Source organism: Macaca fascicularis, chromosome 4, assembly GCF_037993035.2.
Source record: "Macaca fascicularis isolate 582-1 chromosome 4, T2T-MFA8v1.1".
In the NCBI taxonomy this organism is placed as follows: domain Eukaryota; kingdom Metazoa; phylum Chordata; class Mammalia; order Primates; family Cercopithecidae; genus Macaca; species Macaca fascicularis.
Window position 1 is genome coordinate 141,607,053 of NC_088378.1, and position 70,943 is coordinate 141,677,995.

At 45.3% G+C, this 70,943-nt stretch overlaps 2 protein-coding genes and 1 long non-coding RNA gene across 3 annotated transcripts; all 3 read right to left on the bottom strand.

Moving 5' to 3' along the window:
• Positions 1-7,832: 7,832 nt before the first annotated feature.
• LOC123572851 (protein PBMUCL2-like) lies at positions 7,833-10,375 on the bottom strand. The gene is made up of 2 exons (XM_045390427.2): positions 10,177-10,375; positions 7,833-8,140 (listed from the first exon to the last, which is right to left on the bottom strand). The coding sequence occupies exons 1-2, from the start codon at positions 10,373-10,375 to the stop codon at positions 7,869-7,871; spliced, it is 471 nt and encodes a 156-aa protein (XP_045246362.2). The 3' UTR covers positions 7,833-7,868.
• A 7,823-nt stretch (positions 10,376-18,198) lies between these two features.
• Positions 18,199-20,826, bottom strand: LOC141410228 (uncharacterized). The gene is made up of 2 exons (XR_012434482.1): positions 20,443-20,826; positions 18,199-20,098 (listed from the first exon to the last, which is right to left on the bottom strand). It is a non-coding gene; the product is annotated as an uncharacterized lncRNA (long non-coding RNA).
• Positions 20,827-33,318: 12,492 nt separating this feature from the next.
• On the bottom strand, positions 33,319-52,094 carry MUC22 (mucin 22). Its single transcript, XM_065544219.1, has 5 exons — positions 51,793-52,094; positions 40,118-42,817; positions 38,663-40,057; positions 36,164-36,549; positions 33,319-34,032 (listed from the first exon to the last, which is right to left on the bottom strand). The coding sequence occupies exons 1-5, from the start codon at positions 51,860-51,862 to the stop codon at positions 33,769-33,771; spliced, it is 4,815 nt and encodes a 1,604-aa protein (XP_065400291.1). The 5' UTR covers positions 51,863-52,094; the 3' UTR covers positions 33,319-33,768.
• Between the last annotated feature and the right edge of the window lie 18,849 nt (positions 52,095-70,943).

A 70,943-nucleotide genomic window follows, 5' to 3' on the forward strand; every position in this document is an offset into this window, starting at 1 on the left:
AATAAGTTAACATGTAAATAAGCATAAGTTCAGCTTGTCATCAGCTCCATAAAGAAAATAAATATGGTAATCTGTAGAGACCGAAGAGAGGAGTTTGTTTTAGATAAATCACAAGAAAGGTCCTGAATAGACCTGAAAAATGGCTACGTGTTTTCTAAGGTATCAAACAATACCTCGCTAAGGGAGAGTGCTGAATCACTGTTGCTTCACCAAACATTCTTGTTTAGAAAGACAGGGGACTGGACCAGAATGTGCATTCACAGACATTTTCAATGAGAGGTGACACACCCCAAAAGGCATAAATCCTGTTCAGGCACACTCTAGAGGGGTGTGCTTGCTTGCCTGGTGTCCTCAATCAGAACATATGCAAGTTGGGTTCAGCTGGACCTGGTATGACTCCTTGATGACACTGAAGAGGTCCTTTGAACACCAGACTTCAGAAAGAGAAAAGGAGGATTAGCTGAGTGGGGCTGATGAACTGTATGCATTTACCAGAGGCACGGAATGCACAGACACAGACACGTATGACAACGTACAAGTGTCGTCTGAGTATGAGCGTATTATGGTTTGGGAGTCAACTACCAAATCTTGTAGTTCAGGGTCCCAGGAATGGTTAGAAAGGTATTTCCCTTATTCGTTGAGGCTTCTTTTTTTTTTTTTTTTTCTTCTGGGTGTTTCTGCAGCATCTTCTCCTTGTCTTTTCTATCTTCAATACTCTCCAGAGACCAGATCCTCATGTATATCTCTCTTGGCCCTCAAATGCCAAAACCATACTCTCCTTCCCGGTAGCACCCCGAGGGGGTGGCCTCGTTCTGGAGAAAGCTACACGGCAAGTTGAAGGAGACTGACTGGGTAAAGCCCCCGTGCCGCTGGCACAACTGCTGCCACAAAGGGACATGCGTGTCTTGGGAATAACTAGTAGAGGCCAGTTGCTACTGACTTTAAGGATGTTCCTTATGCCTTGATCCTATGTACAACTCTGGAATCTTTGGAGAGCAGCAAAAAAGACTGAGATTGAATTTCCCTCTAATCTGACAGGAGCAGAAATTAACGTTTTCTTTCTTTTATTTTTCTTTTCGAGGCAGGGTCTCTCTCTGTTGCCCAAGCTGGAGGGCAGTGACACGATCACAGCTCACTGCTGCCTCGACCTCCTGGGCTCCAGCAATCCTCTCACCTCAGCCTCCCAAGTAGCTGGGACTACAGACATACACTACCATGCCTGGCTAATTTTTTATTTTTTTGTAGAGATGAGGTCTCACTATGTTGCCCAGGCTGGTCTTGAACTCCAGGCCTCACACAATCATCCTGCCTCAGCCTCCCAAAGTGTTGGGATTACAGGCATGAGCCACTGTGCCCAGCCTTTTATTCTTTTTTTTTTTTTTCCTTTTCTTTTGTTTTTCTTTTCTTTCTTTTTTTTTTGAGACAGGACCTTGCTCTGCCACCCAGACTGGAGTACAGTGGCACAGTCATGGCTCACTGCAGCCTCTACCTCCTGGGCTCAGGCGAGCCTCTTGCCTTAGCCTCCCAAGTATCTGAGCCTATAGGCATGCACTGCCACACTCGGCTAATTTTTTTGATTTTTAATAGAGACGAGGTCTCACCATGTTGCCCAGGCTGGTATAGATCTTCTGAGCTCAAGTGATCTTCCCATCTCGGTCTGCCAAAGTGCTGGGATTACAGGTGTGTCATCCTGCCTGGCCAGAAATTAACTTGATTCAAAGAAAAGAAAAGCTTTTGGTATACTAGCATTTTTGCATGCATGCTTTTGCATGCTAAAGTTTCTGTGCCATTTACAGAGATTTCATGGTCTCTTCAGTTGCTCTAAGTTGTCTCTGAGGTTCAGAAACTCAAGTATACAGACTTCTCAGCTAGAATTTGTGGCTCTAGCAATTCCTTTGTTTATTGCACAAACCTAGCATGTACCGAGACCAAAAATTCTGCCCCCTTGAAGACCAAGGCAGACTCTGGAATTCCTTGTGCTTGCCAATGCCCTTTGATGGATGCCCAGCCCCAAACCCCAGCCTGAACTGCAGGAGGAGGATTTTATGGAGACACATTGGACTTTTCCTGCCTGTATATTAACTAAGAGACTCTTGTGTCACTCTTTTTTTCCTGCAATAAACTAATACTCATGCCGGTATCTCTAATCACAAAATTCTCCCTTGGCCACTTGCTGCCTCCATGGGGGCGGAAATGGGAGATCATTTTATTATTCTTCCACTCACCACTATGTGTAGCTCCCACATCCTTAAAACCCTGAGCACTGTGTCTTCCCAGATGTGTCTATGCAGGTATTCTCAGAAGTCTACATGTTCCAGACAATGTTTATGTGTCATATCAGTTAGGATCCCATTCAGCTGGAATCACAAGCAGCTCACCTCACTGAGCTCCAGCACACTGCTCAGCTCATACCCGAAATGTCCGGGAGAAGCAGCCCGGGGCTCAGTATTGCCATCGGGCACCCAAGTGATTTCTTCTCTCTGCTCCACTCTCAGCTTGAAGCCTTCACCCTGCTGTGGGTCTCCCCCTGGCCTCAGCATGGCTTGCTGCGCCCCAGGTCTCATATCTGCATTCCAGGCAGAAAGAGGAATGAAGGGGGAAGGGGCAAAGGGATTTCTCCTTGTGAGCTTCTGCCTTTTCATCTGGAAGGGACACCATCCCCAGGAGCTTATGCCTATATCCCATTGGCCAGAGCTGTATGTCCTCAGCGCACCGGCTGCAAGGGGGACCAAGAAACTGGGTATTTGGGAAATTGGTTTTTTTCAGCTAAGCATATTACCATCACCCCCAAAACTCAGGTTCTCCAAGTATGAGGGAAGGGGAGACTGGAGCTGTTTCTGTCGCGTTTGCCTTCAGGTGATAATCTTGAAAATCCCCATCATATAAGCATTTCCTGGACTCTATTGATGACCAATATAAAACCAACATAAAGCTAATAGAAATGATTAGTCTTTACAATTGTCACAGCCTAACAAGAGTAGAATGAGAACTGTCTTAAAATGCAAATGGTGCATTTGCATTAAGTAAGGGCCCAATAATCCCACAGCTAAATGAGAGACTGAAGGTCTTGAGAGAGCTTGTACAGAGAAGATCCATGAAAGAAAGAAAACATCACGTGGCAAATGAGATTTGAGAAACTAGGCTGTAGCAATCGGTACCATATTAATGTTGAAGAGAAGAATTCTTCAGTAAAGAAATATCGTGCATTACTTTAAACTACTGCTGTTATTTCTAACGTTATTGGAACAGTAGAGCTATAAGCTCTACAAGAGTTTATACTTCATTTTCTGTTTCATATATATTTACTTTTAAGCCAACATGGCAAGTTCTCAAGAAATCTCTTTTCCAGCTGGGCATGGTGGCCCACACCTATAATCCCAGCTCTTCGGGAGGCCAAGGCGGGTGGATCATCTGAGGTCAGGAGTTCAAGATCAGCCTGGGCAACATGGTGAAACTCCGTCTCTACTAAAAATACAAAAATTAGCCGGGCGCGGTGGTGCATGCCTGTAATCCCAGCTACTCAGAGGCTGAGGAAGCAGAATCACTTGAACCCAGGAGGTGGAGGTTGCAGTGAGCCGAGATTGCACCACCGGACTCCAGCCTGGGCGACAGAGTGAGAATCTGTCTCGAAAATATATATATGTCTTTTCCTTTAAAGGGGTTTATCACATAATTCTGAGAAACATCAGTTTAATATTTAATCAATCCAATTTTTTCACTTTAATATTTTAATTTATTGTTCTGTGTTTCTGACTCTGTATCATAATAGTACAATTCCATTATTTAACACTGGCGGTGATACTGCTCATAGTTATCAGTAGTGAGCAAACAATAATCAACTGTCTTCAAATATCTTTGATTCTTTGGTTTTTGTGCTGAACTCCTCACAGAGCTGTTGTATCCAATGCCCCGGCCTTGTCTGTGCTCTTAGCCATCATTCATAGGTGCGTGAATATGGTGCATTTGCATTAAGTAAGGACAAATCTCTTCTTTCAGGCAGGACTTTTCCCTTAGTCAGAGGTTAGGTCTGGACTTTGTGTCCTCATTTCACACCGCAATTGATTAAGAAGACACTCGTTTATTTGCTACGGTGGCCAGTCCCAGAGAGGTGCTCATAGATATTTTCTGAATGACCAGTTGACTACAACCTGTAAATGTGACCCTTTGGCCTGCGCGGTAGGAGAATGCAGCTATAGTCCTCTTAAGAGATAAGTCGTATCCTTCAGCTTACAGGTAGACTGAAATAGACAGACTGGGAGACACAGAGTGTTGAGTTCATGCTAGGCACTTAATAAATATTTTGTTAAGGCCTAGCGCGGTGGCTCACGCTTGTAATCCTAGCACTTTGGGAGGTCAAGGCGGGTGGATCACCTGAGGTCAAGAGTTCGAGACCAGCCTGGCCAACACGGTGAAACCCCTGTCTCTACTATAAATACAAAAATTAGCCAGGCGTGGTGGCATGTGCCTGTAATCCCAGCTACTCCCGAGGTTTTTTTTGTTGTTGTTAAATGAATGAATGTAGAGATATGACCCAGACAAAAACAGATAAAATTTGCTTTATTGATTTGATCAGACTTAATGAATATCTCTTATATCTGAGCTGTGTGTAATTCCTCGAAACCTGGCAGATAGGTAAAGCCGATTGTCCGGAGGAAGTAAACAATGCCAGGCAGAATTAGGAGACACTCAGAGCAGATGGGCATCCTTCTGGGTGTCCTCCACATGCTATTCCAGGGGCCAGCTGCCTTCCTCATGTGGTGGTCCCAGGGCTCCAGACTGGGGCGGAGAAGGGGAGGCCTGAGGACACATCGCACTGCATGGTCTTGCAGAGGCGGACAAAGGGTCTGCTTTTTCTAGAACCAACTGTAGTCACTGCTGGGGTCCTCTTTATGGTGTACTCTAGTCCATGACCTGGGGATGATAAATAACCCTAGTGGATGGATTTAATGGAGGCAGGAAACACTCTTTCTAGGGAGGAAGAAAATGGTTTGTTTTTAAGACTCTGTTCTTCTCTGAACCCTGGTGGTTTGTAATTTATCACTGCTGCCCAGCCTGTTTCCCCGGCTCTGGGAGTCTGCTAGATATCACTGTTTTCTTCAGATTCTGGCACTGATGACTAGAGATTAATACTTTCCAAAAATGTGGACATCATTTAGAGGGGAAGAAAAGCCTTTTTTTGTTTGTTTTTTAGATGGAGTCTCGCTCTGTTGCCCAGGCTGGAGTGCAATGGCACCATCTCAGCTCACTGCAACCTCTGCCTCCTGGGTTCAAGCAATTCTCTGCCTCAGCCTCCTGAGTAGCTGGGATTACAGGCACCTACCACCATGGCTGGCTAATTTTTTTGCAGTTTTAGTAGAGATGGAGTTTCACCATCTTGGCCAGGCTGGTCTTGAAGTCCCAACCCCGTGATGCACCCACCTCGGCCTCCCAAAGTGCTGGGATTACAGGCGTGAGCCATCGCACCCTGCCAAAAACAGCCTTAAAAAAAAAAAAAAAAAAAAAAAAAACTTAAACCATTGAAGTTTAAACAAAAACGCATTTTGATAAATGGAACTTGGGAGGAATAGTAATATAGTTCTTTTTTTTTTTTTTTTTTTTTGAGACGGAGTCTCACTCTGTCGCCCAGGCGGGAGTGCAGTGGCCAGATCTCAGCTCACTGCAAGCTCCGCCTCCCGGGTTAACGCCATTCTCCTGCCTCAGCCTCCCGAGTAGCTGGGACTACAGGCGCCCGCCGCCTCGCCCAGCTAGTTTTTTGTATTTTTTAGTAGAGACGGAGTTTCACCGGGTTAGCCAGGATGGTCTCGATCTCCTGACCTCGTGATCCGCCCCTTTCGGCCTCCCAAAGTGCTGGGATTACAGGCTTGAGCCACCGCGCCCGGCCTATAGTTCTTATTTTTAAAACTTTTTGAGTTAAAGGTTTAAAAGTCAAAAATTTAGCATGTTTGGGAGCACAGACTTTCCTCTTACTTCCGACACCCTCAGCCTTTTGAGCCATCTCTTGTTTTCAGTCTCTACACGAAATTAAGAAGGTGCTAACGCTAGTGACCTCTCTGGGCCAATGCCTGGTTTGGAGGAAGGAAAGCATCTTTCGTTCTAGAGCAAGAGTGACCGACTTTTCATGGTGATCCACATGATCAGAAATCCAATTTTTTATGACAACAGCGAAGTCCAGAAAGTCCTCCCTCTACTGGTGAATATGAACATGACTCATGCCTGAGTCAGGTACATGTGGACGCTTTCATTCCATTTTCCTCTTGTCAGCATCCTTCAGAATGCTCTAGTTTCATGGTGTCATTTTAGCAGAATTAAATGTGAACACCTCAACTGTATCACGCGTTACTTTCGGCTTTACTCACACTTACAAACTGACCCAAAGCTGTGGATTTGCATCTTGGACTGGGGTCAGCGCACAATGGCATCAATGACCGGCAAGAATTAACGAGGCTTTAATGACCTGCCCAAGTTGACTAATCCTGCAAGCCGCCACTTGTTAAAATTTCAATATGCACTTAATCCTTAGGTCAGGATGGCCAAAAAGGACCAGCCCTGCTCCCTCAAGCAGCAGGTCAGAAGCAGAAAGCTTGGGTTTTAGATCAAATGTCAGCGAGAAGAAGCCACAATGTGGGGTCCCCCCAGATGACCTCCTTTTCTTTCCGATCAGACTGACCAAAAATCACAGATTGCCTTGACCATTCTGTGACCCAGCCAGCTGCAGGTTTTCCCCAGCAGGCTCGAACTCAAACCAGGGCCCTGAACACTCCCAGGCACTAACAAAGGTATCTAGGTTGTTGCCCAAAACACTGAAAGAAACTGGCTCCAGCCCTGAGTCAAATTCCCTAAACCCTCATATAACCTCCATCCCCTGACCCCCTTGCTACAGACACGCCGAGGCAGAACAGCCCTTTTCCCTCCCTGCCGGCAGGGAGGACTGCTGCAGCCCTCTGTAAGTTCCCCTAATAGATGCTTTCAACTGATCACCCTGACATCTGAGCTTCTTTCTTTGGAATCCCAATTGGCCCCATCTCTGGAGGGTTTGGGCCTCTCCCTGGGGGAATTCCCCTGCTGCTGCTTTTGTGATGATTCCAGCTGCGAGTTTGGTGAGATGAAACACGCAGGGCTGGCGTGGAATTCTTTTGTCTCCTCTCGTAGAAACAACAGGGACCCTCTGAGACAGAAAAATACCCAGAGCTCCTCTTTGAGAGCTGGTACAAACTGTCTCTTTGGTATAGAGTAGTGGCGGCTCATAAAAACCCACTCGATTTTGGTTTTAAAAAAATCTGCAGAACTTCAGAGTGGGTAGTAATTAACACAAGAATGTGTAATTTCCGATACGAGTGGACCACCCAGAAGGTTTTGAATTCATCCACTCCTGTGGTCCCCAGTTCCCTGTTTTCTTAGGAAAATTTCCTCTTTTACATCCATCTGTACCTAACAGTTCATGCTTTGCTCTGACTCTCACTGTGTCTTACCATGTTTGTGTTCTTATGTTTCTCACTCTCAGCCTCTCTTCCCTTTCTCTCCTTCCTGTCTCTCACAGCTTCCTCTGTCCCCGGTGCTTTCTGCATCTTTTGTGCCAGGTGCTCTTTTCCTTTCTCTCCACTTCTGAGCCTTTGCAGAGCTCTCTCTGTGTTGGCTTCCTCACACCTGACGATTTCTTGGGCCTCTGTACCTCAGCTCTCCATGCCCGCCCCTCATCCTCAAATGGCTTTGTTCCTGTGATGCCCTGAATATTCCCAGAACAAATACTCACCACAATGAAGCCCAGTCCAACAGAGTGCAACAGTAACCGTGGTTGCAGTTAGGGATATGAGGATAATTCCTATGGGTGTCAGGAGCCTGGTGGGTTTCACTGCTGTGACTGAAGTAGTTCACAGAAGGTGAATGTCACCAAGTTTAGTGATTTCATCTTCTGTGGTCCAAGAGCCTGCAGTGACGGAGTGCTCGGTGGTCCCTGGGTCTGCAGTGACAGAGTCCTCGGTGGTCCCTGGATCTGCAGTGACGGAGTCCTCGGTGGTCCCTGGGTCTGCAGTGATGTGGTCCTCAGTGGTCCTTCCATCTGCAGTTACATCATTTTCTCTTATTCTTGAGTCTTTAGGGCTGGTCTCTGGGTGCTTAGTGGAAATGCTTTGACTTAGTCCTACTAAAAAGTAGTTCCATTGAATATGAATTGTTGATGGCCTATCCTCATCTGCTCTGCTCAGTATTTTCATAACTATCCTCACATCCAAATGACACATCTCCTCAGGTAATGTGGTGAGATTTATTCGAGTTAGGGATCATTTGGCATTTTTGGTTCAATTCCGGTAAAACATATTCCACAAAGAATCCTCCTGCACTACAATATGGATTATCTTTGCTGAGCCACGCCCTTCAAAGGCCTGCTCACCCAGCTTTGACTCTGTCTTTTCCAGGTCTGGTCTCTTTCCATGGGACACTAAACCTGACTCTTTCTCGAGCTCACTCCTCTCTGAGTTGGTGTTTCAGCAACTGGGGTATTCTGGCTCCATGTTCATAGGTGTCTCCTCTCATCCAGTTGTGCCTGGGGTTCTGGCAAACCAATGAGGCAGAAGTTGTGATTCATGTTAGAGATTACACTCCGGTCATGCTTGGTGTATGATTAAAAATGAGACAGCTGGCCGGGCGCTCCATCTCAAAAAAGAAAAAAAAAAAAAGAATGAGACAGCTTCTGGGTCAGATCTGGGGCTAACGTGGTAGGCTTGGAGGCAAGGAAGATTCAAGGTGGTATGGGGGGGGTTTAGGGGAGGAGTCATGAGGGGTGTGGGTGTGATCTAGTTGGACTGAGGGCAACACTGAGTCGGGTACAAGTACAAAGAAGAGATGAGTCCTCTTCATCTCCAGCCCTCACTGCCACAGGCAGTCTTCAGAACTTGGGAGTATTTATTCTTAGGAATACATGTAGCCTACATGGCATAAATTTTGAAATTTTGGGACTCTGCCCAAATCTAGTCATCTCTCCCTACTGCTGATGCTCCACATTTTTCTAATAGGGTTCAAGTCTTCCTTCCTTTCTTCCTTCCTTTGTTCCTTCCTTCCTTTCCCTCTCTTTCTTTTTTTCTCTTTTTTTTTTTTCTTGAGACGGAGTCTCCCTCTGTCTTCCAGGCTGGAGTGCAATAGTGTGATCTCCACTCACTGCAACCTCCACCTCCCGGGTTCAAGTGATTCTCCTGCCTCAGTTTCTCAAGTAGCTGGGATTACAGGCGCACGCCACCAGACCCCACTACGTTTTGTATTTTTAGTAGAAACTGGGTTTCATCATGCTGGCCAGGATGGCTTCAAACACCTGACCTCAGATGATCCACCCACCTCAGCCTCCCAAAGTGCTGAGATTACAGGCATGAGACACTGCACCTGTTACTTTTTTTTTTTCTTTTTTTTTTGTTCTCTCTTTTTTTTTTTTTTTTTTTTGAGACGGAGTATTGCTCTGTGGCCCAGGCTGGAGTGCAGAGGCGTGATCTCACTCGCTGCAAGCTCCGCCTCCTGGGTTCACGCCATTCTCCTGCCTCCGTCTCCTGAGTAGCTGGGACTACAGGTGCTCACAACCACACCCGGCTAATTTTTTGTATTTTTAGTAGAGACAGGGTTTCACCGTGTTAGCCAGGATGGTCTTGATCTCCTGACCTTGTGATCCACCCGCCTCTGCCTTCCAAAGCGCTGGGACACAGGCGTGAGCAACCGCGCCTGGCCTTTTTTTTTTTTTTTTTTTTTTTTTTGGATACAGGGTCTTGTTCTGGTTCAGGCTAGAGTTCAGTAGCGCAAACATGGCTCAATGCAGCCTTGACTTCCTGGCCTCAAGTGATCCTCCCACCTCAGCCTCCCGAGTAGACAAGACTATAGGCATGGACTACCATGCCTGGCTGATTTGTTTGGTTTTTGTAGAGATGGTGTCTCACCATGTTACCCAGGCTTGTCTCAAACTCCTGGACTCAAGGGATCCCACTCCTTCCCAGCCTCCCAAAGTGCTAAGTGCTGGCATTACAGGAGTGCCAAATCTTCTCAAGGAAAGTTGAAACAAAGAAACTGAAATAAAATGCACAAAATCAAAAGCAGAACATTTCCTTAAAAGGGGATCTGAGAAAGACGCTGGGGTCCCTGCTTCCCTGTGGCAGGTGATTGAAGGCAGATAGCAGGGTTCAGAGCTTCCCAACGTTCACTCACCTATTCCGTACCTTAGCTCAGGACTGGCCCTGTCTGAGTCCCAAGAGGTTCCTTCTCCAGGAACCCTGACTCCATCTCTCCAGGCCCTGGAAACTTTTGCATCCTTCTCACCAAAATTAACTCCCCCACCCCGTTCTGAACACCTCAGGAGAAGCTGGAGCAGCAGAAGGAGGGATGTAGCCGGGCATTTTCTTCTCATCTCAAGAGAATCCACACAGCGCTAGCCAGGACAACTTTTCCTCCCTCCCTCTCTCAACCTTCTTCCACCCTGCCCTTCTCCTTCCGCCCACGGTGGCTGTGGGTTTATATGTGCTTTGCCGAGGGAAGCCAGGGCTCCAGGTCTTACTTCTTGGAGGGAGGAGCAGCTTCTCGATGACCCCCTGTCACTCAAAGGAGTGGTCGGGCCGGGCAGAAGAGGCTGTCACGAGGGGGACAGGGGCTCTCAGCTTTGGACCGGAGCCCGAAGTCGAGCAGTCACAGGGGATCAAGCCTGTCAGTGTGAGTGCGCTGCTTTCTGATGTCAGCCTAGTTGAAAACAATCCTCCACCTGGTGTTTCAGTGCTCAGGGAAGGCCTCGGCCTTCCTTCCCACAGGTGGCCACAGTAAAGTCAGGATGACCAAGGAGGGCATAGGCCAGGCCTGCCTGGGGGACGATGCTTGGCAAGAGGAGAGCTGGGTGTCAGAAGGTAGAGGACATTTGGTAAGGACCAAGAGGAGGTCCCCCAACAGAAGGAGAGGAACACTCATAAGGGGGCTATAAACACCCAATCTCTCTCTCTCTTAAAGCCCCGCTCTTTGCTCAATCATCCACCCAAATCCTCTTCCTTGGCTTCTCTCCAGCCCACAGATCTCTCTCCTTGCTCCCCCTATTCGAGTGCCCTCACCCCAGGGAGCTTTCTCAATTACGGCATGTATTAGTCTGTTTTCACGCTGCTAATAAAGACATACCCAAGACTCGGAAGAAAAGAGGTTTAATTGGACTTAACAGTTCCACATGGCTGGGGAGGCCTCAGAATCATGGAGGGAGGCAAAAGGCACTTCTTACGTGGTGGCGGCAACAGAAAATAAGAAGCAAAAGCGGAAACCCCTGATAAACCTATCAGATCTCATGAGACTTATTCACTATCATGAAAATAGCAAGGGAAAGACTGGCCCCCACGATTCAATTACCTCCCCCTGGGTCCCTCCCACAACACAAGAGGAATTCTGGGAGATACAATTCAAGTTGAGATTTGGATGGGGACACAGACAAGCCATTTCACTGCACAAAATTAGTCCGTTTGTGGTGAGGTCAGGCCTGAATGAGAATACCCACATCTTTTCCTTCTTCTCTGACCCTCATCCCTGCCTCGCCCACCCACTCTTTAGAAGATTATTGTTGGTTCCCATCTTCATTCAGAGGTGTCTCTCACCATTTGTGGGGGCCTCTCTCTTTCCCAGTGTCCTTCTAACTAAAAGAGGAGTGTGAAATTGCAGGTGGGCCAGGAACTGTCCCCCTCTTACAAGGCCGCTGATTTCCTGAAAATCAATTTAATGAGTAGCTAATTTACCAAATTTAATTGATTATGTTAACTACTAGTATTATTTGAATGTATTAAATATTTTCTTCCTCTCTTCCTACCTTCCTTCCTTCCTTCCTTCCTCTCTCTCTCTCTCTCTTTGTTTTTGACAGAGTCTTGCTGTATTGCCCATGTTGGAGTGCAGTGGTGCTATCATGGGTCACTGCAGCCTTGATCTCCCAGGCTCAAGTGATGCTTCCACCTCAGCCTCCTGAGTAGCTGGGACTATACGTGTGCACCGCCATGCCCAGCTGATTGTTTTTTCATTTTTAGTAAAGACAGGGTCTCACTATGTTGCCCAGGCTGGTCTCAAACTCCTGAGCTAAAGAGATCCTCCCTCGTCAGCCTCCCAAAGTGCTGGGATTACAGGTGTGAGCCACTTCGCCCAGCAACATTTTCAAACATAATATTTAAACACATTCAAAAGTATTTGTATATATTTAGTATAACTCATGAATAGATTTCAAAAGAGTATAGTAAGGAAAATATGCGATTTTTTAAGTCAAGAGGTATAATTTGCATATGATAAAATTCACCCTTTTTCATGTACAAGTCAATAGAATTATTTTGGTTTGGTTTGGTTTTAGAATTTTTAAAACTTCATTTTGAGATAATTTTAGACTTACAGAGAATTACAGAAGTAGTTATAGAGTTCCCATATATTTTTCCCCTAGCTTTTCCTCAGGTCAATATCTCATATAGTACAATTATATTTATAGAAACTGAGAAATTATATATACAATTATAGAAGCTAAGAAGTTATTGTTGGTAAAATACTTTGTTGTTGTTGTTGTTGCTGCTGCTGCCCAGGCTGGAGTGCAATGGCATGACCTCAGCTCACAGCAACCTCCACCTCCCAGGTTTAAGTAATTCTACTACCTCAGCCTTCTGAGTAGCTGGGATTACAGGTGTGTAATCCTAATGGTGATAGATTAGATTCCTTCTACATTTATTAATTGAAATTCTTCTGTAAGAAAAAGTTGTGCCCTTTCTCCATTTTATTTATTCAACTATTTGTTTTTATCAGTATGGATTCATAAATGTTTATTTTGTTCTGTGAGTTATGATCCAATACTATCGCTATTTATTTTGTTGCTTAAACTTTGGCCACTGGGAGCTCTTTCAGATGGGCTCCAGTGCTGTTTTAATATCCTCCATCCTCTTTTTGTTTTGTTTCATTTTTGAGACAAGACTTCACTGTGCTTCCTAGGCTGAATTACGGTGGCACCATCATACAGCCTGAGACTCCTGGGTTCAAGGGATCCTCCTGCCTCAGCCTCCTACAAGTAGCTAGGACTACAGGCGTGCACCAGCCCACCCAGCTGATATCTCCATTGCTATTTTGTTTTGTTTTTTGAGACAGGGTCTCATTCTGTTGCCCATGCTATAGTTCAGTGGTACAATATTGGCTCACTGTAATCTCTGTATCCTGAACTCAACTAATCCTCCCATCACAGCCTTCCAAGTAGCTGGGACAACAGGTGTGTGCCACCACACCCAGCTAATTTTTTTTTTTTTTTTTTGTAGAGACAAAGTTTTGTCATATTGCTCAGGCTGGTCTTAAATTTCTGGGCTCAAGCAATCCACTTGCCTTGGCCTCCCAGAGTGCTAGGATTACAGGCTCAAGCCACTGTGCCCAGCCTTTCCATCCATGTGTGTGTGTGTGTGTGTGTGTTTGTGTGAGATGGAGTTTCGCTCTTGTTGCCTAGGCTGGAGCGCAATGGTGCAATCTCAGCTCACTGCAACCTCTGCTTCCCGGGTGCAAGCCTCAGCCTCCCAAGTAGCTGGGATTACAGGCACGCGCTACCATGCCCAACTAATTTTGTATTATTTTAGTAGAGATAGGTTTCTCCATGTCGGTCAGGCTGGTCTCCAACTCACAAACCTCAGGTGATCCCCCTGCCTGAGTCTCCCAAAGTGTTGGGATTACAGGTGTGAGCCACTGCGCCCGGCCCTCTCCATCCCTTTTAAAAACACTTTCTTGCGTTCTGGTATTACAAGATGCTTCATGCTCATTTTGCATTTCCTCCATCCGGGCCTTGGAATCAACTATTTCTCCACAGAGCTCTGGCTCTTCTTTGTATTAGAGAATAATATTTAGAAACCAAGATTTGGGTACTAGGTGTGCTCATTCATAATGGGTGTCACTGCTTCTTGCCCCCACGGAAGTTAGAGCTAGGAAATGTATGTATGTATACTAACTCATGCATAAACACATGTCTATATTTATTTCTGTAATTATCTGTCTACGTATATAGGTTGAATCCCTTATCTGAAATGCTTGAGACCATAAGTGTTTTGGATTTTCGATTTCTTGGATTTCAAAATATTTGTATATACACAATGAGATATCTTGGGGATGAGACCCAAGTCTAAACATGAAATTTATTTATGTTTTATGTATACCTTATACATGTAGCCTGAAGGTAGCTTTATGCAATGTTTTAAATAATTTTGTGCATGAAACAAAGTTCGTGTATGTTGACTTGTGGTGTCATGTTGGTGCTCAGAAAGGTTTGGACTTTGAAGCATTTTGGATTTCAGATGAGCGTTGCTCAACCTGTGTGTTAAACACAAGTGTGGGTGCATTTTGACACCTCCAGTTTTAATCCAGCAGTGTGGGGTTCATTCTAGTCTTTCCCTTTTCTTTATTTGTAACTCCTTTCTCTGACATGGCTATGAATACCTATAAAAATATTTTTTACTTATTTTTTCAACCTTAATAAACAAACAGTGGTTTCAGAACTGCTAATTCATACCCTTGCCAGAAACACATTTACCAACTACAGTACAGTACAGTTTTTCTGTATTATTATTATTCTTTTTGTCTTTAGCTTTATGGTCAAAACACAGTTTTTCTTTTTTAAATTTGAGACAGGGTCTTGCTCTCTTACCCTGTCTTGAGTGCAGTGGCACTGCAGCCTTGATCTCCTGGACTCAAGCTATCCTCCCATCTCAGCCTCCTGAGCAGCTAGGACTACAGGCACACCATCATGCCCAGTTAATTTTTAAATCTTTTGTAGAGGCGGGGGTCTTGCTGTGTTGCCCAGGCTGATCTCAAACTCCTGCATTCAAACAAGCCTCCTGCCTTGGCCTCCCAAAGTGCTAGGATTATAGGCATGAGCCACCATGCCTGACTCAAAACACAGTTTTTCAAAGTTACTTAGGCCAGCTCCTTCTTCTCCATCCCCTTCACTATGTTTACAAATGAGTCATTTGTAAGAGTCTGCATTCCATCTTTCCCTCCACATCCTGGTTGATTTGCTGAATTTCCATACCTTAAAAATCACTTTTTGTAGTGTACAGTTCTATGGATTTTGATAAATGATAGAGTCACATATTCGGCATACTGAATCCCTTCATCCTCCTCCATCTCCCGCAATGCTGTTCCTTTAGAACCAACCCTTTTCTCAACCCCCAAGCCCTGGCAACATGGATCTTGTTTCTTTCCCTATAATTTTGTCATTTTCAGAATGTCATATGAAGGGAATCATATAGTCTGTAGCCTTATAGTTTTGGATATAATTTATATATTATTCATAAGAATACTATTTGCAATTATTCATCAGAGTCAAGAAAAATTTTTTTCTTGCACGTATTTTTGAATAAAGTCTTTCATGTGAAAATTATTATAAATAAATACGTTTATCTTGAGTATTTTCTTAACTAGAAAACATGCTATAAATGAAGAAGACATTCCCCAGTCTCCCTCTGTCCCCCAGCCTGCAGCCTGCAGCAGGAGGGAATCACATTGAATATGATTTAAAGAAAATTTAAAAATTCAAAGAATTAGTCATTTGATGAATTAGTTTTAAGAAAATTGCCCAGATAGAGCTTGTTAGATAAAGACCTCCCTGAAACAGGACTTTTAACAAAAGTCACCATAAATTCTGAGTTGGGGATTTTTAAAAAAGTGCTAGGCAGAAATCTCTTGAAATCCATATTTCTTCTCCTTTTTTTTTTTTTTTAAACAGGGTCTCACTCTGTTACCTAAGCTGGAGTGCAGTGGCACAATCACAACTCACTGAAGCCTTGACCCCAGGGGTTCAAGTTATCCTCTCACCTCAGCTGGGACTACAGGTGTGCACCACCACACCTGGCTAATCTTTTTAACTTTTTGTAGAGACAGGACCTCACTCTGTTGCCCAGGCTGGTCTCAAACTCCTGGGCTCCAGCAATTTTCCCACCTTGGCCTCCCAAAGTGTTAGGATTACAGGCATGGGCTACCGTGCCCAGCCTCCACTTCTTTTCTTCATTTCCATTTCCATGTTTTGTGGTCTTAGATTTGTCTATTTGCTTCTTTCTTTGCTGGGACATTACAACACCCTTGTTGGTTTCCAGCCTCTATTTTCTACTCACTCAGCTGATTGAAGTGTTCTTATTTGGGAAAAAATTGTGTCCCACTACACCTTAAAGTGATCTGTTGGCTTTGTGCTGTTAAAGGATGAAATCTGGCCTCCTTGGGGCGGCGTTCAAAGGCACGCATTAGCCCTCAGCCCCAGCTCCCTCTGCTGTGCTCTCCAGCCCCATGGGTCTTCTGACCTTCGCTGGCCGTGCCACGCCTGGTCTTGTACAAGCTGTTCGTTTGCCTGGCGTTTCCTCTTCTGCTCCTCGTAAATGCCTGCTAACTCCTCAAAATCCAAATGTCACCTTCTATGTGAGTCAGCCTCTCCTCCCCTCATCAAGTTAGGTGTTTCCTCCTGTGGTGCTTCCATTTGTACTACTTGACGCGTTGGCCTGTAATTTATGTGTCTCCCTCACCCGACTGTGACCTACAGGGTCATCCTTGTTGCCCCAGCTCCTTGAGACCTCATGCCAAGCAGGTGTCCAGTAAATATGGTGAATAAATGAATGAAAAAATGAGTGCAAAAATGGTAATTATTTTACGAAAAAGGTCTGGGGGCTCTTAAAGCTGAAGAGGAGACAATGGATACACGATAAAAACCTTCAAGATATTATTTTAAAACCCTAATGTAAAAATAAAAATTAAAAAACCCTAATGTATATTTTTTATTCCCATTGAGGTAAAATTTACAAAAAGTGAAATGCACAGATCTTAAGAATTCAGTTAGTGGAGTTTCCTCGTTTTGTTTTGTTTTTTTGAGACAGGGTCTCACTCTGTTGCCCAGGTTGGAGTGCGGTGGCACCATCACGGCTCACTACAGCCTCAACCTCCTGGGCTCAAACTATCCTCCCGCCTCAGCCTCCCAAGTAGCTAGAACTACAGGTGCACACTACTACACCCCACTAATATGTGTATTTTTTGTAGAGATGAGGTCTTGCCAATTTGACCAGGCTGGCCTCAAACTCTTGGGCTGAAGCAATCCTTTCACCTCAGCCTCCCAAAGTGCTGGAATTACAAGCGTCAGCCACCACACCCAGCTGTTAGCTGAGTTTTGACAAATGTATTTACCTGTGTAACCAAGAGACCAGTTGTTACAGAAAACATTCCTATCACCCAGAAAGTGCCCCTTCTTAAAAGTCCTCACCCTCATAGGAGATTTGATCTCCGCCACCACAGATTAGTTTTGCCTATTCTTGAATTTCATGCAAATAAATTGTACAGAAAATACTCTCTTGCATCTGTTAAAAACAGATTTTGTTGTTGTTGTTGTGTTTTTTGTTTGTTTTGTTTTGGAGACGGAGTCTTTCTCTGTCGCCCAGGCTGGAGTGCAGTAGCGCAGTCTCTGCTCACTGCAATCTCCGCTTCCCAGGTTCAAGCAATTATCCCACCTCAGCCTCCCGAGTAGCTGAAACTACAGGCATGTGCCACCACACCTGGCTAATTTTTGTATTTTTAATAGAGATGGGGTTTTGCCATGTTGGCAGGGCTTATCTTGAACTCCTGACCTCAGGTGATCCACCCACCTCAGCCTCCCAAAATGCTAAGATTACAGGCATCATGAGCCACCGCACCCAGCCCAAAAACAGTTTTGTTCATCATATTGTAAAATGTTCTTAGAGAAACAGTTTGGTCCTGTTAAGGCTCTCCCAAAGACCCAGGAGAATCCCAGAAGCTGAAGAGACTTAGCACAGGGTGAAGCTGATAAAGCAGAGGCGAGTGATTCACAAGGAGGAAGAATCAGTGGGGTGTGTGTGTGAGCAAGTTGCACCAGAAGCCTGGGCGGGACCAGGCCTAAGCATGGTGCTGACACTCGCATGTGTGCCATCTGAGGCCTGGTTTTGTGGGGGCTGCTGAGGATCTAGACTGTAGCAGGGCAAGCCAGTCCTGCCCTTGCAGAAACTGGGAGTACATTCTCCCTGCCCAGGACAGCTGCTGGGCTGGGAGCCCACAGGAGAGAAATGAAGGGGTGGCCTGCCCCTCCACACCTGTGGGCATTTCTCGTTAGGTGGAACGAGAGACTTGAGAAAAGAAATGAGACACAGAGACAAAGTATAGAGAAAGAAAAAGTGGGCCTGGGGACCGGCGCTCGGCATACAGAGGACCCACGCCACACCGGTCTCTGAGTTCCCTCAGGATTTATTTTTTTATTTTATTTTTTTTTTTTTGAGACGGAGTCTCACTCTGTAGCCCAGGCTGGAGTGCAGTGGCCGGACCTCAGCTCACTGCAAGCTCCGCCTCCCGGGTTCACGCCATTCTCCGGCCTCAGCCTCCCGAGTAGCTGGGACTACAGGTGCCCGCCACCTCGCCCGGCTAGTTTTTTGTATTTCTTAGTAGAGACGGGGTTTCACCGTGTTAGCCAGGATGGTCTCGATCTCCTGACCTCGTGATCCACCCGTCTGGGCCTCCCAAAGTGCTGGGATTACAGGCTTGAGCCACTGCGCCCGGCCCCTCAGGATTTATTGATCATTATCTTTACCATCTTAGAAAAAGGGAAGTGGCAGGATAATAGGATCATGGTAGGGAGAAGGTCAGCAGTAAGACATATGAATAAAGATCTCTGTGGCATAAGTTTAAGGAAAAGTGCTGTGCCTTGATATGCATATGCAAACATCTCCATAAACATTTTTAGTGCATAAAGAGCAGCATTGCGCTAGCAAGTCCCGCCTTTCGCCCTAAGGCGGTTTTCTCCTTTCTCAGTAAACAGAACATACAATTGGGTTTTACACCGAGATGTTCCATTGCCCAGGGACGGGCAGGAGACAGATGCTTTTCTCTATCTCAACTGACAAGAGGCCTTCTTTCCTCTTGTACTGGTCCTCCTCAGCACAGACCCTTCACGGGTGTCAGGCTGGGGGACGATCAGGTCTTTCCCTTCCCACGAGGCCATATTTCAGACCATCACATGGGGAGAAACCTTGGACAACACCTAGCTTTCCTAGGCAGAGGTCCCTGTGACCTTTGGCAGTGTACTTGTCCCTGGGTACTTGAGATTAAGGGAATGGTGATGACTTTTAACCAGCAAGCTGCCTTCAGGCACTTGTTTAACAAAGCACACCCTGCACAGCCCAAAATCCTTTAAACCTTGAGTCACCACAGCACAAGTCCTCTTGCAAGGACAAGGTTGGGGGTAGGGTCACAGATTAACAGCATCTCAAACACAGAACAAAATGGAGTCTCTTATGTCTACTTCTTTCTATATAGACACAGTAACAGGCTGATCTTTCTTCTTTTCCCCACAAGAAAGGTGGCAACTCACACCTAAAGCCCAGAGCAGACATGAGTGGCCAGGAAAAGTGGTCATGTCTAGGGTGGCCCCAAAAGCAAGCTCTTTCCTACCTCACAACATGAAAACAGGATCACTTTCCTCCAGTTCATGTTCTAGGCTCACACACAGGCTGTTTTCCCGCCATGCAACACGCATCTGTAAAGACCAGCACCTGCCTTCCCCCATGTCTCCTGACTCCATTCTTCCATCAGCCCAGAGGCCTCAGGGAGTAGGGAAGGAGTGGGGAAGAAAATGGGACAGATGTGAGGTCTCTGGATTTCATGCTAGGGATTTGACAACTGGGAGTATAAATGAAAGAGTGTCTTCATGAAAAAGGAAACCTGTCGTCACAGCAATATACAAGCACACACCCACAGTCTGGCTGTCACATAGAGCAGGTGCACTCATTTAAACATTCAGCCCCAGCGATAGCCTCCTGTTTCAGGTCTGGGAGAACTTAGCAGAAGGGAGGAGTGTCAGGGGCTGGAGCAGAGCTGGGAGGAGCAGCCCTGGGGGCAAGCGAGGAAAACGGAGAACCCTGGTCCCCCCCACCCTGAGGATGGTGAAGTGCCTGCCTTTAGGGACACTGTGTCTCCTCATCAGCTCCATGCCTGAGGGAGAACACTGGTCTCTAAAATCCATTTCAGTCTCACTTGACCCATCTTGGACTCCATGGTATCCTTGAGGGCATGGACCAAGGTTTGGGATGTGAAGATCTTCGGTGAAGAGGTTTCTTAGGCACAGAGAGTTTCTCTAGAAAACAAAAGGATGGATCGTTCAGAGTTACGCCCCTTGTCCAGTGCTCTCCCATCCCATGTATTCCCCACTCCCCACCCGGCCTCCCCGGCCTCTGTACTTCCTTTGGCCCCTTCTCTCCTCATCAGTTTCCTATGAACGTGTACCAGCTTTTCTAGCCCTCTCTCTTGCTGGTTCTCACCTGGTGTCTGTCTTGCTTTGTGCCTCTCCTGATTTCTCATTCCCTATTAGCCACACAATGACCCTACTCTCTCTACCCTGCTTCCCTCCTCAGTTCCCTGCACTCCCTCCCTCAGAAAAAGGATTTCCTACACATCAGGCACTCACGAAATAAAACAGACCTGTGAAGAGAATCACAGCCATTGCAACCAAGGCCAGAGTGACTAGGACGACTTCCCACAGCCTCAGCTGTCCATTAGACCTTCCCTCATTCCCTGGAGGGGCTGCACTTGTGCTGGTGACACTGGAGGTTGCGGTTGTTGTGTTAGTTCCACTGAAAGGTATAGTGGACCCAAGGCAGGGGGGTTGTAGTGATTTCACTGGGAGGTGTGGTTGGTCCAGGAGGGGTAGTCACAGTAATTCCACTGGCAGGTGTGGTTGGTCCGGGGGCATGGTCATGGTGATTCTGCTGGATAATGTGGTTGATCCTGGAGGGGTGGTCACGGTGATTCCACTGGAAGGTGGGGTTGATCTAGCGGGGATGGCCGTGGTGATTTCACTGGAAGTTACAGCTGGTTAAGAAAGGGTGGCTGGTTGGCTCCATCGGAAATTTGGTTTTGTTCGCCGCTGCGGCTACTATGAGTAATACTGATGCTAATAATAATGGCTGTCATTTAAGAATGCTCACTATATTCCAGGCACTGTGCTAAGTGCCACATATAAATTAGTGCTCAAATCCTTACAATACATCCTTCAGATAGAAACTAATATTACCCCCATTTTATAGATAGGTAAACTGAGGTTTAGAGAAGTTAAGCAGCTAGTTCCAGGTCAGACAGTTAGTAGGTAGTGGAACAAGGATTTAAATCAAGGCAGTCTGACCCCAGAGCCAGCCCCTAAAGCCCTTAATCCATGCACTATTCCACATCCCAGGTATGGGGGAGTTACAAGACCAAGGTTTACAAGGGATGCTGTTATTCCTTCAACTATTCGTGATACTCTCTGACTAAAGAATGTAAGAGAAAAGTTGAAGGCCCATCATCCTCCTCTCCCAACAGTATTGTGCCCTTCCTCTAGGGGGCAGATAATCAAGGGGAATCGGTTTGGGAGGGGACCATGATGTGCATTTTTACTACATCGGGTAATTCTTCTGAACACAAAAGCTTGGGGCCGGGTGCAATGGCTCACACCTGTAATCCTAGCATTTTGGGAGGTCAAGGCAGGAGGATCACTTGAGGCCAGGAGTTCGAGACCAGCCTGGCCAACATGGTGAAACCCCATCTCTACTACAAATACAAAAAAATTAGCCAAGCATGGTAGTGCACGCCTGTAATCCCAGCTACTCAGGAGGTTGAGGCATGAGAATCGCTTGAGCCGGGGAGGTGGAGGTTGCAATGAGCTGAGAGCATGCCACTGCACTCCAGCCTGGACGATGGAGCAAAACTCTGTCTAAAAAGAAAAAGTTTGGGAGCCACTAGTTTAAGGGACCCCAGATGGCCTTGACACGTGGACTAGTAAAGAACCAATCACGTGTAGCTTGAAGATATAAGATCTTCTGGGATTTGGGGAAGGGGCTCAGCTTCCTTGTTGGATCAGTTAGAGTTAAGCTGAGACTGGGCTTCTTTCCCTGTCATGCCTATTTTCTACCCTGTCTGATTTTCCATCCCATTAACAACCAAGCGCTTGGCCTCCCAGATCCCTATAGACCCTCTCCTCATCAATGGTCTTGTTCTCTCCCTGGATGTAGGTGCTGCCCTTTACCCTCCACATGTGTTCTTGCCTTGGGGTTGTCTGGACTAACATAAGAATTTAGATTTGAGGGAAGAATTCCAAAACCGTGTGTCGATGCCTTAGGTTAGGGTCAGAGCCAAGAGAGAAACAAGTGAGAAGTTGAGATGAAAAGCTGGCCTGTGGAGAGGGAATAGACTGGTTTTGTGTTGTTCAGGGGCATAAAACACAGGAGTCAAAGTCATGCTGGGGCAGATTCTAGAGAGAAGTAAATCTGTGTGAGTGTGGAACAGCAATGTCTCATGAAGTGCTTAATTAGAGGCTAGATGACTGCTGTCAGAGACGCTGGAAATAGATTCCTGCCTACTATGGTGGTCAGACACTAATTCAAGTTCCCTTCCAATGCTAATGCGTTGATATATTATAGAGGAAATAGGTCCATCTTCTGGGCAGAAGGGAATGATATATTATAGAGGAAATAGGTCCATCTTTTGGGCAGAAGAGTTGCCACTGAGAACAGAACGGAGGACAGATGCTGGGTTGCATTGGAGAGAAAAAAGCAAAATAATCATCCCTCCTCCCTTGATGAGAATGGGAGCAACGAGGGCAGAGCGTGCATCCCAGAAGTTGTCAACACTTTTCCCAAACTCTACTCAAACTCCAAGATTATTCTCTTTTAAAGAAAATCACTCACCATTTCCTAAAAGTAGAAGGAAGTGAAACAGCGAGCATGCAAGGGAAAATGATTTTCTCTTCCTTTTGAGATAGTTGGCCTGTGTGAGGCTGGAAGGGAGGGCTCCTCCCTTAGTCCCGATGGGATTAAGCCTTAGAAGGGAAAGGCAGGAAATGAGAATCTTGAGGGTGGAGTCTCAAGGTGGAGATCTGAGGGCTGGACTACTAGGAATTCGGATCTCCAAAGAATAGGTCCTCAACCTGAAGAGAAGCACCGATAAGGGGTCCTGGGCTGCAGGGGAGGCTGGATGTCTGGTCTTTGAGGTTCCCTCACAGAATGCCACCTCTTCTTTTTCTCTTTCAAAGAAGGGCTGTAAGCCGGGTACAGTGGCTCATACCTGTAATCCCAGAACTTTGGGAGGCCAAGATAGGCAGATCACGAGGTCAAGAGTTCGAGACCAGCCTGGCCAACATAGTGAAACCCCGTCACTACTAAAAATACAAAAATTAGCTGAGTGTGGTGGCACTTGCCTGTAGTCCCAATTGCTTGGGAGGCTGAGGCGGGAGAATCACTTGAACCCGGGAGGCAGAGGTTGCAGTGAGCTGAGACCACGCCATTGCACTCCAGCCTGGGCAACAGAGTGAGACTCCATCTAAAAAAAAAAAAAAGAAGAAGAAGAAGAAGGCCTTTAAAGCATCATCTGGGTGGGCAAGTTCTGGACATGTAGCCTGTTGTTCTTCCAGCTGTGAGCAGTGGCAGAATCCCCAAGCTTTGAGAGGAGGGTATAGCAGCCAGAAGGTAGGTGAGGATGGAGGATGACTTAGTCCCATTAGGAAGGGCCTGGGGAGGGGGAAGTGGAATAGTTCAAGGGGATCAAGGCTGTCAAAGTGGAGGGGATCCACCCTCTGAGGCAGGGATGGGGCAGAAAACCTGCTCTAGCTGAAGGCCTCCTTTCCTGGAGAAGAAGTCCTGAGAACCCAGGATAGCTGGGCACAAGCAGGCGTGTGAGAAGGAAGCCCCTGCAAACAGAGCTTAGCAGGTAGGACACCGGAAGTGAGATCCCTGTGAATGGGCACTGGAGACTGGACCTCTGGGCATTGCTGAGTGAGTAGTAAGCCTGCAAAGCGTACCTTGAATGAGGTGGGGAAGAGAGACCTGGGGGAGGGAAATAGACTCTGGGGTCTCTGCAGCATGGCAGCTCGGGGTGGGAGAGTTGCGAGGGCAGTGGGAGCTGTTGAGGAGATGGAACCACAGATCAGTGCCTACCTGTGAGCTAGAGCTCATTGCTGAATTTTCAGGATTTTTGGCAACACAGCCATCATTAAAAATTAACTTGTATTAACAGTGAACTAAATTATATTTAAAACAAAGGTAAACATGCTCCAAACTCATTACTTTCTAATTGCTTTACTACATTTTATTATTATCTCTGCGCACGAAGTTACATACACCTATCACATCTGCCTGGTATGGTGGGAATGGTATGGAATGGTGTGCCGCCCATCGCTTGCCATTCCATACACAGTGATTCACGCTGGTCACATGCAGTCAGCCCTGATGGGTGCATTTGCACCACAAGAAGTGGGTTGTGAAACATTTACCAGCACACACGCTGCAGGGGACCTAAGGAGAGCGATGGCACTGAAGAGGAATGCGCCTGCCTCTAACCCTCCTTGATAGAGGCGCTCCCCTTTTGTTTCTGAAGAATTTATAGAAGCTTTTCCAACTGGGAGCTTCAGCTAGGTCTTCTCATCAGTGTTGTGTGCCAGACAAGCTGGATGATCAAGGAAGTGCCTACCCTTTGGACATTGTCAGTTTGCCTGGAGACTGAGAGCTTACAGTCCAAGCTTGCTTCAACTCTGGATGAGGCCAACAGAGAGAGCCCAAAGACAACTGAAGGAGCAGCAGAAAACAAAGATGGGAATGGGGTAATTGGCTTCCAGTTTCTTCATTCGCAGGTCATGAAAAAAACCTGGGGCTAGACTCCATGAGATTTTTTTGTTTTCTGTTTTGTTTTGTTTTTTTTTTTTGAGACGGATTCTCGGAATCTCACTCTGTCGCCCAGGCTGGAGTGCAGTGACACAATCTCGGCTCACTGCAAGCTCCACTTCCCAGGTTCACGCCGTTCTCCTGCCTCAGCCCCCGAGTAGCGGGGACTACAGGTGCCCACCACCACGCCTGGCTAATGTTTTGCATTTTCAGTAGAGACGGGGTTTCACTGTGTTAGCCAGGATGGTGTTGATCTTCTGACCTCGTGATCCGTCCGCCTCAACCTCCCAAAGTGCTGGGATTACAGGCGTGAGCCACCGTGCCTGGCCTGTTTTCTGTTTTTTTTTGAGACGGGGTCTTGCTCTGTTGCACAGACTGGAGTGCAGTGGCACAATCTTGACTCACTGCAACCTCCCAGGCTTAAGCGATCCTCCTACCTCAGCCTCCTAAGTAGCTGGGACATAGGCATGTGTCACCACGCCTGGCTAATTTTTGTATTTTTTTGTAGAGCTGGGTTTTCACTATGTTGTTCATGCCTGTCTTGAACTCCTGGGCTCAAGTAATCCTCCTGCCTCAGCCTCCCAAAGTGCTGGGATTACAGGTGTGAGCCACCGCACCTGGCCAGCAGGGGACTTCTTAAGCATCAAATCATTTCCCTCCAGCTTTTGGCTAAGTTTGAAACTGGAAAAGTTGCAGAGGAAAAACGTCAAATTACCTAGAGGGGAAAATATATTGGAGTATGTTCTAACAATATGATCCTAATTACTTATATCTACAAAAATGTTTAAATGGCCCTGATACAACATCTTTGGGAAGGGACAGCAGCACTTGGAGGGGCTAAAAAGGGATTTGCCCTACCTCCTCCAATCTCCATCTGCCCCCTTCAAAGCCACCTGAATATATATAAAACCTAATTTGAAACAATATGGTTGCTATACAAATACAGCTTTTACAAAAGACCCCTAAAAAGTATTTCCTTCCCTCCTTTGTAAGATATCCACAAATGAACAATCTAATGCTAGCTAATAATGGTTAGCTTTTATTGAATATTCCATGTGCTATACATTATTCAAAGTGTTTTACAGATATTAGTTTATTTAGTATTTATATTACTCTATGCCTAGGTACCACAATCCCCGTTTTACAAATTTGGAAACTGAGGCATAAAGATGCCTCAGTTCATCTTGCCAGGACTTGTAAAGCTAACAAGTGGCAGAATCAGGATTCATACCCAGGCAGTCTGACTCCTGTGCCATGTTTTTTTTTTTTTGAGACAGAGTCTTGCTCCGTCACCCAGGCTGGAGTGCAGTGGCACGATCTCGGCTCACTGCAACCTCTGCCGCCCAGGTTCAAGCTATTCTCCTGCCTTAGCCTCTCAAGTAGCTGTGATTACAGATGCACGCTGCCACAGTCAGCTAATTTTTGCATTTTTAGTAGAGATGGGGTTTCACTTTGTTGGTCAAGCTGGTCTCAAACTCCTGACCTCAGGTGATCCACCCACCTTGGCCTCCCAAAGTGCTGGGATTACAGGCGTGAGCCACCATGCCCCATCCGCCATGTTCTTAATCACTATAAAAAGAAGGCATCAATGACAAACATTGGTCCCAGGTGCCCCCTTGAAACTATTGCATGTTCCTAAACCCCTCCCCCAGAGAAATTCTGGAGCTTCCACAGAAGCAGCAAAGGTTCAGCCAGGTTAAGTTTAAAATAAAACAGATGCAATATTTATCAGAAGGGACATTCCATTAGAATGAGTAAGTTAGAAGCAGGTTCTCCAGGCAAAGCTGACTGGAAAGAGATCGTATTTTGATACCTGTTTGGAGGGTCAGTTCTGACAAATGTGAAGGGACAGGATGCAGCAGCTAAGAACTTAGAACTTCTGTCTTGTTTACAAAATGAGAGATTAATTTACCTCAGTATTAGAAATGTTAGGATGCAAACAGTTGCATGCATACAAACAGAAAAATCACAGAGACACAGAGTAATTTTGGAATTGTATTAGTCTAACCTAGGGGAAAAAAAAAAAAAAAGAAAGGAGGAGTCCTATTTAGGAACTGCCTGAACTCCAGATTCTCTCTGCCCTGTCCTTTAATTTTAGCATGTCCTAATTCAGATCGCTTTCAGACGTCTAGACAAGTCGTCTGCTTTCTCTTTCTAGTTTTCATCTCCGATCTCCAGTTCCACTGCAGCTCTCCCCACTGCCAAACTTATTGGCACTTAGCACATTTAACGTCTTTCCATGCACTCCCCTGGATGGCGGGACCTCGATCCTGGGAACTACCTTTTCCAGGCTCCCTTGCCAGGAGGCTCCAGGCATATTTTACCTTCCTCCAGTGAGATGAACTCTCATGAGACTCAGTTCTGTGGCAGCAGTGGCTGCATGTGTGCACGGCTTCCTGGGGGAGGATTTTGTGGTGGTCTCCGCATTTCCCTGCCTCTGGCACATTGTGGGACTGTGGAGGAGTGGAGGAGCCTCAGCAGTTGCCTGCACGTCCCTGCCTCCAGTGACAGCAGATCTCTCCTCTAGGTGGCAGTGAACCTGAACCTGAAAGCTATTGGCTGTCATCCTGACTTTCACTCCTCCAGCTTTTCGAGTGGTTTTATAAGCACCTACTTCTTGTACTAAATCCTTTTATGCCTGAAATATCCAAAGTGGTTTCTGTTTTCGTAAGTGAACTCTGACTGTTACAGTATTTGGTATAACAAGAGGTTTCAGAAAATTGACCTTCAAAGGTGGGAATCTGGGATTGGTTCCCTGACCCATTAGGCTTGAGGGCAGGGGTGACCTCACACTAGTATAAAATGAAGTCTTGGTATTCTACAGCAAAAGATAGAAAAAGTGACTGAAGTTATCACCTGTGGTGGTGCCTGGAATAAAGCGATTGTTGAAGAGGAGGGCCGGGAGCCCAGGTGGTCGCTGTGACAGATCGTGAAGCTGGGAGTGTTGACTACCGGGACTGTGGGTGGCTGTACTGGGAGATTACAGGGAAAAAATGACCCCTGTGCTGCATCCTCAGTCAAGGCATTGCCAGGGAACACAGAGCTTTCTCTGAATATTCTAAAAGGCATGCTTATCTCTCAAAGTCGTAGAGACTACGTATGAAAAAACTAGACCCGCAGTTTGATTCTACAGATTAGAGAATTATAATCAATTTGCATTTATATCTTTGGCAGTCTTATGTGTGACATTTGGAATATTTGTTAAACGGAAGCCCAGAATTGGGGTGGAGACACCTGGGTAGATTTTGATGAGTCTGAAAAACTTTGAACCTCCAAATCACATGGAGCTTTCCTTGCTGGCAGAAGTAGCCCCTCCTCCCCTCTGTGAGGAAGTCACTTTCTCTGGCCTGAAGACCCTGTGGTGACGCCCTCACAGCACTCCCTTGGCAAGGGGATGCAGATTTTCCTCAGTCCCTGTATTAGTTTCCTATTGCTGCATGACAAATTACCACAAATTCCGGCTGAAGACAGCACAAGTATATTCTCTTGCAGTTCTGGAGATCGGAAGTTTAAAATAGGTTTTACTGGGCTAAAGTCAAGGTGTCAGCTGGGCTGTGATCCTTCTGGAGGCTCTGGAGGAGAATCTGTTTACTCACCTTTTCCACTGCTAGAGGCTTCCAGCACTCCTTGGCTTGTGGCCCCTTCCTCTATCTTTGAAGCTTGCCTTGCAGCATCTTCAGATCTCTGACTCTGACTCCCATCTCCCTCTTTTTTTTTTTTTTTTTTTTTTTTTGAGACAGAGTCTTGCTCTGTCGCCCAGGCTAGAGTGCAGTGGCACGATCTTGGCTCACTGCAACTTCCATCTCCTGGGTTCAAGCCATTCTCCTGCCTCAGTCTTCCAAGTGGCTGGGATTACAGGCGCCCACCACTATACCCGGCTAAATTTTGTATTCTTTTTATTAGAGATGGGGTTTCACTATGTTGGCCAGGCTGGTCTTGAACTCCTGACCTCCTGATCTATCCACCTTGGCCTCCCAAAGTGCTGGGATTACGGGTATGAGCCACTGTGCCTGGCCTCTCATCTCCCTCTTATAAGGACCTTTGTGATCACATTGGGGCCACACAGATAATCCAGGATAATCTCCCCATTACAAGATCCTTAATGCAATCATGCATGCAAAGTCCCTTTTACCATATAAAGTAACATATTTCCAGGTTCTGGGAATTAAAACATGAATGTTTTTGAGAGGCTGTTATTCTGCCTACCATAGGCACTATTACAATGCCCCTTGTGGCCTCCAGCTCCATGCATCGAGTCAGATCTAGGGGCTGAGAGCAACCGCAGCTGACAGTGAGCAAGGAAACAGGGGCCTCAACTCTAAACACAAGAAACTGGACTCTGCCACAACCACGTGAGCTTGAAAGAGATGCCGGCCTCCAGATGAGGATGCAGCTCAACTAACATCTTTATTTTAACCTGTGAGACTGAGCAAAGGAGCCAGTCATGCTGGTCCCAGACCTGCCTCATAGAACTGTGGTCTGATAAATGGGTGTTGGTTTAAGCTGGTACATTTGTAGTAAGTTATCACTGATAGAAAACAAACACATGGGTGAACTTAATGCATGTTCTAGATTCAATTATTAGCTCAAGTAGGTGTGAGTTGCCCTAACAGTTCTTTTGGTTGCTTGAAATGTGGACTTACTGGTGGCCTATACTAAATGAAGTTGAGATCCCAGTATTTCATTAGTATAATTGGAAGAAAAAAATCAAAAGACTTAGGAAGAGAGTTATGTTGGAATGGATTTAATATGTGCAACTTGCTCACTCACTCCTTCATTATGTCCTCCCAGAAGGTTCCATTGAAACTGTCTTCATCAAGGCATCAGAAGGGAGAGGACCAGCATCATTGAAAAGCTCTGTAGCAGCACTTTGCTAAATGCGATGGTGGATGATATGACCAGTGAAATGAGTTTCCTGATTTTAGTGGGCATGGTGGAATCTTCAGGAAATAGTAGGTGGGTGGTAGGGCTTTCCCTCCAGAGAAAAGACAGGCATGATTATTGATGTGGGCATCACGACCAGAGCTATAATCAGGGATCTTTGGCCATGGCTAATTAATCATGGTGTTACTAGGAATGAAATGTATATTCAGCCCACTAAAATCTTACGTGATCTGCATAAGTGAAAACGTCTAGGTGGTTGAACAGAGAGCTGACTTGAGTTGCCACAGTGGAGAGTCTCAGATTCTCACCTAATTCCCAGACCCGAACCTGTTCACAGACCTAGAAATGAAGGCAAGGCAGCAAGATCCACCACCAGCACAAGGATGTGCCACGAATCTTCCTCCTAGCTTTCAAAAGGAATCTCAGCCATTTATCATCGTGACAGTGCAATGGGGAAAATGAAAACACCCAAACCTTTAGGGTAATGTACAAGATATCATTGTGATCTACAAGTCAGGGTGGAGCTTATAGGGGTTAGAACACAAATGACGTGGCAGGGCGCAGTGGCTCACGCCTATAATCCTAGCACTTTGAGGGGCCAAGGCAGGTGGATCACTTGAGGTCAGGAGTTCGAGACTAGCCTGACCAACAAGGTGAAACCCTGGCTCTACTAAAGATACGAAAATTAGCCAGGCATGGTGGCAGATGCCTGTAGTCCCACCTACTCTAGAGGCTGAGACAGGAGAATCGCTTGAACCCTGGAGGCGGGAGGCAGAGGTTGCAGTGAGCCAAGATCACGCCACTGTATTCCAGCCTGGGCGATGGAGCAAGACTCCGTCTCAAAAAAAAAAAAAGAAAGAAAAAGAACATAAATGACATCTTACTCCAAGTTCATCTCCAGGCTCCATCCACGCATATTTCCCCACTTTCAAGTGGGAACCAAAGCAAGGCTATAAGGATGCTTGAGACATTGCTGAATAGATCCAATGTTGCCTAAAACGTCTGTGGTACGTCAGAAAGCTGTGTGGAGACACTGGGTAGCTAGTAGTAGAACCACGGCACAGGTGCCCAGAGTTTTGGAGCAAAAGCATGCCCTCTTCCACATCCTGGCATCTGACTTGATCTTGGGTTCTCAGCATGCAAGAGTTCATGAAACATGAGCTGCCCTTTATGAACTGGGTGTGATTGGGCATACTTAGCAGTGCTCACCTCCTTGAATGGAAGTGGTGCCTGTGAATTTGGCCAAGTTAGGTCCTCAAGGCACAAGTAAGAGGCATGAGTAGGCAGCTGTAACTCCAATGGCATCTCTAGCTATATTCCTAACCTCTCCCTCCATAATCATAGTCACTTGAAGGGTTTCCTATGTCTAGTTGACTGAGAAAGAAAAGATTTGGTTTCCTCTGGTGTGTGGGTGGTTCTGCCTGCTATTCTAACACCACAGAGAGTAGGCTGCTGCAGCATTACTGCCCCGCTCAGGGCAGCCCTGCAGGACAGTGGGGAAGGAAAATCCTCCCAGTGATTTGAATTGTAAAGAATGCATCTGCTTTGTTTACTTTGCGTGGACAAAGAGATGACCAGAGTTACATTAACCCTGATCAATAGACAGTGACTAACAGTTTGGCTAGATAACTCGTGGTGTGGAAAGATATAGTGAGTTGATGACAAGGAAGAGGAAGGTGGATGAGTCTCTTGGGAAGGGCACAGATGGTGAGAGTATGTGTGTCCCATGTGACTGTTCACCAATGGGCATTCACTGCAGAGGAAATCTTCCATGATCAGGTTGACCAGGTGATCCATTCTACAGACGTCAGTCAATCTCTTTTTCCAGCTGCTCTAGTGCTCACTTAGTAGGGACGTGGACAAAGCAGACATGGTGGCAGGGATGAAGGGTATGCAAGGCTCAGTGAGTTCGCCTTCCCCTCACCAAGGCCAAGCTGGACAGATACTCTGTGGCTGAGTGCCTCGACTGCTAACAGTGGAGATCAATGTTGGCCTCATTATGTGGCACCATTCTCCAGAGAGAATGGCAGATTAATTACATCAGACCTCTTTCAACCTAAAGGGAGAGGTGATTTGTCCTCATTGAAAATAGTTACTTGCCTCCCTTGCACACAATGCTTCCTGCAGCACCACTGTCTTTGGGCTTACCGAATGCCTCATTTACCATCATGTGTCTCCAACCACAGTCTCCAACCAAGGATATCATAATATGCTGAGAAAATAGCTTCAGAATATCTTTTTCATTTTTCAAACTGAGGCATAACTTACATACCATAAAGTGCACAGATCTCATGTGCACATTTTAATGAAGTTTTACATATCTATACACCCTTGTAATCACCACCCAGATCACATACAGAACATTCTCAGCTTCCCCTGTCTGTCCCTGCAAGCAGGCTTTCTCATGCTTTCTCTCGGTCAGCCTTTTCCCCAAAAGGCATCCTCAACTCTGACCTTTATTACAACAGGTTTATGTCACATGTTCTTGAACTGTATGTGAATGGAATTATACAGTAGGTACACTTTTGTTTTGACTTCTTTTACTCAACATTGACTATGAGATTCATTAATGTTACTGCATGATTTCATAGGGGTTTTTCACTACTGGGTAGCATTCTGCTATATGAATATGTCACAATTTACTTATCCATTCTAATGTTAGTGGACTTTGGGGGTCAATTTCCACCCTGCAGTGGTGTGAATGAAGCTGACATGGTACATGTCTTTTGGTGGACACAGGCATTCATTTCTGCTGGATATTTACTCTCAGGAGTGGAAATACCGAGTCATAGGGTATGTGTGTTTAATTTTAGCATTGCCAAACATTTTCCCAAGATAATCGTATCAATTTACAGTCCCACTAACAATGTGTGAGAGTTCCAGTTGTTCAATGTCCTTTCCAATACTTGGTATTGACAGTCTTTTAAATGCTAGTCATTACTGTGTGTGTATGTAGTGATATCTCATTGCGGTTTTACATTCCACTTCTCTGATAAGCAGTGATATGGGGTACCTTTTCAAATGTTCACCGGCTGTTTTGATATCCTCTTTTGTTAACTATTTATCAAATATTTTGCCCATTTAAAAATTACATCGTCTTTTTCTTATTGTAGTTCTTTCTGCATTCTGGATATGAGTCGTTTGTTAGTTATATGTGTTGCAAAATCTTCTCCCATCTTTGACTTTCCTTTTATAGTTAAGAATATACCTCTTAAAGGTGTACGCTGATACTAGGCTTTAATGAAGTCCACATCCTCACACTTCCCTTTAATAGCTAGTGCTTTTTGTGTCTTGCTTAAGTATCTAAGTATCTTTGCCTACCTCAAGATCACCAAGATATTTTCTGAGGATTAAATGATGATCTTTTTTTTTTTTTTTTTTTTTTTTGAGACAGTCTTCCTCTGTTGCCCAGGCTGGAGTGCAGTGGCACAATCTTGGCTCACTGCAACCTCCACCTCCCAGATTCAACCGATTCTCCTGCCTCAGCATCCCAAGTAGCTGAGATTACAGGCACTCGCCACCACACCCAGCTAATTTTTGTATTTTTTTAGTAGAGGTGGGGTTTCACCATGTTGGCCAGGCTGGTCTCGAACTCCTGACCTCAAGTGATCCCCCCGCATTGGCCTCTCAAAGTGCTGGGATTACAGGCATAAGCCACCGCACCCAGCCAAATGATGACATATTTAAAGGTTCCCGGGATAGTGATTGGTACATAATAAGCACTCGAAAAAAAACACAAAACTGAAAGAACAAACAGGAAAACAAATAAGTGTGTGGCCCTGATAATACATTCATTACGTGCTTTTGTTTCTTAGACATGTCCTGGTAATATTTATAGCACCATGAGGAAACAGGGGTGAGAAACGTTGACCCTGATGTGGCGGGAAATGGGAGAGGAGATGTCCTGAGGGTGGTCGTCGTGACTCCCCACAACAGAGGCGGAGACTCAGGAAAAACTCACAGAAGCTTTGACTCGAAGTCACCTCCAAGCCGGTCAAAGTCTCTGTGTCCTTTTGCTGTTTCTTTTCTTGACCTAGTCCATGTCCATCTCCACAGATCACATCCTGGGAACCTTCCGATGCTCCATTTTAATTATTTCATTATCATTATTTTTTTCTCCTCAGTGACCCCCTCCCACCCATAATATGTTTTGATACCCAATCTATGGCCACAGCCATCTTGTCCTGCCATGGCCTCCTTGGTGGCTTCCTCTGTGATCCACTCCATGATCTCCTCAGTGGCCTCCTCCATGTCCATGATGCCCGCCATGATTCACTCCGTAGCCATCTCCATGGATGTGGCTCAGTCCATGGGCCACTCCATGTCCAAAGCCACATGTTCCTCCGTGTCCCTTTTCAAGTTCTCCTCCATGAACCAGTGCATTTCCCAGGCTGTGGAATGTCCCAGAGCCCAGGCCCAAGTCCAGGTCCAGACCAAGGCCATGGCTGTGGCCATGGGGGTAATAAACACAATTCCTCAGGGGAAAGAAAAGGTCTCTCTAAAAGAAAAAAATACGTATATTGATCAATGAAAATTAAGTCTCCTCTCCCTAATCACCATACATGCCTGTTTCACCGATGTCAGATTTTCGCTTTTCCAAACCGCCTATTTTCTCTTCTCTTTACCACCATCCTTACTATGATCTCTGTCTCTGTCTCTCTTTCTCCTTGTTCTTTTACTCTTTCTCTCTCTGAGAAAATAAGCTTCCCTGTTACCTAATTAACATATTCTCTTTATGTGACTACTCAGGCCCTTGTTCTGCAGATCCTAAGGTGATGTGTTTTTGGAATTTCAAGACAAAGGTAAATCCATACCCCTACGTGAAAGGCACAGAGACTCACTTGACAGACAGTCTTTCTCTTTGTTAGTCAACTAAGGAAGCTGAGGACAGGTATGTGGAATTGAGAGCCCTCGAAAGCTGTTTACACAGAGCCTTGAGATTATAGGCATGAACTCCAGAATCTAACCAACCTGGGTTAGAGTCTTAAATCTGTCACTCACTACATGTGCTGGGGCAAATAGCTAAGATCATGGAGCTCCAGATCCCTCACTTATAAGATGAATATAATATGGCCATGGGATTGTAGAACAGATTAAATGACATCATGCATTTTAAACATTCAGCCTTGAGCCTAGCACATAGTAAAAACTCAGTGTCCACTTTCGTTATTCTCTCTTGATCTTGCAAATGAAATAATAAAGTAATTTAGGGAGTAATTCTTAGATGCTGGTATTTATTATGTAGCCCACATATGGAGAGAGGCTGAGAATTCTAAAATAAAGAACCTCAGCAAATTGACTATATTATCCAAACCTTTTGTCGCTTCCATAAGTATTTTTTATTTGTCCATTTTTACCAGTGGTATGTTATCCAACACTTAATAACAGGCTCTCCGAAGGAAAAGTGCTGATTTGCAGTGTTTGACAATTGCTGTGGTGTAAATATTTCCACTACAGCATATTTTAAGCTACCAGTGTCACTCCACTCAGCTCAGAATTGGGAAGAACTGCACAATCTCTTGTGGGCCAGGATGAGCCAGCTCCAGCACACCACTGATTTATACTCTGCTTCACTCCTCAAATGGGAACTTACCCACAGGATCACAATAAAACAGGAAGAACACAAATAAATGTGAAATCAAGGTAAGAAAAATATGTATTCAAAGAACAATCAAGACCAGAGAGCAGAGATGGAGTGGGAGGCCAGAGGGTAACATTCACAGGCTGCACAAGGAATTGCAGAGTGCTGTGAGGACCAGAAATTTGTCATACATGAGACAATCAGAAGCCTGCATTTTGGATAGCTGAGCATTTTTATGTTTCTTTCTTTCCTTTCTCTATTTCTCTCTTTCTTTCCTTCTTTCTTTGGTCTTTCTTTCTTTCTTTCTTTCTTTTTCTTTCTCTTTCCTTCTCTTTCTTTTCTCCCTCTCTCCCTCTTTCTTCCTCTCTTTCTTCCTTTCTTTCTCTTTCTCTCTCCTTCCTTCCTTCTTTCCTTCCTTCCTTCCTTCCTTCCTTCCTTCCTTCTCTTTCTTTCGAGACAGGGTCTTGCTCTGTCACCCAGGCTGGAGTGCAGTGGCGTGATCTCTGCTCACTGCAACCTCCGTCTCCCAGGTTCAAGCGATTCTCATGCCTCAGCCTCCCAAGTAGCTGGGACTACAGGTACATGCCACCACTCTTGGCTAATTTCTGTATTTTTAGTAGAGACAAGTTTCACCATGTTGGCCAGGCTGGTCCCAAATGCCTGGACTCAAGTGATTTGTCCACCTTGGGCTTCCAAAGTGCTGGGATTACAGGCGTGAGCCACTGCGCCCAGCTGCTTCTTGCTTTCTTTATGTTTATGTCCTCCTTGTTCTCTCTCAGTATTTCCTTTGTTCTCTCAGTATTTCCCTTCACTTTGGCCCCAACTTCATCTTTTCTCTCCTCTTTGTCTACTTTGCTTCTCACTTTCTCTGACTTAAGGATTCGCTGTGATCCTTATATCAGGCTAGGTGATTCTTTCCTTCTGAGTGCACCGACTTACTCCCCTTTCTCATTCTGGATTTTTCCAAAGCACTGCTGACATGATTTCCCCCACCATTAAGACCTGCCTTCTCTCCAGGCTCCCCTATGAACCCACCCTGGTTACTCACCAGACAAAAACTCAGTCCTACTGCCAATCCAACACCAGCCACAACTGCAGCCAGGGAAATGAGGATGATAGCCCAGGGCTGTAAATATCCACTTGGTTTGATCACATTTGTGGGCGTGTGGCTCATGCTAACTGTGTTTGTGCCCATGGACACTGGGCCTGTTTCCTGGGAGGTGCTGCTAGTTGGCTCATGGGTGGATCCTGTGGTGGTCCTGACGCCAGGGGCTGAGGTGGTAGATGATGCTCCCCTAGTAGATGTATCCAGGCCAGAGGTGTTTGGGACTGTTCCTGGCACAATATGGCTGGCAGCAGAGGCCGTGGAGTCCATTCCAGAGGTCATGGTGACAGAGCTGGAGGCGGTGGGTCTGGTTCCAGTGGTCTTGGTGCCTATGAAACAGGTCACACAAGATGATGCATTTGTAGCAGAGATGATTAAAGAGGAATGGGGGTGCTTAGAACAGAGGAGTATGAATCTAACAAACCTATGGTGGAGGTGGCTCAGGAGAGGGGTGATGGGGGAAGACAGATGGTAGAAAGCGATTCTGCTGTGGCCATGTCCCCAGAATGGAGGTGGGTGTTGTACAGAGAAGGAAGTAGAATGTGTCACCTGGTGGGGTTGGTGATGGAGGAGGCAGAAGGTTGAGGCAATGTGATCATGATGGGTTCAGAAGTGGAAGATCTATTTGACTTCGGAAGCTGCCATCCAAATAGAAGACAGCAAGCTGTTTAAAAGGAATGAATTAACAGCATTTGCAGTGTCCTGGATGAGACTGGAGACTATTATTCTAAGTGAAGTAACTCAGGAATGGAAAACTGAACATCGTATGTTCTCACTGATATGTGGGAGCTAAGCTTCGAAAATAGGAAGACATAAGAATGATGCAACGGACTTCGGGGACTTTGGAGGAAGAGTGGGAGGGGCGAGGGATAAAATATTTCAAATATGGTGCAGTGTCTGCTGCTCGGGTGATGGGTGCACCATAATCTCACAAATCACCACTAAAGAACTTACTCATGTAACCAAATACCACCTGTATACCAATAACTTATGGAAAAAAATTAAAAATAAATAAATAAAATAAAATAAAATAAGTGGGCAGACTGGTATACAAAGCGGCAGGCCCTGCTTCTCTTGTGACTGTGATCACTGGGCGTAAGGAGGGAGCTGGAGGAGGAGATGACAGAATTGGATTCACTCACAGGCATGCCAGTGGCCGTGGCTGGGACAGAGGTGACATCATCTACCACACTGTGGTGGCCAGCAAAGGTGGGGTGAGTGTGCTTGGGCAGATGTGGGAGGACCTGACCCAAGTGGAGAAGCTGCTCACAGGGACAGGAGAGGGGGGGCTCAGACAGGTGCGAGCGAGAATCAACACAGCAGAGGCGGTGGTGGCAGCTTAGGTAGCGATGGGTGTGCCTAGGTCAGAAGTGGTTAAAATAGGGTCACAAACAGCACCAGTGACCAGAATAGAGGTGAGTGTGCTTAGAACCAAGAGGATAGAATCAGATGCAACCAGCTTGCTGATGGCAAGTGCCAGAGAATGAACAAAGTTTTTTGATCTCAGACTGGAGCAAAGGTTGTCAAATATTTTCTGTAAAGGTTCAGACAGCAAATACTTTAGGCTTTTGGGCCAGGCAGTCTCTGTTGCAGATACACTGAAAAGCGGAAAAGCAGCTGGAGACAAACAGTAAATGAATGGGCATGACTATGTTCCAATAAAACTTTACAAAACCAGGTAACGGGTGAGACGTGACCCATGACATGTGGTCTGCCAGCCTCTGGACTAGGGTCAATATATCGATAGGAGGTGGCGGTGTCACAGATGATAGGTTGAATAGAGATAATCTACTTGGCACCGAACTGGGAGCATTTCACAAAACTGTGATGGGCCAGCAGAGTTGAGGCGGGCTTGCTGGAGGAAGATGTGACAGATATAATGCACTTGTGGTTTATTATATTTTGTGATTCTGATTGCAGTGGAAGTGGTGGGCAGTTAAAAACAAACAAAAAAAAGGTGAGACCAGAGTAGAGGCAATTAGGATTCTAGAAGAGGAAATTTTTTTTTTCTTTTTTTTTTTTTTTGACATGGAGTCTCACTCTTGTCGCCCAGGCTGGAGTGCAGTGGTGTGATTTCTGCTCACTGCAAGATCCGCCTCCCAGATTCACACCATTCTCCTGCCTCAGCCTCCTGAGTAGCTGGGACTACAGGCGCCCACCACCACACCCAGCTAATTTTTTGTATTTTTAGTAGAGACACGGTTTCACCATGTTAGGCGGGATGGTCTCAATCTCCTGACCTCGTGATTTGCTTGCCTCGGCCTCCCAATGTGCTGGGATTACAGGTATGAGCCCCTGTGCCCAGCCTAGAAGAGGAAATTATATCTAACTGTGTGGTGGCTTGATTTGAACCAGGGCAGAGATGATAGAAACAGGTGAACAGCTGGTGGTTGCCACTGGAGTTAAAATGTGTGGGCTCAAAGAAGACCTGGGGGTTAGTACCTGACATAGCTGTGTTGGTGATTGGCTGAATAGAAACGTCAGTGGCCTTGGTGGATACAAAAGTGGTGGCAGAGACAGTGATGGAGGCTGCAGTGGCCCCAGAAGCTGTGATAGAGACTGTGGTGGTCTCAGAGCCTGTGAGGGAAGTTGCAGTGGGCTCAAAGCTTGCAGTGGAAGCTATGGTGGTCTCAGAGCCTATGATGAAGGCAGTGTTGGTCTCAGAGCCTGCACTGGAGGATGTGGAGGTCTCAGAACCTGTGGTACAGGCTGTGCTGATCTCAGAGCCTGCTGTGGAGGCCATGGTGGTCTCAGAGCCTTCAGTAGAGGTGGTGGTGGCATCAGAGCCTGCAGTAGAGGATGTGGTGGTCTCAGAGCCTATGGTAGAGACCATGGTGGTCTCAGAGACTGTGGTAGATATTGTGGTCATCACAGAGCCTGTGGTAGAAACTGTAGTGGTCTCAGAGCCTTCAGTAGAGGTGGTGGTAGTCTCAGAGCCTGTGGTATAGACTGTTGTGGACTCAGAGCCTGCAGTAGTGACTGTAGTGGTCTCAGAACCCTCAGTAGGGGTGATGGTAGTCTCAGAGCCTGTGGTAGAGACCATGGTGGTCTCCGAGCCTGTGGTGGAGACTGTAGTGGTCTCAGAGCCTTCAGTAGAGGCTGTGGTGGTCTCAAAGCCTGTGGTAGAATCTATGGTGGTCTCAGAGCCTGCAGTAGAGGCCGTGGTGGTCTCAGAGCCCATAGTAGTGACTGTAGTGGTCTCAGAGCCTTCAGCAGAGACTGTGATGGTCTCAGAGCCTGTGGTAGAAACTGTAGTGGTCTCAGAGCCTTCAGTAGAGGCTGTGGTGGTCTCAGAGCCTTCAGTAGAGGTGGCGGTTGTCTCAGAGCCTGCAGTAGAGATTGTGGTGGTCTCAGAGCCTGTGTTATAGATTGTTGGGGTCTCAGAGCCTGTGGTAGTGACTGTAGTGGTCTCAGAGCCTTCCGTAGAGGCTGTGGTGGTCTCAGAGCCTGCGGTAGAGACTGTAGTGGCATCAGAGCCTTCAGTAGAGGTGATGGTGGTCTCAGAGCCTGCTGTAGAGGCTGGGATGGTCTCAAAGCCTGGAGTGGAGACTGTGGTGGTCTCAGAGCCTGTGGTAGAGGCTATGGTGGTCTTAGAGTTTTCGGTGAAGACTGTGGTCATTTTAGAGCTTGCAGTGGAGACCTTGGTGGTCTCAGAGCCTATGGTAGAGGCCATAATGGTCTCAGAGCCCATGGTGGATGCCATAGTGGTCTCAGAGCTTGTAGTAGAGGATGTGGTGGTCTCAGAGCCTGTAGTAGAGGTTGAGGTGGTCTTGGAGCCTTCAGTAGAGGCTGTGGTGGTCTCGGAGCCTGTGATGGAGACTGTAGTTATCTCAGAGCCTTCAGTAGAAGTGGTAGTGTTCTCTGAGCCAGTGATAGAAACTTTAGTGGTCTCAGAGCCTGTGATGGAGACTGTAGTCATCTCAGAGCTTTCAGTAGAAGTGGTAGTGGTCTCCGAGCCAGTGATAGAAACTTTAGTGGTCTCAGAGCCTGTGGTGGAGAGTGTAGTGGTCTCAGAGCCTTCAGTAGAGACTGTGGTGGTCTCAGAGCCTGTGGCAGATACTGTAGTAGTCTCAGAGCCTTCAGTAGAGGTGATGGTAGTCTCAGAGCCTGTGGTAGATACCATGGTGGTCTCAAAGCCTGTGGTGGAGACTGTAGTGGTCTCAGAGCCTTCAGTAGAGGCTGTGGTGGTTTCAGAGCTTGCAGTAGAGGCCATGGTGCTCTCAAAATCTGCAGTCAATGCCATGGTGTTCTCAGAATCTGCAGTAGAGACTGTGGTGGTCTCAGAGCCTGCAGTGGAGGCTGCAGTGGTCCCAGAACCTTCAGTAGAGGCTGTGGTGGTCTCAGCACCTGCGGTGGAGACTATAGTCATCTCAGAGCCTTCAGTGGTAGTGATGGTGGTCTCCAAGCCTGTGGTTGAAACTGTAGTGGTCTCAGAGCCTGTGGTAGAGACTGTGGTGGTCTCAGAGCCTGTGGCAGAGACTGTAGTGGTCTCAGAGCCTTCAGTAGAGGCTGTGGTGGTCTCAGAGCCTGTGGTAGAATCTGTGGTGGTCTCAGAGCCCATGGTGGAGGCTGTGGTGGTCTCAGGGCTGGTATCAAAGTCTGTGGTGGTCCCAGAGCCTGTGGTAGAGCCTGTGGTGGTCTGAGAGCCTTCAGCAGAGACTGTGATCATCTCAGAGCTTGCAGTGGAAACCTTGGTGGTCTCAGGGCCTATGGTAGAGGCCATAGTGGTCTCAGAGCCCATGGTGGATGTCATAGTGGTCTCAGAGCCTGTAGTAGAGGCTGTGGTTGTCTCAAACCCTGTAGTAGAGGCTGAGGTACTCTCAGAATCTTCAGTAGATGCTATGTTGGTTTCAGAATCTTTAGTAGAGGCTGCAGTGGTCTCAGAGCCTGCAGTAGACGCTGCAGTGGTCTCAGAGCCTGCAGTAGAGGCTGCAGTGGTCTCAGAGCCTGCAATGGAGACTGTGGTCTCAGAGCCTGCGGCTGAGCCTGTGGTGGTCTCAGAGCCCATGGTGGAGGCTGAAATGGTCTCAGAATGTGCAGTAGAGGCTGTTGTGGTCTCAGAGTCTGCAGTAGAGGCTGTGGTGGTCTCAGAGCCTATGGTAGAGACTACAGTGGTCTCAAAGTTTATAGTGGATGCCATGGTTGTCTCAGAGCCCATGGTAGAGGCTGTGATGGTCTCTGAGCCTGCAGTGAAGACGGTGGTCATTTCAGAGCTTGCATTGGAGATCTTGGTGGTCTCAGAGCCTGTGGTAGAGGCTGTAGTGGTCTCAGAGCTCATGATGGATGCCATGGTGGTCTCAGAGCCTGTAGTAGAGGCTGCAGTGGTCTCAGAATCTGCAGTAGAGGCAGTGGTGGTCTCAGAGCCTGTGGTAGAAGCCATGGTGGTTCCAGAGCCTGAAGTTGAGACTGTGGTGGTCTCAGAGCCTGAAGTAGAGGTTATGGTGGTCTCAGAGCCCATGGTGGAGACTGTGGTGGTCTCAGAGCCTGCAGTAGAAGTTGTGGTGGTCTCAGAACCCATGGTGGAGACTGTGGTGATCTCAGAGCCTGCAGCAGAAGTTGTGGTGGTCTCAGAGCCCACGGTGGAGACTGTGGTGGTCTCAGAGCTTGCAGTAGAGTTTGTGGTGATCTCTGAGCCCATGGTGGAGACCATGGTGGTTTCAGTGCCTGTGGTAGAGACTGTAGTGGTCTCAGAGCCTGCAGTGAAGATGGTGGTTGTCTCAGAGCCTGCACTAGAGAGTGTGGTAGTCTCAGATCCTGCCGTGGAGGTGGTGGTGATCTCAGAACCTGAAATAGAGACTATGGTGGTCTGAGAGCCTGTGGGGGTGTAGGTGGTGGTCTCAGAACCTGCTGTAGAGGCTGTAGTGGTCTCAGAGGCTTTAATAGGGACTGTAGTGGTCTCAGAGCCTGTGGTAGAGGCTGTGGTGGTGTTAGAGCCTACAGTGGAGGCCATAGTGGTCTCAGAGCTCATGCTGGATGCCGTGATCACCTTGGAGTATGCAGTTGAGGTTGTGGTGGCCTCAGAGTCTGCCGTGGAGGTGGAGGAGGTGGTCTCAGAACCTGCAGTAGATGCTGTGGTGATTTCAGAGCCTGTGGTAGAGACTTTAGTGGCCCCAGAGCCTGCAATGGAGGTGGTGGTGGTCTCAGAGCCTGTGGTAGAGACGGTGGCGGTCTCAGAACTTGTGGTGGAGGCCATGGTGGTTTCAGAAGTTATGGTGGAGGCCATCGTTGTCTCAGAGCCTGCAGTGGAGGTTGTGCTGGAAGCCATGGTAGTCTCAGGGACTGTAGTGGAGGCTATAGTAGAGGATGTTGTGGTCTCAGAGACTGCGGTGGAGGCCACGATAGTTTCAGAGCCTGCAGTGGAGGCTGTGGTTGTGTCAGAGCCTGTGGTAAAGGTCCTAGTGGAGGCTATAGTAGTCCCTGAGTCTGTGGTGGAGGCCGTGTTGGTCTCAGAGCCTGTGGTAGAGTCTGTGGTGATCTTAGAGCCTGCAGTTAAGGCCATAGTGGAGGCCATGGTGGAGGCCGTGGTGGTCTCAGAGCCTGTGATGGAGGCTGTGGTGGTGTCAGAGCCTTTTGTGAAGTCTGTGGTATTCTCAGAGCCTGAGGTGGAGGATAAATAAGGTGGGGAATGGATTAAGGATGAATTTGCAGGTTTAGTATAGCATTACTTTAACATATACTCAGTACTGCTTGCTCATTTATTTATTCAGATATTGAGGGCTTAATATGTACCTGGAATTTTACTAAACTCTGGGCATACTCCTGTTAGCAAAAGAGATATGGGCTTATAATTTAGTAAAGAAGAGAGATACAAAATAAAAACATATAAATACACATTGGCTCAGGTGCTGTTAAAGAAAGCAGTGGTGCTGCTTTAGGTACTAGAGTCAGAAAAGGTCTGTCTGAGGAACTGACATATGAACTGAGATCTGAAGGATAAGAAGGCAGCCATTTGGGCCAGGCGCGGTGGCTCGTGCCTGTAATCCCAGCACTTTGGGAGGCCAAGGTGGGCGGATCACCTGAGGTCGGGAATTCGATACCAGCCTGACCAACGTGGAAAAACCCCATCTCTACTAAAAATACAAAATTAGCCAGGCATGGTGGCGCATGCCTGTAATCCCAGCTACTTGGGAGGCTGAGGCAGGATAATCACTTGAACCCGGGAGGCGGAGGTTGCAGTGAGCCAAGATTGTGCCATTGCTCTCCAGCCTGGGCAACAAGACCAAAACTCCATATCAAAAACAAACAAACAAACAAACAAAAGTCAGTCTCTGGGAGGTAAAGTCTTCCAGTTTTTGCTTGTCTAGAAATGCCTTCATTTCATCTTCATATTGAAAATATTTTTACTCCGTGTAATTCTAGGTTGAAAGAGTATTTTTTGTTTCAGTATTTTAATGATGTTGCTTCTTGAGCTTCTGGTTGTCACAGTTTCTCACAGGAAGTCAGTTATCATGCTTGTCTTTGCTCCTCTCTATATAATGTGTCTTTTTGTTTCTAGCTGGTTCTAGGATTTCCCATTTATCACTGGTTTTTAGTTATTTGATTACATTGTACTTTGGTATGATTTTTTAAAGTTTATTTTGCTTGATATTTGTTGAGGTCTTGGGATCTGTGAGTTTATAGTTTTCATCAAATTTAATTTTTTCAGCTACCATTTCTTTAAATATTTTTTCGGTTCCTTTCCTGGAACTTCAATTACACTTATTGTAGACAAAATATTGTCTCACAAAATCACTGGTATTCTATTCATTTATTTTCAGCCCATACTCCCTCCACCCCATACTCCCTCGTACCCTCACAAGATTCTGACAACACATGCCAGGCTGCCACTCTGTGAAGAAGTCCACTTCACCCAATTTAGTTTGTTTCCTTTCTTTCTTTTTTCTTTTTTTTTTTTTTGAGATGAAGTCTTGCTCCGTCACTCAGGCTGGAGTGCAGTGGTGTGATCTCAGCTCACTGCAACTTCCACCTCCTGGGCTCAAGGGATTCTCCTGCCTCAGCCTCCTGAGTAGCTGGAAATACAGGCGTGCACCACCATGCCCGGCTAATTTTTGTATTTTTAGTAAAAACAGAGTTTCACCATGTTGGCCAGGCTGGCCTCTAACTCCTGACCTCAGGTGATCTGCCCACCTCAGCCTCCCAAAGTGCTGGGATTACAGGTGTGAGCCACCGCACCCGGCCCCAGTTTAGTTTCTTATATCCTTCTCTCGGCCACTGCTGTCTCCCCTTCTGTCCAACCCTGATATCTGCTTTCCTCTGCCTCACCTGATGATCTGGGGCTTAATCATTCAGAAAGGGAAGAGAAAGTAGAAAACAAAACTGATTTATGTTTTTAAAAAATCACACTCAGCATGCTGTGTGAAAACTGGCATGTAGGAGGGCAAGAGTGATAACAGAAAATTGGTTAAGAGTAGTAATCATTGCTTGGACTAGGATGGTAGCCGGGAAGATACATTTCAGTGGATGAATACAAGCTATGTTTTGAAATTAGAAAAGGAAAGGAAGTCAAGAACAACTTCTGGCTTTGGGGCTTACACAGAGAGTTGGAAATTTGTTTTATTTATCTGAACGAATAGGGATGAAGTGGAGGTTGGAAATATTAGAGATTTTGAACTTTTTGTGCCCATTAGATATCCAGGAGACTGTTTGTTGGCAGTTAGAAACCTGCACTTAGTTCTCAGAGGAGAAATCAAAACAAAAGATATAAAACTGGAGGTTATTTAAATATGCATGGTATTTAAAGCCTTGAGGCTGACTGAGATCATTTGTCTGGGAGGGTATAGTTGGAGAAGTGGGCGCTAGACCAAGCTCTGGCTGCTGCGTCATTCAGATAGAGGAGGAGAGGCGAATGAATGAGACTGAGAAGGAGCATCCAGTAAGATAGAAGGAAAACTCTAAAAAGTGAATCAAGGCAGTCAAGAGAATAGAGAGGCTCTAGAAAAATATGGTAGTTAGCTGAATTGATTTTTGCAGAGAGATCAAGTAAGATATGGCCTGGGCCACGTCCACTAGATTCAGAGACAATATGGAAGTGAGTGTTTAGTTTATTGAAAACAGATTTTCATGATGGGATAGCCCCCAATTGGAATGAATAAAAGTATAAATAAGTATATATCGAGGCTTACGGATTTCACAGAAGAATAAAAAGTAGAGAAATAATAAAAGACATACCTCCACAAGGACAAAGGATGGAGAGATGACAACAGCAGAGGAGATAAATGTTTTTTTTAAAAGATAATAGCAGAAGGATGAGTGGTAACTCTCCAAAGGGAAAGCTTCAACATACAGGCCTCCACTGGGGGTGAGAGTAAGTCAACTACTGGTAAATTATTAATTCTATGGAATCCTGGAAAGATTCAGGAGTTGCAGCCAGGTTCCTCTGAAGCTTTGGGTGTGGCATGTGACTAAATACAGGAAAGATGGTTGAAATACAACGTAGCTAGGGACTGTCTCTCAGCTCCAGATCCCTCCTTCCACTCAAGGAGTTGGATGACTACACCTCTCTCCCTTACAACAGCTTAGGATTTTATCTCTGGAGATATTGAAACCAAAGAAATTCTAGACCAGTGATCTCAGGCACTGCTGAGGGCAGAAGTGAGTTTTACTAAAACTGTGCAATTAAGGAAATGCTTACACCCTGAACTGTAAAACCCTCATTACCTCTTCCCTTACTCAGCTTCCAGCACTTCCGCAGCTATGCTAGTATGCTCTAGACAGGATCTGGAGAATTCTTCTTGTGGAAAGAAATTAGACAACACTAGATACTGAAATTTCAAGGATCTTCCCAATCAAAACTGCCACGTCTCTGCTAAGTTACCCTAAAGCTAAGTTCGCCAGCTGACATGCCCTACCCCTGCACACAAGCTTCCAGGCATCATATTGTTGCCTCACTTTCAAATGCAAAGGACATTCTGGGATTACCAGATATTTGAGGAAAATCTCTAGCTTGAAATATAGAGACCAAAACAAATATCCCTATGAAGCAAAGTCAGAGAGAACTGAGACAGTGCAAATAGCAAAACCAACTTCAAATGTCCTCAGCAATATAAGAGAAAGTATAGCACCACAAGGTCAGTAATCTAAATAATATTCAGCTAACTACCACATTTTTCTAGAGCCTCTCTATTCTCTTGACTTCCTTGATTCACTTTTTAGAGTTTTCTTTCTACCTTACTGGATGCTCCTTCATGGGAAGGAGTGAAAACAAACAAACAAACAACAACAACAACAAACAAATAAAAGATGCCATTTTAAAAATGATTGTAAACAAAAAAAGATCTCTTTGAAATTTTAAAAAAACCCTCAAAATTCACTAGAAGGATTTGAAGACTTTAGAAGCTGAGGAAATCTCCCCAAAAGAAAAATAAAATGACAGAATTGGAAGACAGAAGAAGAAATACAAGAAAATTAGTGTCAGTCCAGGAGGTCAAACATCCAAATCATAAGATTTTTCAGAAAGACAGAACAGAGAAAGTAGATGAGAAGCAATTATCAAAGAAAAAAAAAGCAAGAAAAATTTTCCAGAACTGACTGATATAACTTTGTACTGTACAAGTTCCTAACATAATGAAAGAAGAATCCATACTATGGCACCATATCATGAGATTTTAGAACAGTAGTTTTAAAAATCTGAAATCATCCAGAAGAAAAAAAAATGGTCTCTTACAAGAGGTCAGTAAACTAAATGATATCAGTCTTCACAATCTAGAATCTAGAAACAGTGGATCAATGCCTTCATAATCCTGAGGAAAAATCGTATCCATCCTAGAATTCTATAACCAGTTAAACTATGAGTCAAATGTGAGGGTGGAATAAGACATTTTCAGACATATAAAGTCTATGGACAGCTAGGGCCATTTTTCTCTTCTTCCTGGGCACATGGCTAAGTTACATTTCTCAACCTCTCTTGTAGCTAGGTAGGGCTACATGTGTAAGCCCTAGTCAGAGGCCCCTAAAGGGAAGGAATACATATTAATTTCCATTTCTTTTATTTAAGAGTAAATACCTATTCCTTGATTTCTGCTCGTATATATATTTTTATTTTCTGTTTATTATCATGTTTTCATATCTTAACAAACTTTTCTAGCTAGGGAGAGATAGTACCTTCCAGGCTAGCCAATTCTTAGAAGTAGCAAAGGGCCCAGCCAGGAGCATGAGCTGATATGCAAACTAACCATTCCAGAGCCATAGGTCCTCTATCTGGCCCATATACTCCGGGAAACAATATTTATCTGCCTTAGTCATTCCAAAGCCAAGTACCAGGCAACTAGGTAGTAATCAGCTATATAGCTCAAAGAACACAGGAATTATTCAAACCAGTCAATCCTAAACTGTTCGCCTTGCCTTTCCTTGCCTTTCCCACAGAAACCCCAATAAAAGGAAAGACCTAAATAAATCTTTCCTTCACTCCTGTCTTCTGCCTCCTGACTACCTTGGTGTCTTTCTCAGGTGGTCCGGCATGGCAGTGCCATGCCTCCTGTCTCTAGGGCCTGTGAGCCTCTCCTCTTGTGGTTGCACCTTGACTGACTGTATCATAAAATAATACAAAATACTGTTCTTCTGCCCTCTCCTTGGGCTGAAATGATGATGACACTGGAAACCATATGTTGAAAATGGAACAGTCATATTCACCCAGGATCCCTGAATGACTGCATGGAGCAGAGTTCCCACCATCCTATAATACTTATCTTAGGACTGGTACAAGGAAGAAAAATAAACTTGTTTATTTTTCAAAGTCACTTTCGCGATCTCCTTGTTACAGCAGCTTAGCATTACCCTAACATTGCATAAGGTTTTAAAATAATTTCCCACCATAAACTCTCTCTCAAGAAGCTTCTAGAGAAAGTGCTGCCCTGAGATGGAAAAATAAATCCAGAAAAAAGATAGGAATTTACAAGGGAAAAAAGGGAATTTCCAGAACGTTGCGAATACAAATTGCAGGACAAGAGACCTAGCAAGTAACCAGTACTGGTTGGACAGAGGCTTCCAAATGGGATTGCTCAAGGGAAAAAAGTGAAACTGATAGATTGCCTCATGTGTATTGAAAAGACAGGGATAATTCTGGTAGAGGTTTGGGGATGAATTAATGGTATATATGAAGAAAACTATGGAAATTTTAAAAATGAGGCTATTGTTAATATCTAGAAAAACAAAAATTACAAGAACGGATGGTCATCACAATGCAATTATATGATCCAGTTATAAATGTTACTAGAGGTAACATTTATAGTTTTTATAATGTCATCACAATGCAATTATATGACCCAGTTATAAATGTTACTAGAGGTAACATTTATAGTTATCATAATGTAAACACTAAATGCAAATTTAACACCAAAAATTTGGTACAATCATTTGGGGAGAATTGTGAGCAGGAACGTGAGACATAAGTGTACAGAGGGAGTAGACTAACCTAAATCTTCCTTTTCATTAGAAGGAAGACAATAAATCATTCCCGAAGCAGGGAAGAAAAAAAACCTCAACCAACAAAGAAGTAATGGTAGTAAGATAATTTATGACTGGGTGCAATGGCTCAGGCCTGCAATCCCAGTGCTTTGGAAAGCTGAGGTAAGAGGATTCCTTGAGCCCAGGAGTACCAGGCTGCAGTGAGCTATGATGGTGTCACTGCACTCCAGCCTGGGTGACAGAGCGAGACCCTGTCTCTAAATAAATAGATAAATGCAGTATGAAGGTAAATGCCAACAGGAACCCTGGGAAGCAGGACTCAGAGTAAGAAGCAGTTGGGGAAAGGGAGACAGGGGCTGAAGTTTTATGAGAAGCCTTGTAGGACTACAAGTTTTTCTTTTTTAAAACTACTTACATGCACTACCTAATATAATAAAATAAAATCAACAAGTGAATGGGAAGTGACAAGTGACATAGCAAATGTGGGGAAGGCCTTCAAGAATGGGGGTGAGGGGCTGGGCATGGTGGCTCACACCTGTAATCCCAGCACTTTGGAAGGATGAGGCAGGTAGACTGCCTGAGCTCAGGAGTTCAAGACCAGCCTGGGCAACACAGTGAAACCCCATCTCTACTAAAGTACAAAAAATTAGCTGGGTGTGGTGGTGTGCGCCTGTAGTCCCAGCTACTCGGGAGGCTGAGGCAGGAGAATCGCTTGAACCTGGGAGGAGGAGGTTGCAGTGAGCCAAGATTGCGCCACTGCACTCTAGCCTGGGTGACAGAGTGAGACTCCATCTCCAAAAAAAAAAAAAGAAAAAAAAGAATGGGGGTGAAGAAGGAGAGTGGAGGGAGAGGCGGGGTGGCTGAGGAGTGATGCGGGGACGTTAGGATGGACATCATTCAAACAGTGTTTGGTCCAGGGACCTCTGGGGTCACACTGTCTGAGGAACTCACGCCATCCCACCAAGCCTACTGAATCAAGATCTTGCTTGGTGGGGTGTCAGGACCTGGAAAGCCAAGTTTTAAATCATCTCCTTGGATGATACTTGTGCATACAGAACTGAGCTTGTTTGGATGCTGATGAAAAGGATTCAAGAAAGGTAAAGTGAGATGGGAGGGAAAGGAGAAATGCACTGAGCAAAGCCCCTGAGACGGCAGGAGGATGAGAAGGCACCCAGCGTTCAAATGGAGGAGTTGGTCCTTGCTAATCCAATGTAATGGGGCTACAGGAGAGACAGTGGGTCACTTTAAAGATCTAGTGGTGGGAAAAGAGGAGGTGCCTGTCAGCACTTGCATGCTTGTTCCCTTTTGTAAGGGAATATTATTTAAGTCTATGTTTTACAGTAGACCAAGAGTTCCACGGGGGCCAAGACCATGGCATTTCCCACTCCATTCCTCACCGTGGCCTAGCACGCAGCAGTGCCTGGCCCAGAGGAGGAGCTCTATACATGTCTGTTGAATGACTACATGAATGACAGTTTCTTCTGAGGTAAGGGGACTCTTGCTTAAAATCAGACAGATAGGACTGGAGTTCGGGATTAGGACAGGCGACGGGTGGATCTGGAAGGCATGGGTAGGTAGAGAACAGCTGAAGCATTCAGGATGAAGGCAACAGGAAAGGGAAGAAAAAGAAGTGCTGAAGCGGCTGAGGGAGCGAATCCAGAGTAGGGTGCAGGAAACAGACACATATTGAGGAAGAAGGGGGAAGCACTCCAAATCCTCCACATCATCCAACCTAGACCTTCTCTTTCAACCACACCTCCCGCTTCTTGAAGTGCTATCCTACAGTAAAGGCAATGGAATGGATAAGCTGATTAACCTGGTGTCTTATAATTAGGGAAGATACGTTGATGTAAGAAATCAAAGACAGGACTGAACGGAACTTTCTCAGACAGTCCGTTGGAATCACACGGAGCCCAGTTCACTTCTCCCCTGGGCTATTTCCTTTCACAGCCACCTCTGATCCAATGCCAGAGCCAACCCCTCAGTGGCTGACCTCCAATTTGTTCCTACCAAGGAAATTCTCAGGGGATTAGACATGGATTTGGAATCAGGCAGCATCCAAAGAAGGATTAAAGCAAAAAAAAAAAAAAAAAAAAGTAGATGGTGCAGATGCGGTGATCAGGGAACACTTCTACACTGCTAGTGGGAATGTAAACTAGTACAGTCACTATGGAAAACAGTGTGGAGATTTCTTAAAGAACTAAAAGTAGAGCTACCATTTGATCCAGCAATCCCACTACTGGGTATCTACCCAGAGGAAAAAAAGTCATTATACGAAAAAGGTACTTGCACACACATGTTTATAGCAGCACAATTCACAATTGCAAAGTCATGGAACCCAAATGCCCATCAATCAACAGGTGGATAAAGAAACTGGCTTATGTATATGAAGGAATACACTCAGCCATAAAAAGGAATGAATTAACAGCATTTGCAGCGACCTGGATGACATTGGAGACTATTATTCTAAGTGAAGTAACTCAGGAAAGGAAAACCAAACATCGTATGTTCTCACTGATATGTGGGAGCTAAGCTATGAGGACTCAAAGGCATAAGAATGATACAATGGACTTTGGGCTCTAGGGAGGAAGGACGGGGGAGGGACGAGAGATGAAACACTACCAATAGGGTGGGTGCAATGTATACTGCTCAGTGATGGGTGAACCAAAATCTCACAAATCACTACTAAAGAACTTACTCATGTAAGCAAATATCACCTGTACCCCGATAACCTATGGAAAACAAACAAAGAAGGATTGAAGGATTTTTACTTGACTTTAGACTGAGATCCTGGTTTTAATTTGGAATTAAGAATGCTATTGGAACTAGAATTTTCCAGTTAAAAACAAAACTTTTATCCAAGATGCAAAGGAAAGTAAAAGTCTCACCCCCACCTCATTTCCCCAGCACCGCCCCTCACCGCCCCACAACTTGTGCTCACAGTCACAGCTCGGGGAGACTAATACAGATTTGCTTCTAAGATAGCATCAGAGTCATGGTCAATGGAATTGGGATCAGTACTGGCTTTTGCAGAAATGGGCAAAAAAAAAAAAAAAGAATCATCATTGTTTCTGGAAGAAGAGTCATGCCTAGACAGGGGATCCCCCATCTCCTTCAGGCTTTATGTGGCCTCCATGCCCCTCTCCTTCCTTAACTGCTAAGTAACTTACTGGGTCCCAGAAGTCCAAAGAGAAGCAGCCACAGGAACCAGAAGGCTGGAGAAATGTTTCCTCTTCTCATCTCTAAATGATGCACATAGAAGTTGTCATTTAGATACCTGGGTTCCAAAGGAAGAATAGGTCAAAGAGGCAGAGAGACAAGGGGCAAACCCCCTGGGCCTTGATAGAAAATAAAGTTGCACAAAAAGACCCAAAGGCCAGCCACTGCCAGGGTAAGCCTTGTAGGCAGGTGGGATGGTTGCAGGGAGCCCCCAGATTGCTCCACAGTTTGGCTTCTTGTTTTTCTTCTTTTTTCCTCGCAAGCGTATCTGTGGCATTTATAGCTGATACTGAGTAGGAGAGGCCAGAGCTTTGGGTCCTCCCTCCCCAGGGAGGGGCATCTCCGCACTGTGCTTTCTGCAGGGCCATTTGGAAAAATGTACCCTACAGGAATCAAGGCGGAGGAGAGAGCCCAGTCGGTAAGACCAGAGGGCGCACACACGAGGAGGGGCAGGGAGAGAGGCAGAATGAGGGGATCAAACTTGTCGGAGTGGAAGGGACCCACCCTTTGAACCAGAGCTGACCTGAAACCTGTTTTCCCTGGGTATGCCTCATTTTCAAAGCAGGAGGCCTTTGTAGAAGAAAAAAGGAGGAAAAGAAAAGGAAACAAATGGATGGTAAAGGTCAATAGCAGTCTATCTGGGGGACACTGGGGATTTGGAGGGTGAGAAGAGCATCAGGACACACGCCCAGTTTTCTCCAGAGTGCTCCTTCCCAGCTGCAGAGCAGCACGTGGCTATGTGAGTGACACAATCCATCCCCCGTGAGCTCTCCCAGGGTGGGGAAACCGGACATTGAGTGAGTCTCACTTCTAGTATCAAGCGGAAGTGAGTAGGGAAGAGGATGGGGCATGGAACTGCCCATTTCCTTGAGTCAATCTTTGGCAATGGCTCTTAAGCATAGGGCAGGGACCCTAACTCACCTGGGTCCCTATTTCTAGGCTCACAACTAGCAGTTGATTGAAAGTGACCCCGTGTGACTCAGATATGCAAGGAAAAATGTAGTTTGACTTGCTATAACTCACCCAATTCAGTTTTCGAACTCTTTCCCACCAATGGCAGGGAAGGCTGGGGTTGGAAATGAGAATATGGGTTTAAGCTTGCCAAATATTGGTGATTAAATTTCATTTTCTTTTAAAAGTGTCTCTTTCGGAGGACATACTGTATGGTTCTGATTATATGAAAGTCAAGTACAGGGAAAAATCAACTGATGATGATTGAAGTCAAAATACTGGCTACCTCTGGGGTGGCACTGATGGGGAGGAGGCGGGGGAGGCTTCTGGGGTGAAGCCTTGACACATCTTGATCTGGAAAGTGGGTAGGTGAGTGTATGCATGTATTAAGATTCAACAATTGGCCAGGCACAGTGGCTCATGCTTGTAATCCCAACACCTTGAGAGGCCGAAGTGGGAGGATTGTGTGAGCCCAGGAGTTCAAGACCAGCCTGGACAACATAGCAAGACCCTGTCTCTATTTATTTAAAATAAATATGTTAAATAATTAAATAAAATTCAACGACTTGAGCACTTATGTGTCCACTCTGCACATTTTACTGCATATATTTTAAGCCTCAATTTAAAGATTAAAAACAACAGTCAAGGGTACAAACTTTCAGTTGTAAGATGAATGAGTTCTGGGACTTTAATCACATGGAGACTATAATTAACAATATTGTATTGTCTATCTGAAATTTGCTAACACACACAGAAAAAAATGGTAAATATGTGTTGATGATGTGTTCATTAGTTCAACAGTGGTAATTATTTCGCAGTGTATACTCATCAAATCAACACATTGTACACCCTGAAAACACAATTTTTATTTGTCAATTATACCTCAATAAGCTTGGGGGGGAGAATTAAAAACAATAAAAAAGAAAAAACATTTGGTGGCTCATGCCTGTAATCCCAGAGCTTTGGGAAGCCAAGGTGGGCGGGTTTAGAGTTCGAGACCAGCCTGATCAACATGGTGAAACCCCGTCTCTACTAAAAATAAAAAAAAAAAAAAAAAAATTAGCTGGGCGTAGTGGCAGGCACCTATAATCCCAGCTACTTGGGAGGCTGAGGCAGGAGAATTGCTTGAACCTGGGAGGCAGAGGTTGCAGTGAGTCAAGATCATGCCACTGCACTCCAGCCTGGGTGACAGAGTGAGACTCCGTCTCAAAAAAAAAAAAAAAAAAAAAAAAAAGAAAGCAAAAAAAGAAAACAAAACAAAAACAATGTTTCAGGTCTCTTTTGGGTAAACACTTGGCCATACGAAATTTAATGTCCCTCTCGGGACTGTTTTTCCCATTTCAAGGGCTCTCCCCTCCTCCTCTTCTTTCTCGAACGTCCTCTGAGGGGGAATTTGTGCCTCCTACTGGCAGTGTGGGAACAGGACTTGGGCCCTTCAAGCTGGTATCTCCTGAGCTTCCTCTCATCCCATCTGGTCACCGGGATCCTGCACTGGCGTCCGACGACTCGGAGACACAGTACTACCATTGTCTTCATTTTATAAATAAGGAAACTAAATCATGGAGAAGTCAAGTAATTTGGCCAAACTCACAAAGTTAGTAAGTGATGCAGTCAGGAATTAAACTATCAGTCCAGCTGCAGAGCCTGTGCTCTTCGTCATAATAAAAGGAGGGTGTCATGTCCAAACAGGACTTTGAGTCTGGTCCCTGAATATCTTCCTCCAACCAGACTGCCTGTTCCCAACCTCGTCTGATGTAGAAATTCTGGAGCTGTCACTGTTAGAAAATACGCAGAATGTAAAACCACAAAGCTACAGAGGCCCAGCTACGTGCAATTTGCAAAACAGATGGACGAGTCATCGTAAGGGACATGTCAGGAAAATTAATGAGTTAGGAGCAGGTTGCTCGAGTGGAGCTGACTCGTCCGAGATCATTTTTTAAACGCCTCCTTGAAAAGGCTGAGTCATAAGGGTTCTGATGACTATGAAGGAAAGAGCACACAGGGGTTGAGGGCTTAGGACTTGGGTTTGTTTTAGAGAGTAAGAGATTAGTTTCGCACAGTGTAGGGAATTCCAGGGACCCGGCAATTATGTAGAGTACACAATTTATAAACATGGCATAGATTTGAAATTCGCCCTTGAATGACCTGTGCTGAAAGTTTGATTTAGGAAATGCCTGTGTTCCAGATTCTCGCTGCTGTCTCTCTCAACCTCACCCTGTCCCAGCTTAGATTTTCTTCAGCCTGGCTGGACAACGTGTCTGCTTTCCCTTCTAATTTTAGTTTATCCCCAATTCAAGCAGAGTTCTTTTCATCACAAGGAGTCTCAATGGTACCTTCCATATAGTATATGGTTTATCAGAAAGTAACAAAAAGAAGTAAGATTTTCTGTGAAATACAGCCTGATATGGTCTATATCTGTGACCCATTTTCCCACAAATGGACCACTCTGATGGTGGCCACCATCCCTGGATTTGGAGATCTCTCCTACAGCTGCTTAGGCTTCTTCAGCTATCTGGAGCCACCATTTGTGTAGAAATGTACTATGTGCTTGAGTGCCCATCTTCAAATTTTTTGTCGTGTATACACTCAAAAACAATTTTGAAAAGTGTTTTCCTTCCTCTGTTTATGTTTAATCTAAATTTTTATCATACATTTAATTATTGCACAGAATATAATTTCTACCATGTTGTAAATATAGATATTGAAATAATAAAAGTTTTACTACTCTTTAAAATGTTTCCAATAGACTCTAAACACTAGCAGCATCTCAATACTCATCATTATCCTTTTTTAAATTTTATTTTACTTTAAGAGATGGGGGTCTCAGTATATTGCTCAGGCTGGTCTTGAACTCTTGGGCTCAAGCGATCCTCCCACCTCAGCCTCCCAAAGTGCTGGGATTACAAATGTGAGCCACTGCACCTAGCCTCCATTATCCTTTTGAATAACATATAAGCAAGCTCTTCCTCAATAGTCTAGGTTTTTAAATGGTTCCTCCTGCTCTATGAACTTATAGTTCCATTTTACTTGCCCCATATTATTCTACTGGTCTCTCTCCATATATAATATTAAATACCAGTAATATAAATATTCTACTGCTATATATGTATATGTATATAACAGTATATCTAATTAATAAACCTTATCTCTTAGAGCAGTTTTAGGTTCACAGCAAAATTAAGTGGAAAGTACAGAGGTCCCATAGACTCCCTGCCCCTACGCAAGCACAACCTCCCCGCCTCATTGACATCAGGGTTTACTCTTCTATATTCTATGGGTTTTGACAAATGTACAATGACATGCATTCACCATTGTAGTACCATATACAGTAGTTTCACGCCCTAAGAATCCTCTATGCTCCACCTATTCATCACCCCACCCTCGTAACCCCTGGCAACTATTGACTCTTGACTGTCTTTTTAGTTTTGTCTTTTCCGGGATGTCATATGATCTGTAACATTTTTTTGCGTGAAAGGCTTTTATTGATCACCCTATCATACTCCTCTGCATCAAAAGATATGTTTATACACTTCTTAAAAATTTCCTTTGCCTTGTAAGACTCTGTGTTCAATTTATAGCCCCCCAATAACGTTTTGGTGAATTAAACAAAAATGCTTCTCTTATGATATGTTTTTCCATATTTTCAAGAAAATATGGATCATTAACTTACCTAACTTTTTTCTTTTTTTTTTTTTTTTGAGACGGAGTCTTGCTCTGTTGACCAAGCTGGAGTGCAATGATGCGATCTTGGCTCACTGCAACCTCCACTTCCCAGGTTCAAGCTATTCTCTTGCCTCAGCTTCCCATGTAGCTGGGACTACAGGTACCCGCCGCCACACCAGCTAGTTTTTGTACTTTTAGTAGAGATGAGGTTTCGCCATGTTGGTCAGACTGGTCTCAAATGCCTGACCTCAGGTGATCCACCTGCCTCAGCCTCCCAAAGTGCTGGAATTGCAGGCATGAGCCACCTCGCCTGGCCAACTTACCTAACATTTAAAAAATAACACAACTTTCAGAGCGCTTACGAAATGCAGGACTATTCTAAACCTTCACAATAACCCAGTGAAGTGGGTACTATTTTCACTGTCATGTTTACAAATATGGAAACCGAGACCCAGAAGAGTTAAGGAATTTGTGCAAAGTCACAATGAAATTGGATTTGAAACCAGAAATTCAATCTCCACAATCTGTGCTCTTAGCTGACATGCCGTATGGCCTCTCTATGTGTCTTTTATCTTAAGATGTAACATTAATCATTTGGAACTTACAACATCTTTCTTCTTGAAATCATGCAAAATACACAATTGTTACCTAAACCAAGAAACCAGTGAACAGGAAGCTCTTTCCCCTTACAGAAAATGGTGTACAATTCAGGGAAGAATGCTTCATAGCACATTGCTGTGTCTCAGCAAGTTGTTGACAAATTTTGAATGTTCTAAAATAGGCAGACAGACAGATAAGGTGAGTTGGCTGCCATGGGATTTTTCTCCTTGGTTAAATAAACCACTGCCTCCTGTATGCTTTCTGCTGATTCTGCTCTTGCTCCAATCTCATGAGACACTTCCTCAAGAGCGATGCCTTTTTAAAGAATGGATGGGGCCGGGCGCGGTGGCTCAAGCCTGTAATCCCAGCACTTTGGGAGGCCGAGACAGGCAGATCACGAGGTCAGGAGATCGAGACCATCCTGGCTGACACGGTGAAACCCCGTCTCTACTAAAAAATACAAAAAAACTAGCCGGGCGAGGTGGCGGGCGCCTGTAGTCCCAGCTACTCGGGAGGCTGAGGCAGGAGAATGGCGTGAACCCGGGAGGCGGAGCTTGCAGTGAGCTGAGATCCGGCCACTGCACTCCAGCCTGGGCGGCAGAGCAAGACTCAGTCTCAAAAAAAAAAAAAAAAAAGAAAAAGAAAAAAAAAAAAAAAAGAGAAGGGATGGAAGAGAAGAGGCTGTTAAAAAAAAAAGAAAGAAAGAAAAGAAAAAAATAAGTTTTTATTACTCCTGTTACTTCATTCTACAGTGTATCGGTGTAAATAACATCTTAACACATGCCAAAATTACCAGTTCCTTACACTCCACGTAACCCTTCACAGGAATTTATATGAGGCAGGAGAAAACAAGAAGTCCTACTCTGGGTATATGATCCCTAAATTAGAGGTGGTTTTTTAGGTATCCCTTTATTAAAGGGATTATTTGTCAAGTAAAGGCTTTATTTGACACCCTGAAATGTTCTACACCCTGCAGAAATATGGTAATAATAATATGAGAGCTACAGAGGAAATGTTGGATGATCATCAAAGAGGAGTCAGAAAAGTGTAGCCCTGACCACAGAGGTGCTCTCAAGACAGATCAGTTCTAGGCAACAAGCGTATACGGAAGTTGAAGGTCTGGAAAATGGTTTCCATCAAACAACCAACACCTGCACAATACTCTTCAGGAAGTCTTTATGTACGTCCATGACGTGGGGGCACAGATGCTACGTGAAGATCATTGTGCTAAATCCACAGTGCAAAGGCACAGGTCTAGATGGGCAGCCCTTTAACCCTGCCCACTTCCTGGACTTTTGCTTGGGTCATACATGCTTGGTGGGCTGGGGCTTTGTCACATTACAGGAGTAGGTGTATTCCGTGACGAAAGCTGGGTAATGATGCTTCCAAACTCTACCCACACGCCCCAGTTGCTGGGAGTAATGAGATACTCATAGCATAACTATGTGAATCAATCACAAGTTAAATTGCTCACCAGGGATTGCCCCCTTTTCTCCTTCCTCTAGCTCAAAATGCCCATTCGAGTCATTTGTTGTTTATCTTTGGAAATGTGTGTGTGTGTGTGTGTGTGTGTGTGTGTGTGTATATATATATATATATATTTTTTTTTTTTTTTTTTTTTTTAAATTTGAGACAGAGCCTCACTCTGTCGCCCAGGCTGGAGTGCAGTGACACGATCTCAGCTCACTGCAATGTCCACCACCCGGGCTCAAGTGATTTTCATGCCTCAGCCTTCCAAGTAGCTGGGACCACAGGCACACATCATGCCTGGCTAATTTTTCTATTTTTAGTAGAGACAGGGTTTTGCCATGTTGGCCAGGTTGGTCTCAAACTCCTGGCCTCAAGTGATCTGCCTGCCTCAGCCTTCCAAAATGCTGGGATCACAGGTGTGAGCCACCACGCCCGGCCAGGAAATAAAAATTTTTATTTCCATAATGTGCCTGGTAATAACTTAAGAGCTTTATTGAGCTATAATTTACATACCATATAGTTCACCTGTTTAAAGTATATAAACCTGGGCAAGGTGGCTCACGCCTCTAATCCCAGCACTTTGGGAGGCCAAGGCGGGTGGATCACCTGAGGTTAGGAGTTCAAGACCAGCCTGGCCAACAGTGGGGAAACCCTGTCTCTACTAAAAATACAGAAATTAGCCAGGCATCGTGGCACTCGCCTATAATCCCAGCTACCTGGGAGGCTGAGGGAGGAGAATCTCTTAAACCTAGGAAGCAGAGGTTTCAGTGAGCCAAGATCGTGCCACTGCACTCCAGCCTTGGTGACAGAGTGAGAGTTCATCTCAAATTAAAATAGTAATAATTAAAAAAAACAAAGTTTATAAACCAATGGTTTTAGGCCGCGTGCAGTGGCTCACACCTGTAATCTCAGCACTTTGGGAGGACGGGTGGATCACCTGAGGTCAGGAGTTCATGACTAGCCTGGCCAACATGGTGAAACCCCATCTCTACTAAAAATACAAAAAAAAAAAAAAAAAAAAAAACTTCGCTGGGCATGGTGGCACACACCTGTAATCCCAGCTACTTGGGAGGCTGAAGCAGGAGACTCACTTGAACCTGGGAGGCAGAGCTTGCAGTGGTCTGAGATCACACCACTGCACTCCAACCTGGGCAACAGAGCAAGACTCCATCTAAAATAAATAAATAAATAAACCAATGGTTTTTAGTATATTTACAGAGTCGTACTTGGTGAACCTTTTCATTGATAGACAAATCTTTTTTCTCTATTCTGTCTCTTCTTTTTTCCTTCTAATTCTTCTCTTCCATCTCTTCTCTTTTTCTGTTTTGAGCCTTATTACTTGCATTTTCATCTTCCTGGATCTGTCCTCCAAATGTATTATATTTGCAGGGTGATTTTCATTCCTATATAATTGTGTTTGTTATTTTTCCCACTTGCTCTTCCAGATTACTAACATAATTCTCTACAGTGGCCAGCCTCTTTCAATTTGCCTATTAAAATTTGAAAATACATGTTTTACTCTTTTTTAAAAAAAGATCTAGTTGGACGCCCTTGCCTGATCTTCTTTCTTTTCATGTTTTTCACATAAGGTTTTCAACAGTTCCCATCAGTGGGAGGCACCTTTTCAGGGTGTTCAACGTGTCTTCCCCTTTTAGTTTCTGGATCTCTTTAAGTGAGCGGATGATGCTGATTGCCTGCATACGGCTCAGCGTGGCCTCTCTGTTCCTCAGTGAGCAGGTGTATGCAAACCTCCCCCCAAAGACGGAGGGAGCTGAGAGGCTGTGGAGACAAAGTGACTCCATCTTGGATGCTAATCTGCCATGTTGACTTCTGATTAACCCAGGTCCCATGAGTCACATGGGCCTCCTCATTCCTACTTTATTTACTGTTCTTGGTGTAAGGACATGGATTTACTGTAAATCCTGTCTTCGTTTTTTGTTGTTTGTTGCTTGTTTTGTTTTTAGAGACAGATTCTTGCTCTGTCACCTAGGCTGGAGTTCAGTGGTGCAGTCTCAGCTCACTGCAGCCTCTGACTCCTGGGCTCTAATGATCCTCCTGCCTCAGCCTCCCAAATAGCTGGGACCACAGGCACATGCTACCACTCCCAGCTAATTTTGATTTTCTTTTTTGTAGAGATAGGGTGTTGTTTTGTTTCCCAGGTTGCTCTCAAACTCCTGTCCCCAAGCAATCCTTCCTCCTCTCCCTCCCAAAGCTCTGGGATTACAGGCATTAGCCACCACATCCAGCCTTGCCTTTAGATCAAAGCAACCTTGATATTATGGCATAAATGATAGGCTACAATGCACATAGCATTCTTGCCTGTTCTGAAGGGTTGATTTTAATCGTCTCTATAGGGAATATACACCCTTTCTGGGGTAAGCCCTGGGTCTGGAGGTAACAGGTGTGGAGATCTACCTGACTTGCTGCCACCTAAGACTGTGCTTCTGTCTGTAAATTCCCCAGCAAATCGCCATTTACTGACAAACTGGATCTGTATGCCTTGTTTTTGGTTTATTGGTTCCTTGGTTCCTTTAGTGTTTGGGAGCCACTTTACATGTATGACCCTTCCGTGGAACAAAGGCTGAAATAAGAGGCTGACAAATCCAGTTTCTCAGAAAGAAATATTTAACAAGGACTAATGAACAGAAGCCACATCTTGGGCAGCTGCGAGATGATGGATACTTGTACCCATTCTCCAGAAAATATCCTTTCTATAGCAAGCTTTTAGGGCAAAATATATGCAGCCGGTCACATCTCAGACTTTCTTGCCAAAACCCATAACCACTGGGGAAGTTAAATAAGCATGTTTGTGAAGGGTTATTTATGCAACAGGCATTGTTTGAAGACTTTGCTGCAGTGCACTTTGCTATGCACGTGTGGCCCACTGGTCATCATGGCAGTCTTGCTTCAAAATGGCGTCCCTGTTGCCATGCAACAGGTTGTATTCCTACACTCCACCTCTCAAAATTGGCCCTGACAATTTTACATGCTCATCTCTTCCGTGATAGTCCCTGGGCCTAAAGGGAGGATGCTTGATAGTGCGTAGCTTTAGCAGCAGTGTGTTGGCTCCACTGGAGGTAGATGCCACAGCAGCAGTAAAGGCTAAAACAAGACAGTAAGGAATGTATGAGTACAGCACCTAAACCAAGAAACAGCTTCTGCCACCAGGTGCCCCAGAACCCAAACCAGCTGTGAAGCCAGTTATTCAAAGTAGGGGTTCGGTCTGAGAGCTTGGTTAGGTGGGCTTTTATATCAGTCATTAATTCAGTGATATTATCTGATTCATCAGGAATATAAACACAGCAGTTTTTCCAATTGCACTAGTGCCCCGTTGTGCAGTGTGAGCATATCTGAAGCCTGGTAATTTGGGAGGACAGATGTTTTCATGACAGTGACTTCCATGTTTAAAAGAGAGATTCCCATGCAGCTATCATTTAAAGTTTTCTTTGCATACTTTGTAGAGTTTCTTTCTTTCTTTTTCTTTTTCTTTTTTTTTTTTTTTTTTTGAGTTGGAGTCTTGCTCTGTCACCCAGGTGGGAGTGCAGTATCACCATCTTGGCTCACTGTAACGTCCACCTCCCAGGTTCAAGCAATTCTCCTACCTCAGCCTCCCAAGTAACTGGGATTACAGGCATGTGCCACAATGCCCAGCTAATTTTGTATTTTTTGTGAAGATGGGGTTTCACCATGTTGGCCAGGCTGGTCTCGAACTCCCAACCTCAACTGATCCACCCGCCTTGGCCTCCCAAGGCGCAGAGATTACAGGCTTTGTAGAGTTTCTATATGCCAGATAATATCTTCAATAACCAGATGAGGAAGAAAAATGGGGGCCAAACAATCATACCAATACAAAACAGATGAGGACCAGTGGGATTTCAAATGAGGGAGATTGATAGGCTTTGTAGTGTGTGAACTATTCAGCCTGAGCCCATGTATAATCCAAAGAACATCTTCCTAAACATGCAGGGTGTAACCAAGGCCATAAATTGGTGCCACATATCCAGGAAGTTCCATTTGGGGCCAACCAAAAGATTCCTGGACACAGTGTCTGTTCTGTAACATGTCCAGTGAGTGTGTTATTATATTATAGCATAGTATATAAACATCAGTCTCTTGCTGTCCATCACATATCCTTTGTGCAATTTGGCCAAGTATCTTTAGAATGATTCATTTGTTCCCAACACTGAGGAGCAAGTTGACTAACATGGCCAAAAGATGGAATTAACCAAATAAACCCAGCCTGTATTTGGGTATCAGGTTATTTTGTTCTTTATTTAGGGTGTTGTCACTCTCTGGCAGGAAATAGCCTATCCAGCCTGGACGTATTTGTCGTTCCAAGCCCGGTGTGTTTCCTCCTCGGTAGTATATGTGCTGGCATCTTCATGTGCAAAATGCACTGGTTGTCAATGAGGTCTGGGAGCAAGCAAAGCAATCATCTCAATTACCCCTATGGGAACGGTGGTAGGCTTGGGAGATGGTTGTCCTAGCCAGTCACATGGGGCAGGCGTCCCCGCTTTGGCTGAATTTAAAGAAATAAAGGCTGCAGATAACACATTCATCTAACTATGCAAGGTAGGTTTCCCAAATTAAAGTTTGAATTTGTGCTTTCAACAGACTGGTATTTCTTTCAATTAACCCTGCTGCTTGGAGGTTCTATGGGAGATAAAAGTGCTATACTGTATCATGTTTCCTGGCCCAGTCCTGCATGTTATATCCAGCAAAATGGGTCTCTCAGTCACTGTCGATATGCCACGGATATCCATACATAGTACTGAGAGCCTCTAAGCCTTCAATAGTACTGGCTTGATTAGCTTGCTTATAGGGAGAATCTCGCAGCAGTCCAGTAGTCCAGTAGTGCAGGTTAACACATATTTATTTCCTTGGCTTACAGGGACAGAGTCTAAATAATCCACTTGCCAATCTGTTACATGGTGGATAGCCTTCTGAATATCTGAATATGTCCTGCTTGATATGATCTACAATAGAGAACATGGTAAACGATTTGTAAGAGCTGTTGGGAGGGCACTATATATATATTTTTTTTGTTGTTGTAGAGATGGGATCTTGCTATGTTGCTCAGGCTGGCCTGAAACTCCTGGCCCCAAGCAATCGTCCCACCATGGCCTCCCCATGTGTGAGCCACTGTACTGGGACTGTGTGTGTGTGTGTGTGTGTGTGTGTGTGTGTGTATATATATATATTTTTTTTTTTTTTTTTTTTTGAGACAGAGTTTTGCTCTTGTTGCCCAGGCTGGAGCGCAATGGCGTGATCTTGGCTCACTACAACCTCTACCTCCCGGGTTCAAGCGATTTTCCTGCCTCAGCCTCCTGAGTAGCTGGGATCACAGGCAAGCACCACCACGCCCAGCTAATTTTGTGTTTTTAGTAGAGATGGGGTTTCTCCATGTTGGTCAAGCTGGTCTCGAACTCCCGACCTCAGGTGATTTGCCTACCCCAGCCTCTGAAAGTGCTAGGATTACAGGCGTGAGCCATCATGCCCAGCCTGGTCACTATAGTTTAAGAGCAATCCTGCTCTCTTGCCTGTCTCCCAGCCTACTCTTGCACTTCTGTGACCCCTTTTGTTATGTACCCAGGTTGATAGTTCAGCGGCCTGAGCTGGCATGATGCTTCTAATTTTTTTTTTAGGGTTTTAGCTTCTATATTTTGTGGAACTGAGTGGTTTTTATGTGCAGTCACCCGAAATACAGTTAAATCAGCTACAAGGCTTTGCAGCTTTTTCCATATGTCTTGCCACATGTTCATGCCCCATATAGGTTTGTGCATAATCATCCACTTTTCTTGTTCCTGTTGAACCAGCCACATAATTAGGCCTTTGAGCACAGCTCAGCTATCAGTGCAAAGAACCAGGGGCCAGGCTCATATGTGACTATGAACCAGGCCTCTTGCAACTCATCCCACTGGCTCCTCTGATGCCTACCTGTATCAAACCAGATTGTATCAGTTTGTGGCTGTATAGCAACAGCAGTCCAAGAACAGCAGTTTCCCTAGGAGTCCTCTGTACACCAAGCATTATCTGGATGCTTACTGTGTCAAGTGCTTACTGTGTCAGGTGCTTACTGTGTCAGGTGCTGGAGTTGGAGAGGGTCAAGTAGTATCCTTTGGTTGTTCACATCGTAACACAGCCTAATGCAGTATGTAATTGTGGGCTTCAGGAACTCATTGCTAGAATTCTTCCTTGTTGCAAATAATCATGCCATTTATTCAAGGTAGGTGTTGGGGCTACGGTGGAGGTGGGTTGTTTAAAAATCCTTCTTAATCATGCCTTGATTGGTAGACCTATTCTCACAGTCATGGGAAGGGTCTTTGTTAGCAGTTCCACCTGCTGTAAAGCATTCTCTACTACTAACACTTCTTGTTCAACAGGAGAGTATCTGGTTTCGGCTCCTTTCTTAAAGGGACTGATTTCCTAGACTGCGGTTGCATAAGGCCCAACTCATACCCTCAGGAGCAGCAGTAACATCCAAAGTCCTAGCTGTACCCTCCAAAGGGGTGCATAAGGTCTGTGCCTGCTGTACCAGCACTTCAGCCTGTTCAAAGCTTCCTGCTGTGGGGTGTCCCAGGCCCAATGTGCCCTTTCTCTAATAAGTCTGTGTAGGGATCTCAGAAACTGGGCTAAGTGTGGGATGAACACTCTCCAGTAATCCAAAAGACCCACAAATGTTTGGATTTCTTTTACTGTTTCTGGAGTTGACATTGCTAGGCTTTGTCAGTTATTGCACCCAGTATCAAAGGAGTCTTACCCAACCATGTAGCCCCTAAAAACTGCACTGTGGGCCAGGTGCAATGGCTCACGCCTGTAATCCCAGCACTTTGGGAGACCAAGGTGGGCAGATCACAAGGTCAGGAGTTTGAAACCAGCCTGGCCAATATGGTGAAACCCCATCACTACTAAAAATACAAAAGTTAGCCAGGCATGGTGGCAGGTGCCTGTAGTCCCAGTTACTGGGAAGGCTGAGGCAGGAGAATCACTTGGATCCGGGAGGCAGAGGTGGCAGTGAGACAAGATTCCACCATTGCATTCCAGCCTGAGTGACAGAGCGAGACTCCATCTAAAAAAACAAAAACAAAAACAAAAAAAAACAAAAAACTTCACTGTGGGCCCTGGGCCTTGCATCTTCTGAGGACTGATGGCCCACCTCCATGCCATAGATGAGCACCCAATGCCATAAGACATTACTGCAAACCAAAACAGCATGGTACTGGTACAAGAACAGACGCATAGATCAGTGGAACAGAACAGAAAACCCAGAAGTAAGACCACGTGCCCACGACTATCTGATCTTCAACAAACCTGACAAAAGCAAGTAATGGGGAAAGAATTCCCTGTTCAATAAATGGTGCTGGGATAATGGGCTAGCCATATGGAAACAATTGAAACTGGACCCCTTCTTTACACCTTACACAAAAATTAACTCACGATGGATTAAAGACTTAAATGTAAAACCCAAAACTATAACACCCTGGAAGACAACCTAGGCAATGCCATTCAGGACATAGGCATGGGCAAAAATTTCATGACAAAGATTCCAAAAGCAATTGCAACAAAAGGAAAAACTGACAAATGGGATCTAACTAAACTAAAAAGCTTCTGCACAGCATAAGAAACTATCAATAAACAACCTACAGAATGGGAGAAAATGTTTGCAAACTATGCATCTGACAAATGTCTCATATTCAGCATTTATAAGGAACTTAAACAAATTTATTTTTAAAAAGCAAACAGTTCCATCAAAAAGTGGACAAAGGACATTAACAGATACGTCTCAAAACAAGACATACACGTGGCCAACAAACATATTTTAAAAAGCTAAACATCATTGATTATTAGAGAAACTCAAATCAAAACCACAATGATACCGCGCCGTTGCACTCCAGCCTGGGCAATAAGAGCGAAACTCCACCTCAAAACAAAAAACAAACAACAACAACAACAAAAAACCCACAATGAGATATCATCTCACACCAGTCAGAACAGCTATTATTAAAAAGTCAAAAAATAAAAGATGCTGGAGAGGTGTGGAGAAAAAAGAATGCTTATACACTGTTGGTGTAAATTAGTTCAGACATTGTGGAAGACACTGTGGTGATTCTTCAAAGACTTAAAGACAGATACCATTTGACCCAGCAATTCCATGACTGGGTATATACCCAAATGAATAGAAATCATTCTGTTATAAAAACACATGCACGTGGCTGGGCGCAGTGGCTCATGCCTGTAATCCCAGCACTTTGGGAGGCTGAGGCAGGTGGATCACCTGAGGTCAGGAGTTCGAGACCAGGCTGACCAACATGGAGAAAGCCCTGTCTCTACTAAAAATACAAGATTAGCCAGGCGTGGTGCCACACGCCTGTAATCCCAGCTACTCGGGAGGCTGAGGCAGGAGAATTGCTTGAACCCAGGAGGCAGAGGCTGCAGTGAGCCGAGATTGAACCATTGTACTCTAGCCTGGGCAACAAGAGCAAAATGCCATCTCAAAAAAAAAAAAAAAATGCACGCATATGTTCATTGCAGTGGTACTCACAATAGCAAAGACATGGAATCGACCTAAATGCATATCAGCGATAGACTGGATAAAGAAAATGTGGTATATATACATCATGGACTACTATGCAGTTATAAAAAAAGAACAAGATCATGTCCTTTGCAGGGACATGGATGGAGCTGGAAGTCATTATTCTTAGCAAACTAATGCAGGAACAGAAAACCAAATACCACATGTTCTCACTTATGAGTGGGAGCTAAATGATGAGAACACATGGACACATAGAGGGGAGCAACACACACTGGGGCCTATCAGAGGGCGGAGGGTAGGAGGAGGGAGAGGATCAGGAAAAATAACGAATGGGTACTAGGCTTAATAGCTGGGTGATGAAATAACCTGTACAAAAAAAAAAAAAAAAAAAAAACCCATGACACATATTTACCTATGTAACAAACCTGCATATGAACCCCGAACTTAAAATAAAAGTTAAAAAAAGAAAAGCCATGACTGCAGCACAGTAAAAGCTTCAGTGGCTGACATAATGCCAACAAAATAACAACACTAGAAGAAGAGACAGGAATGAGAACAAACAAAGACAAGACTCTTTCATGGGCTTCGTGCTGGGCGGATAATAGCTGCACTTATTGGGAGGATAGTAATTGCACTTACTTCAGCATGCCCCCTGGACAAATATGAATTGTTTAATGTTGACAATCCATGTAGGGGCAGGAAGTTGTCACAGGCTCCAATCTTGCTCCTCTCTCAAGAACAGCCTTCACTACACGCCCTTTGATCTGAATTTTTCCACTGAAGTTTGCGAAGTCTTTCCTCACAGAATACCCATGCCTAAAATGTTTTCTGGAATAAGAAAAATAAACAGCATATACGGGGCAGGGGGAGCTTTCCCAATACCTAGATGTGTTGAAGTCCTTCTCATCCAGATCGTTTGTCCCCATAACCATTGATGCCCGGCCATTGACCAGGGTGTGTTTATGGATTTCCATGACTTAAAGTACATTCTGCCCTAGTACCTGCTAAGGAAATAGTCTTCTCCTTATTTTTTTGAGAGGAACAATAAATGGTGAGCTCAACATAGGGCCTCTGGTCACCTGCAACATGGGGTTGACCTTGGCCCCACTCCTAATCTTGGGGCCAGCGTGGAATCCACCCCTGATAGGCTGGAGTATTAGAATGAGGGGTTGAGTCATCTTCCTCTTCTGCTAGAGGGGCAGAAATGAAGGCACAAAACAGCTCTTCAGTCTGTACTTCCCTCCCGAAGACTGCTAACATAGCATTTTTCATATTTTAGCATTTTTTACATATTTTTTCTCAGAATGTTTCTGCTCCCAATAAGTCATGCCACATTTGCCTGTCCTTGACTCTAATTGGTCACCTTCCCTTATTTCCCCCTTTCTTCCTGTGAAGCTTTTTCTTTCCCCTTTATCAGCCCTTGCCGGGTTACAAAGCACACCCTGCCCCTGGCTTTCTCAGTTGCTCCCAGATCTGTGATGGCTTCTCCTACGTTATATACATCTTTTTTTTTTTTTTTGAGACGAAGTTTCACTCTTCTTGCCCAGGCTGGAGTGCAATGGCGCGATCTCGGCTCACTGCAACCTGCAACATCCGCCTCCTGGGTTCAACTGGTTCGCCTGCCTCAGCCTCCCGAGTAGTTGGGATTACAGGCGCCTGCCACCACGCCCAGCAAATTTTTGTATTTTTAGTAGAGACGAGGTTTCACCATTCAAGATCAGGCTGGTCTTGAATTCCTGACCTCAGGTGATCTGCCCACCTCGGCCTCCCAAAGTGCTAGGATTACACATGAGCCACCACGCCCAGCCTTTTTAATTATTTTATTCTATTTTATTTTATTTTTGAGACAGAGTCTCACTCTGTTGCCCAGGCTGGAGTGCAGTGGCACAATCTCAGCTGACTGCAACTTCCGCCTCCTGAGTTCAAGCAATTCTCCTGCCTCAGCCTCCCAAGTAGCTGGGATTACAGGCACACCACCCAGCTAATTTTTGTATTTTTAGTAACTGTGGAGCTTCACCATGTTGTCCAGGCTGGCCTCGAACTCCTGACCTCAAGTGATCCGCCTGCCTCAGCCTCTCTGTGCCACTGTGCCCGGCCTTCCCACATCATATACATCTCGTCCCATTTCTATGACTTAATAACATCAGCCAAGGGCTGTGCCATTATCCTGGTGCACTCTGCAGCAATATATTTTTCACCCCTGCAGGAAAAAACTTTTAAGTCCTGTAAGAACCCAAACATAGATGACTTGACTCATTCCTAATTCTTAGAGAAGCCCCTGGGCCTTTTCTGTTGACTGCCAGGAGGTCATCCTTCCCCATAAATTTCCCTCATTAGGTCAAGCCTCCCTCATAGCTAGAATGAGCCAGTCCATAAGCTATGACTCCCTTGTGTCTGCCTTGCCTTAACAAAGACGCTGCTGCAGGGCTGCATGGGTGGTGATGTTACTCATTTTTTCTGCTTCTCCTGTTAAGGAAATATCATCAACCCCTGTGTCCCACAGTCAGGCCATCCAAGCAGCCAGGAGATTCCCTAGGTAGTTGTTTAAAGGTCTTTGCAATCTCTAGGAGTTCTGCAGCAGTAGATTCCCTGACAGTGAGAGTCTCCTGTATCAGCTGACCCCATTTTGCTACAGGTGTTAGATTTTGCTTTCCTTTGCATGAGACAGCAAGCTTGCCAATGATCCCCATGCCCCTCCACACCTGTGACTTCTGTGTCATCAGTCTTCCTCTTCATAACAATCCCAGAGATTCCAAGTTTTCATATCCCAATTGGGCTTTCTTATGAGAGCTCTGATTTTTGGTCATTTCCATGTCCTTCTCCCTAGATGAACAAATCTACATGCTAACGTTTCAATTTTTGTCTCTTGGTCTTCAATTTTGTTTGCTAAGTTGGCTGCGAAGAGAGACGTGGAGAGCTACACGTCCTTTTCTAGTTGCAATTCCTTCTCTAGACATTTAATTTTGGCTTCTGCTGCTAGCTGGACCTTCATTGCCAAAAGCAGCAGCCAACCCACTGCAGCGGCTATTGGCCGCCCTTCCGTACCCCGGTGCACTATGCAGCTTTCGGTTAAAACTGCTCCAGGCCACCAGGCATTTTCAAGGCATCCCTGCACTCACACAGAGGTGCACAGGTATCGAACAGTTGCGCCATCCAACCCTACACAGACGTGGCTGCCACCCTGGGATTTCCTTACAGATGCTTCATTCTCCTTACCCATTCCTTGTTCTCCCAGCTCCTGGCTAGGGGATCACCAAATATTCTACCATGAGCAGGTCTACACAAATCTACCCCTAAAAGTTGAGGGGAAAAGAGATCAAAGAAAGAGACTGACAAATCCAGTTTCTCACAGAGAAATATTAGTGGAGACTTCCAAACAGAAGTGATGTCTGAGGTGGCCACAAGATGGTGGATTCCTGCACTCCCTCTCCAAAAAATATCCTTTCTAGAGTAAGCTTTTAGGAGAAAACATGTGCAACTGGTCACATCGCAGACTTTCTTGCCGAAACCCATGACTGCTGGGGAAGTTAGACAAGCATCTTTGTGAGACGTTAGTTATGCTACAGGCATTGTTTTAAAGCCTTGATGCAGAACACCTTGGTATGGCAGGAGTCAAACACTCGTCATCTGGCCAGGTGTAGTGGCTCACACCTGTAATCTCAGCACTTTGGGAGGCCAAGGCAGGAGGATCACTTGAGGCCAGGAGTTCAAGACCAGCTTGTGCAATAAAGTGAGGCCCTCTCTCTACAAAAAAATTTTAAAAGTTAGCCAGTTGTGGTGGCATACAACTGTAGTCCCAGCTACTCAGGAGGCTGAGGCAGGAGGATTGCCTGAGTCGAGGAGTGGAAGGCTGCAATGAGCTATGATTGCACCACTGCAAGACTC

Bases quoted from the DNA above. Each gene is read 5' to 3' on its own strand.
- LOC123572851 (XM_045390427.2), bottom strand. From the start codon at position 10,375: ATGAGAAGAAAATGCCCGGCTACATCCCTCCTTCTGCTGCTCCAGCTT. The intron at 8,141-10,176 runs GTGAGTGAACGT...ACTACTTTTTAG, and splicing joins TGAGCTAAGGTACGGAATAG to TAGGACTAAGTCAAAGCATT.
- MUC22 (XM_065544219.1), bottom strand. From the start codon at position 51,862: ATGAGAAGAGGAAACATTTCTCCAGCCTTCTGGTTCCTGTGGCTGCTT. The intron at 40,058-40,117 runs GCTCTGAGACCA...CTTCTACTGAAG, and splicing joins GACTACAGTCTCCATCACAG to GCTCTGAGATAACTACAGTC. The intron at 36,550-38,662 runs GTACTAACCCCC...CCTGTTTCATAG, and splicing joins CACCAACACAGCTATGTCAG to GCACCAAGACCACTGGAACC.